The sequence below is a fragment of the Zingiber officinale genome, chromosome 3B (assembly GCF_018446385.1).
Source record: "Zingiber officinale cultivar Zhangliang chromosome 3B, Zo_v1.1, whole genome shotgun sequence".
NCBI lineage: Eukaryota > Viridiplantae > Streptophyta > Magnoliopsida > Zingiberales > Zingiberaceae > Zingiber > Zingiber officinale.
This window is the reverse complement of record NC_055991.1, coordinates 120472764-120543762: the sequence shown is the minus strand read 5'-3', so window position 1 is coordinate 120543762 and position 70999 is coordinate 120472764. Positions and strand designations below refer to the sequence as shown.

Below are 70999 nucleotides of genomic sequence, written 5' to 3'. Positions count from 1 at the left end.
CACGGTCGACCGGACCAGCGAATATTGAATTATGTTAACACTGCTTTACTGTACTATTTTTGCGCTAACTCAGTGTTGTAGGGAAGTCCAGCTAGGTCGACGGGTTGACTTGATAGTTGACACGAAGTCCAGACGGGTCGACGGGCTGACCAGACGTCTGGCAGGTAAGTTAAGGTAAGTCACTGGAGGGGAGTGACTTGTGAGTACGCATTCCCGGTTAGGGAACTTAGGTGTCGATCCAACTTTGATCCATTTCGGAAATCTAAATTGAGATCGTGACTATATGTAACGACTGTGCCCCTGGCAGAGCCCCCCGGCCAAGCCGTTACAAGGTCTTCCCACCCTTGGCCAGTGGATTTTTGCCTTCCCCAGGATTCGAACTCTAGACCTCCAGGATAAGTACTAGAGTTTATGAATCATGGTAGCCAAGTGAGCGTTAGAGGTGGGAAGTCCTAGTGAATAACGGCACGGCCGAGAGTCGTCGGTTGACGACATAAGGGGGCGCCAGTTGAGCCGCCAGTTGGGCCGCCCAAGGGACCTCCAAGGGGCCGCCAAATGGGCCGCCCAAGGGGCCGAGGGGCCGGGTCGTTACACTATATTCCAGTCTTGAGGAGACAAAATTTAATTACTACTCTGTTTGATTATAAATTATGCTAACTTATGTTTTGCAGGGTAGTTTTACTTTTATTTTACCTCGGACTAATATTTTCTTGCAGGAAAAGGAATTTCTGGAGAAATGTGGTACGGGTGCCCGGAAGGGATCCGGGCGCCCAGAAGGCAAAATCTATCTCGTCACAGATTTGGAGCTCACTGATTGGCCGGACCTACGCCATGGTCTGAGCACTCGGAAAGGATCAGGGCACCCAGAGCATGCCTATAAAAAAAGGCCTCATGGAGCATCAAAAACAACAACTTCTTTAACTGCTCTGCCCCTACGATGCTGCGAAGCTACTCCGACAACTTGCAGTTCAAGTTTTGTTTTATTATTGTTGTCGGTATTTCGTTTTAATAGTTCATGTACCTTATGTTGTAATCAATTTACGAACTATTAGTGATTGCCCAACGAAAACACTCAACGAGTGCGGACCTTGGAGTAGGAGTCGATGAAAGCTCCAAACCAAGTAAAACTGGTTCTGTGTTAGCATTATTTTGTGCGTTTTCCGCTGCGTACTCGCTTCAAATTTTTCGATCGTTATTCACCCCCCCCTCTAGCGAGCTCTACGATCTAACACCTTCGTGTAGCTCAAGGAACTTCTCTCAAAGCTCCTTTGCTGAGTTGTAAATGTCGATTCAGTTGACTTCTTGTGGTAGAAGGACGCTCGGCAGATGAAATTCTGCTTTGTCATTTACCACGTAGTCGAACTGCTCCTTCTTCGTCCACTAGTATTCTTCCTTACCCTCAGGTGTTACAAAACTGAATTTCATTATTAAAAGTAATTCAAAGTCGGTTTTAAAGAATACCTGTATTCTCTTTTTTAGCTAGTGAACTCCCCCTCAAACTTCGATGGGTATATGCTCGGTCCGGCCATTGATTTGGTGTTTCGATCAGCGGTTAGTCATCCTGAGGCGTCCTGGCTCTGATACCACTTGTTGGGACCGTTGACCGGCTAGAAGGGGGTTGAATAGCCCTGCACAAAATCAAAACAAACGAACCCTTCTCTGACTTAAAAGAACACTTACATAAACGATAAATAAAAGAAATTGAAAGACAGAGACTCAGAGAGTTTTACTTATTTACAACTGGGGAGGTTGTTAATCCACAGAAATGATGCGCACTAATTTCTCCTTCAGGCGGAGAAGCCTTTTTACAGCAATGAAAGCTTAGAAAGGAAGAAGCTAAACAAAACAGAAAAACTCACAAGCGTCGTATCAAGAATTGCTTGTTGTTATAAAGCTTCTGGATCAAGGATGTATTTATAGCCTTAGACGGGGCGCCTGGAAGGGGATAAAACTTTATCCCATTCACAAAGAATCGCGGTCAAAAGCGATCTGGATAGAATCACATTCCGGGCGCCCGGATTGGTCCGGGCGCCTAGACCCTTAAAGTCAACAAGGTTGACTTTTTCGGTCCGGGCTCACTGTTCCGGTTCTGCTTGCCTCGGTCTAGTTCTGCTCCGGCTTCGCTCACTTGGTTGATTTCGGCTATTTGGAATAGGGCTCACCCGAACCCAACTTCCGGACTTTTCGAGCAACCTTCCGCTCTAGCTTCTCGTCCTTCGGAAAAGTCGTGCACCTCCTTCTCGTCCGTCCGTGTACTCTTCCGCAGCACCTCATCCCTCGGACGTACCGAGCCCGTCGGCTCTCTTCTATGTCGTCCTTCTCGCTAGCTGCATCTTTTGCTCGACTTCTTGTGCTCCTAAGCTTCTGCACACTTAGATACAGGTTAAGCACAACATGACCTAACTTAACTTGCTTGATTATATCAAAACAACCTTGAGGTACCAACAAAAGGGAGGAGAGGTTCTAACATATGTCAAGCGTTGAAGAGGGGTAATTTAAAGGGAGGAGGTGTTTTGACACTGTGGCAAAAGGCGAATACGCTCGCCCCCAGCGCCCCCGCCAATCCGTCCCAAGGCCAACACGGAGGAGGTAAATCACGGGCGGCTACTAGCCTTTGGAGGAGGTGTTTTGACATGTATCAATGGTTGGAGGATGGGTAATTTAAAGAGAGTGAGAGATTTTGACATGTGTTATGTGTCAAGGGTTGGAGGCAGGAATGATTTAAAGAGAGAGAAGGTTCTGACATATGTCAAGAGTTGGATGGAGGTAATTTAAGTATCGAATTAGGAAGGTAATTTAAAGGAAATGAGAGATTCTGAATTTTTGATAAAAAAAAATAATAAACAAAATTGATTAAATAAATAAAAATTAAATAAAATTTAAAAAATAATAAACAAAATTAATTAAAAAAATAAAACTAAATAAAAATTAAATAAAATAAAATATATATATAAGTATTAATGAAAAAATAATTAAAAAATTAATTAAAAAAATAAAACTAAATAAAAATTAAATAAAATTAAAAAATATATAAGTATTAATGAAAAAATACTTAAAATTAATTAAAAAATAAAACTAAATAAAAATTAAATAAAATTAAAAATATATATATATAAGTATTAATGAAAAAAAATAAACAAAATTAATTAAAAAAATAAAACTAAATAAAAATTAAAAAATATATATAAGTATTAATGAAAAAATAATAAACAAAATTAATTTAAAAAATAAAACTAAATAAAAATTAAAAAATATATATAAGTATTAATGAAAAAATAATAAACAAAATTAATTTAAAAAATAAAACTAAATAATTTTTTTTAAAAAAAAAAGGATAGAAAGGTCATTTGAAGTTTTTTTTTCCTTTTTAGGTTTTAAAAAATTAATTGAGTTCGCTTCAGTGATTTTAGGAAAACATTAGAATTAAACTAAATTCTAATAGGGGGATTGATAAAATAAAATTGAGGGTTACATAGTCTCAATCAGTCAATCTCCGTATATTTTTCATTTTATTCTGTGAGCTTGACGACGGCGAACGTTCGTTTCACGCCTGCACCCACCCCTCTTGACCGCCTTGCGGTCCCTTTCTCCTTCTCCTCGTTCGGTCCACGCCGCCTGCAGAAAATATCGAAGCTTCCGAGAAGAAGATCCGTGTGAAGACCGCCACAGCGGAGAAGGGAGCGAGTGGCGGAGCCCGCCCACCTCAACAGCTGACTTCAACAATTCTTCCCTTTACTTATAATGATACACAATTGAACTTCTAGAGGATTGGAAGAAGGTAAAGGAGAATTTTTATTCTCGCGGTGGGAAGTTTCCCGTGGGTTTTTTGATTTAATTGGCCGTTGGAATCGGGGAAATCCAGTCACGCTTTGCTTGCTGATCGGCGGAGGACGCTAAAAGGAGTTCTTGTTCTTGGCCTGTTGATCGATAAATTTTAACGAGGGAGGAGTAGTGATATGTGGAGGGCCAAACAGGTATGGTATTGAATTAGTATGGGAGTGATTGGACTTTTGGATGCTCGTCATGACGCTTTACGTCGTTCGTGAGTCTTCCAAGGTCCTCGTCTTCCCTAAAAGATTAGTATTTTTTCCCTCTGCACTTTGGTGCAGGGAGACTTCTATCGCTCTCTTGACGTTTTATTTGTTTTGATGGTTGCTTTCGTCTTCTGTTTTGCAGCTATGGAAGAGGGTTTTCACGGAAACTTCTGTGGAACTTAAGCTTCTCAGGGAGAAGTGGAAGCTATTGCTAGCCGGACTCATATTTCAGGTATTTTCTTTTTTGTTGAAATCTCAGGTATTATTTTTTAGCGTTTATTCTATTTTCTTCAGTGTATTCCGATCTTGGATTGTGATACCAGAAGGCAGTTTTTCTTTTTCATTTTATATTTTTCTCAATCGTTTTTCTGATAGGGCAGTCTTCTTGAGTTGTGCAATCTTCTTTTTTGATTTATCGATCCTAATCAGATATTTAGTTTTTATCTCTTGATGCAAAAACAGTCATAGTTGCAGATGGCTAATAGCTTTAGCTTGCTTGATATTGTAATTTGTATGGTGCCTCCTTGGAAAATTCTGTGCTTCCATGGATTATCTAATCGTGTGGAGACATTGTTAGCAAGCTGTTTTCTTTTGACCTCCTTGGAAAGTTCAACATTAACCTCAACAATTGAACTTATTGACGTCACAGAATCAAAGAATGTCTGGATCTCTTCGAGTATAAATGGTTAAATTTATGCATTATTCTCATCTAATTGTCATTAGCACTAATATTTTGTTGACAAAATTTTGTTATCATTCCCTATTGTTTTCATGTTTGTCTTGCTGCTGTTGTCATGGTTGTTTGTGCTTTTACCAATACTTTTCTTTTTTCCATTCTTTTAATTGTGGAGCAATGCCATTATTCTTATAGAAGTAACTGTATGTGATTAATGTTTATTTGATTTTTCTTTAGTATATTCATGGGTTGGCTGCACGAGGAGTTCACTATCTACATCGACCTGGCCCAACTCTTCAAGATCTTGGGTTTATGATCCTTCCGGTGTGTACAACTGCCTAAGCCTAATTGACCCCAATTATTTGCTAGATGATTGTTCATGGTTTATGTGATATCGTATTCTTATAATTTAGTTTGATTTTAGGAACTAGGGAGAGAAAGAGGTTACATCAGTGAGACTCTTTTCACTTTCCTGTTTCTGTCCTTCGTACTGGTATGCATTTCTGTCTTTTTGTTTCTTATGTGTTCTAATTTACTGCATAGATAGTTCATGCCATAGGAAAAATATAAACTAGAGAAGCAGTGTGCCTTTAATTCTCGAGGTCGTGCCAAACTCAAAACATCATCACTCAACATGTTGGCAAGTAGCTCATAGAAGCTTTTTCATCACAGGGTGGCTGAAGCTAAATTATCTTTTGATTCTTTGTATTGTTGTGCACCATTCTGGTTTTTCAGCATTTTCGTTCAACTTTTTGTATCAGAGATATCGCATAATCATCAGTTCATCTTAAGCCATATTATTTTCTTAATACATTAGAATTCTTGTCTCATATTAATCCCTCAATTTACTCCACTGTCCCTCTTCTTATTTTTTTTCCCTGCAAATCCACATGCATGCGAAATACATGCAACCAAGGCTACTGTGTGCTGTCATATTGTCCTGCTTACATTGTAGACATGCAATTTTATGGTTTTGTATGATGATTATGATGTGATAATTGTATGCCATTTCAGTGGACCTTTCATCCGTTTGTTTACAGCAGCAAACGCTTCTATACTGTTCTGCTCTGGCGTAGGGTTTTGGCTTTTCTAGTTGTAAGTTGCCTTCATTCTATTACTTGCTTTTATCCCTGATTTATGCCATATAATGGTAAGTGATCCTTTCAGGCTTCTCAAATGCTAAGAATCGTAACTTTCTACTCTACCCAGCTTCCTGGTCCTAACTATCACTGCCGCGAGGTATCTGTCTGAAAATAGCTTGTCAATACAAATTTGTCACAACCACAATAATCAATTTGTATCACACTTTCCTTATTCAGGGATCGAAGCTTGCCAGACTGCCTCCACCAGAGAGTGTGTATGAAGTACTCCTTATTAACTGTGAGCTTCTACATCCTTGACTACATCCTGAATCATTAATTGAATCATTCCTGTATTAGGTATTTACCCTGTTTTGTCTTTCTTACAGTTCCTCATGGAGTCGTATATGGTTGTGGTGATCTCATATTTTCATCCCACATGATATTTATACTAGTTTTCACCATTACATATCATAAATATGGCTCTAAAAGGTAAACTTCTCGGTTTTAATTTTGATGATGATGGTTATGATCCAAAGGCAGGACTATACAACTGTTGCTGATTAGTGTTTTTTGAACCCTGATTTTCATAACTGCAGCTTGATTAAGTTTTTTGCTTGGGTCATTGCCATCATTCAGAGTTTGCTTATAGTTGCTTCCCGTAAGCATTACACAGTTGATGTAGTTGTCGCATGGTAGGTTGAATGAGATCCTGTTGTTTCCTTTTGTATCTTTCAAGCTTTCGTGTCAGCAATTGGATTAATTTGCGATCAATATTATTGTAGGTATACAGTAAATTTAGTGGTATTCTTCATCGACAAGAAACTACCAGGTGCATATCTGTCCTCTACTTTGACCATCTTATATATATTTTTGCATATTACAGATTGATATATACATCTCATATTCTTGTGCAGAAATGCCTGACCGTTCCGGTGGCTCCCAGCCATTGCTGCCATTGAGCGCCAAGGAAAAAGATGGAAAGTTTAGAGAAGATAGCAAGTTACTGAATGGAAATTCAGTAGATGCAGCTGATTGGGTATGACATATTTGATCAGAAATATTTCTCTCAGCTCTAGAACAGCCGATACACACTGTTATCTTTTATTACACATGATCTATCTACACAGATTTATTTTGTGATATCAAATGACACCGCGTGTTTCTACTCGTTATACAATTGTTAATCCTCATTCAAACAAGAAAGTGAGCACGCGCTGCAAGCTCAACACTCAAAAAGCTTTTTAGTTCCTTAAAATGTTAATGTTCCCGTTTGTCTTCCTACAAACACTGACGACATTATATTATGATTCATAACTTTCCATTTTTTATATCCATTACACCCTTTGTTGATTACTAAATGCAATTATCCGTGTATTCTCAAATCAGAGGCCAAGGATGCAAGCGAATGGTAAGCATGAAGATGGCAAGCACATGCACTCTGAATCTGCTCTAAATGGGGCATAGGAAAAGCCACTGGGAAGTGCACCGCTCCAATTTTGATCTTCAAATGAAGCCTGCAACCTTTTTTGGTCCTTTTTATCTTGTTCATATATTTTTTTTATTTCTCAAAATTTGTAACGATTCTTTATGCAACAAGAAAATAAATGTAGACTTCCTCGTCGCTTTAAACTGCGTTTCCTTGTGGAAAAGTGAAGTGGGATAATAAAAAAAAAAAAAAAGGGTTTCCATCTAAACAGGGAGATTGTTGGTTCTCTACCGCAACAACCCTCAACCATATTGTCTGTCTTTCAGCACAAAAAAGCATGATTTATATACTTATGGTGTCATAGAGAACCAAAAATGTTTTTGATGCTGATGCTCAGTTTGGGCTATGTCTAGCATTAATGCTTAGGTATATAATAAGGTTTGAGTCATTGTCTATAGATAATAGAGTAATGAACAAAAAGAAGATACACATATGAAGGAATATACACAACCCATGTGGAGAGTAGTAGTATAGGTTAAGTAAAGATAAGTTAATCCCGATCCTTTTGAAGGACTATGCACAACCCATTTGAAAGGTCAAAAGTTTTAACTCATATCACAAATATAATTATTTATTTGACAAATTTAAGATGTATTATTTTTTAAATGCAGGAACGGATGAAGCTGAGATATTATAAATATTAAAATTTTAATTGATGATGCTTTATCATTTTCTATCTTTGTTTTTTTTAATTTCTTTTTTTATTTTTCTATATTTCTATTTTACAAATTTTATATTCTTCTTCGTTTTCTATTGACTTATGAGCAAAAATTCAAAAGATGCCCCCAAATTAAGGGAAATATCAAACATATGTCCCTTTTAAAAAATAAAAATAAAAATCAAATGTACCTTCATTAATGATTTTACTTTGAAATTAAGTTTTAACTTAACATTATTCTAGTAGTTAACGAGTAACTACTACAATATGTAGAATTTATCCAGTAGCTACTATAAAATATAGAAATTATCCAATAATTGATATAACATGTTTAGGATAAGTTTAGGGGTTTACATCTTGTAGAAGATACTCAATAGTTGGTATAACATGTAGAAGTTATACATTAGATGCCACAACATGTTTACGTTGAGTTTAGGATTTTGGATAAAGCTATCCAGTAAATACTACAATGTGTTTAGGGTCAATTTAGGGTTTACACAGTATAAAAGCTATCTAGTGACTATTAAAATGTATATAAGCTACTTAGTATCTGCTACAATATATTTATGGTGAATTTAGGATTTAGGATTGTAGCAGTTACATAATAACTTTTATAACTATTTTAAAGTGATTTTGATTCATTTAAAATGATTTTGATAAATTTTAAATAATTTTGATCAAGTTAATAAATAATATTTTACTATTATAATGTTCAGAGATCTTAAATCTTTAACCTTATATCCTAAATTATAAACCTTAAACTCATCTTAAACATATTGTAATAATTACTAGGTAATTTTTATATGTTGTAACATTTACTAGATAGTTTTTATATGATATAAACCTTAAATCCTAAATCTCAAACTCATTCTAAACATATTGTTGTAACACTTAATGAGTAACTTTTAAACGTTATAGTAGTTATGGAATAAATTCTATATTATATATATTATAATAGTTAACAACAACTATTGTAATAGTACTATTTTTAGGATAAAATCATTGAAAGGACCTCCATTTAAAATCTTTTATTTTTTTTACCACAAACGGCCTTTTATGATTTGTAATATTTGATGTCTTTTATATATATATATATATATATTATACGTGACTTAATATGACACCTAAATACCTTACTATTAAATGACAGCACGCCACATGCCAAGTAATGGAATTGGGCTAGTCTTTATATTTATGGGAAGCAATGAGTCCTGTTAACAAGTGGAGATCATTACTTCCTATTAATCTTTTTTGTTTTGTTTTGATCTAAGAGTGGCAAAAAGATGAAATTATCATCCTAGCAGTTTCTTGACCCCGGTCCCACAAAATTCCAAAGGAAGTAAATCACGATTAATGCTGGACAGGATAAGTGACTGGGGGTCGAAAAAATTTTTGACGCAACAGATCAGGATTTTATTCCCAAGTACAACTGATGACCTTCGACCCCACGATTTCAATAACAAATTACAAACCTCTAATCAGCTAATTAGCCCGGGGGCTGTCTTGATCCAAGAGTAAATCAGGACAAGAGGATCCGATACTATTTATTTATATGTAAAAAAAATAATAAAAAAATACCACGAGTCCACGTAATTGGCGCCTGGACGAAATTTCTTATGTTAAGAGACATAAAAAAGTTGATCCTGCGAAGATTAAATAAAACGATATATTTTGGTAGGCTAACGACTCTCAAAAGCCCATATACTCTCAGGACCCTAAACCCCAAAAATATCTTCGTAACATTAACGAGTTTAAAAGCGCACGAAACCCCAAAAGCTCCAAACCGTAAGAGGCCGGCTTAAGGCAAATCACGCGGATCCGCCCTGCTAATTAAACCGCGGTAGAAAAGTCTACGCCGCTCTATCCTCCCAATCTACGTGTAGGCCTTACGCGCCGCGCGACCCCACCAGTGACATGCGAGAGGGCACTCCTGCCACACACACAACATCCTCGCCGTTCGCCGCCACTTGTGGTAGTCTTCCGGACTATTTCCCCCCTTTTCCGTTTCCCACCTTTCCCATTTTCGCGTATCGACGGTTTTTTCTCCACGTCCAGTTGCGGGCGGAACGAGTCGTCGCCGGGGAATCGTTCCGAAATTTTGAGTTACAGATGATTCCGAAGTTCAATGCTTTGGCTTTTAGCGCAGACGATGCTGCCTCTGCCGCCGTCGGCAGCAGCCGCGCGCGGTGGTGCCGGATAGGCGCTTCCGTTTGCCTTGTCTTCGTCCTATCCTTCGTGTTCCTTGTGCACTCGTCCTTTGATTACCGCTTGTACTGGTCGTTTCGTTGCCACGGCTGCATCGGTAGCGGCGAGGTTCAACTCGCCCCTGCTACCGCCGCCGCCGTCGCTCCTTCTCCTGCCTCCGTTGATCCCTCCCCTACCAATCTCTCCCACATCGTCTTTTGTATCGGCGGATCGGCGGCCACGTGGACCCGGCGGCGCGGCTACAGCGCGCTGTGGTGGCGCCCGGAGCGTACCCGCGGCCACGTATGGCTCGACGAGGCTCCGCCCGCCGGGGCGTGGTCAGCCAGCGACCCCCCGTTCCGCGTGTCCGCCAACGCCTCGCGGTTCGGGAATCGAGCGGCGCCGTCGCGGATGGCACGGATCGTAGCGGAGTCGCAGCGGCTGCACGCCCAGGACGCGTCCGTCCGCTGGTTCGTCATGGGCGACGACGACACTGTTTTCTTCGTCGACAACCTGGTGGCCACGCTGCGGAAATATGACCACGACGAGATGTACTACGTCGGGACGCCGTCGGAGAGCGTGGAGCAGAACGACATGCATTCATACGGCATGGCCTTTGGCGGTGGGGGTTTCGCCGTCAGCGCCCCCGCGGCGGCCGAATTCGCCAGAGTCGTCGACGGCTGCCTCGACCGTTATGCCAATCTTTACGGCAGCGACCAGCGCGTGCACTCCTGCTTCACCGAGCTCGGAATCCCGCTCACACGCGAGCCCGGATTCCACCAAGTGAGCCATTAATTTCCCCATCATCTCCCATCTAACTAACGATTCCTGTTGTGAATTGTGATCTCAATTATTTATTGGATCTATCCCTAAATTCACATCACGGCGATTTCAATTTTAATTATATTGCAGCTGGACCTACGAGGCGACGCGTACGGGCTTCTGGCGGCGCACCCGGTGACGCCGCTGGTAACGCTGCACCACCTGGACTACTTGGCCCCCATCAGGCCGGGTGAGGGGGGCGGCCGGCTCGGAGCCCTGCGCTCCCTGATGGAGGCGTCCCTCTTCGACCCGGGCCGCATCCTGCAGCAGTGCTTCTGCTACGAGGCCCAGCGGGGTTTCGCCTGGTCCGTCTCGGTGTCCTGGGGCTACACCGCGCAGCTGTACCCGCGCGCCTTGCCGGCCACTGAACTCGAGATCCCGCTCCGCACCTTCAAGACCTGGAGGAGCTCTAGCCAAGGGCCTTTCACGTTCAACACGCGCCCCCTGGCGGATGACCGGCCTTGCGAACGCCCGTTCCTGTTCTTCCTCGGCGGCATAAGGGAGGGCAAGCGGAGGCCCGACGGGACCGGAACCACGGTGTCGGAGTACTCCCGGTACCCGAAGGGGGAGGCAGGGCGGTGCAAGGAACTGCCCGGCTTCGACGCGGCCTCGCGAGTGGAAACCGTCAAGGTGATGGCGCCCAAGATGGACATGGCTTCGTGGAGACGAGTAAGTACTAAATTACTTAGCTTTCATGGCGAAATACACTCCACGCATTATCTAAATGACCCGAGGTGGGATTGAATTGGATGCCAGGCTCCGAGGAGGCAATGTTGCCAAACGCGGTGGTCGCGGTGGGGGCGGCGGACACTGGAGGTGCGAATAAGAAATTGCCGGCCGGGAGATCTAACGCCGCCCATGTAAATTTCCGACGACGGCGGACTGATGCATGAGAGGAGGAGCGGCTTCTGTAAAAACTCAGGATATGAGGTTAAGGCCTTTTAGATTATACAAGTCTTATTCATAATCACATAATAAAGATTATTTCAGTTCAAGTAAATACATTTCAAGCGTTATGTGGCGGCTTCTGTAAAAATCAGGATATGAGGTTAAGACCTTTTAGATCATACAGGTCTTATTCATAATCACATAAAAAAGATTATTTCATTTCAAGTAAATACATTTCAAGCGTTATGTATAATAAATAAAAAAAAGTTAATTAGAGTTGAATTTTGTATTGGCTCGAGACACCCTGATACAGGATGTTATGAGCTGATTCCTTCCCTTCTTTCAAAATGTAAGGTTCCCAGCATATGAGATTAGCTTCCTATTAGTTTTTTTAATATATATATATATATATATATGCTCGGACTTAAAGTCAGTTGGACCATTTACAAGGGACAATATATAATCGGTTAGAGAATAATATATATTTAACGGAGAATATTTTGATTTTGATGTATACATGTAATGAAATCTTCTTATGAGGATGGTTGTACATCTTCGATTACCTAATATCAAATATTCTTGTATTATTGTGAAAGTTATAAAAGACGGTTTATATACATGTAATATAAGCTTCTTCGAAAGGTGATTGTATATCTTCCATACCCTGACACAATTTGATATCAGATATTCTTTGTCGTCTTATTAATTGCAGAGATTGTGAGAGGCAGTATAAAAAAGGTTCTTTCCGTTGGTTAGATACGCTCACATACATGCGCATCCATACTACTCTTGTACTGCTCCTCTTCTTCGACCCTTTTTGTCGATGCTACTGCTCTTACTTGAGCATCGGAGTACCTGCTCCAGGAACCCCCTCCCTGGTTCTCTCTTTAAGCTTCCCCTTTGCGCTCTCTTTGGTATACGCAAAGAGGATCACCCAGCTCTATCTTCCAGCTCATTCTTCTCTTAGACAACATTAGAGGCGCCTGCCCAGTACCTCATCTCCCTCAATTTCAGACGAGATCAAATTTAGCGTCTGCATCATTTGTAGGAACTTCACTTGAATCTGAACGGCGGAGATGAATGAAACTGGACAAGTCACCATAGTTACCTTGCCACAAGAAGATCTGGAGTTGCTAATAGCTGCCCGGGCGCAGAAGTTATTGCAGCAATAGCAACAACAACAACAAGCAGCAACCGAGGGTCTTTACCAAACGACCCGATTGCCTCAAGGGAGAGCCCTCATATCGAACGAGGGACCCGAGTAGAAGGTCCAATTGGGTTCCATCTGGTTCCTCCTCCATCGACGGTTGGCTTCATGCAAGCGTCTGCACAATCGATTAGTCTTCCTCCTGTACCCCCGTCCATGGTCGCATATCACTAGACATTGTTTCACACGCCCTCTGACGAGATGGACCTAGCGAAAAGGCTCCAAGGATCATCTTTTGAGGATGCACCCGCTCGGGATTCGTAAAAGGGAGAAACTCAGGTCCCTAATGGTTCCCCTCGAGTGAATAAACTTGTCGTTCTCTCAAGAAATTTGGGAGGACAGATTGCTAAGCCATTTCCGACCCTTGACGATCGGAGAATACGGAGGAGCTACCAATCTAGAAGACCATCACTCAAGTTTGAAAATGTAGTCATCTTTCACTAGCACCATTTTGCCAGTAGCAAGAGGTATTCAAAGACCAGTTTGAGTATGTTCTCGCTCAAGCAAGGGGCTAAGGAATCCCTGCGAGCATACATCAAACGATTCAACCAAGTAGCACTAGATGATCCGTTCATCACTTCCAAGATATTAATAAGTGTCTTCTCCCATGACCTTTTAAAATGAGAGTTCTTCCAAGTCCTTGTCAGAAAGCTCATAAAGGACTTCGAAGACCTGTTGAGGAAAACAATCAAATACATTAATACATTAATGTAGAGGAAGTTCATGCCATCCTAAAAAAGGAGGAGACTGTCTCAGCTCCGATCAACCAAGCCGATCGGAGACCACCATCGTCTCCGGAATGCCCCAGAGACCCTCGCCCAAATCCCCTGCGGGTCTAGGAAGAGAGAGCAATGGGTAAGTGGATCAGTCACCATTTGAAAGGCGTAGATATTTTTTTGATTACCATCAATCCTCTCACCATGCTACTAGTGATTATCATCAGCATGCCAAGATGCTTCGTCGAATGGTGGAGTCAGGAGAAGCGATTAAGGGATCATCCTCGCTCCCCTCTCAAGGATCTCCCTCAAGAACATAGTGGGAAGTCTAATGTTCAGACTAAACATCTGATCAACATCCTCATTCGAGATAAATTTCAATCGATCGTCCACTCGGTAACTCCAACTAGTAGCTCAGCCATACCAAGCGGCTCCTCTGTCCCTGTTTAACAGTTTGATATTATTCTCTCTGGCCAGCTCAATAGATAAGTCTAAAATTTAGATTTTATATTTTAAAATTTAAAATATATCTCTATTTTTAACAATGTGGAAAGTCCAATCTCCATGACATTTGAGTCATACACTGTGTCTCCAGCTCTCCAAGACATTCTGGTCATACATTGTGTCTCTAGTTCTTTAAGGCATTCGAGTCATACACCGTGCCTCCAAAATCTAAAGTATTTTGGTCATACATCGTTCCTCTAGCTCTCCAAGGTATTTGAGTCATACACCGTGCTTCTAGTTCTCCAAGACATTCAAGGTCATACACTGTGCCTCCCACTCTCCAAGGCATTCGGGTTATACACCGTGCCCATATTCCAGACCCTCGTGTCACTCGGCTGAGTTATAAGTGACTCTGCCCTTGCGTCTGTCTCAGACTCTCGTGCAGCCTGACCGAGTTATAATCGAGCTTGCTCTCATGCATATGTACCAGACTCTCGTGGCGACTGACCGAGTTATAAGTGAATCTTCTCTCACGCATGTCCCAGACTCTCATGCCACCCGACTGAGTTATAAACGAGCCTTCTCTCGCACCTACATACTAGATTCTCGTGCTGGCCGACTGAGTTATAAGCGAGCTTGCCCCTCACGCCTGTCCCAGACTCTCGTGTCGCTTGACCGAGTTATAAGCGAGCTTACTCTCGCGCCTATGTTTTAGACTCTTGTGTCATTTGACCAAGTTATAAGTGAGCATGCTCTCATGCCTATATTCCAAACTCTCAAACTGCTCGACCGAGTTATAAGCGAGCATGCTCTCGCGCCTATATTTCAAATTATTGAGCTATTCGGCCGAGTTATAAATGAGCACGCTCTCACGCCTATATTCTGGACTCTCGTATTGTTTGGCCAAGTTATAAGTAAGCATGCTCTCGCGCCTATATTCCAGACTCTCTTGTCATTCAGCCGAGTTATGTGAGCATACTTTCACGTCTATATTCTAGACTCTCATGTCGCCCGATCGAGTTATAAGAGAGCATACTTTATCGTCTATGTTTTAGACTCTCGTTCCACCTGGTCGAATTATAAGCGAGTATGTTTTTGCGCCTATATTATAGACTCTCATGTCGTTTGTCCAAGTCATAAGTGAGCATGCTCTTGTGCTGATATTCCAGACTCTCGTGACTTTTAACCGAGTTATAAGTGAGCATGCTCTCGCGCCTATATTCCTGACTCTTGAGCTGCTCGACCGAGTCATAAGCGAGTTTACTCTGGTACCTATGTTCCAGACTCTCGAGTCGCTCGGCCGAGTTATAAGTGACCATGCTCTCGAACCTATGCTCTAGACTCTTGAGCCGCTTGACCGAGTAATAAGTGAGCATGCTCTTGCACTTATGTCCCAGACTCTCGAGCCTCTCGGTCGAGTTATAAGGGAACATGCTCTCACGCTTATATTCTAGACTCTCGTGTTGTTCGGTCGAGTTATAAGCGAGCATGCTCTTGCGCCTATATTCTAGTATCTCGAGTCGTTTGGTCGAGTTATAAGCGATGACTGTAACATTAATGGGTGATTAAAAGCATGACCATCTGGTCGAACCAACCGATTGGGTTATTAGGTGGAAATAAAACTCGGGTCTAGTCAATCAACCATGAACCTTCTTTGACTAGATTTGGATGGGAGGTTAGTGATATGGTATGTTATGAGTGGATCCAGAGGTAATGTGGAATTGATTATCAAGATGATGTGATAGTTAAAGTCAAGGTGAGGTAACAATCAAAATCCAAGTATACGTATCCAAACGAATCACCTCTCAGAAGTAGGGTTTCCAACATAAACCCGAGCGTGCATAGAGCCGGTCAGATTTACAGGGCCCAGATCCCCACTCTTCCAATGTAAGGTTCTCAATATAAACCCGAGCGGCCCTATAGCCTATCGGACATAAGGGGCCAGGCTCTAAAGCCAGTCAGGAATACAGGCTTAGCTCCCCACTTTTCCTATGCAAATCTCTCAGTGTATATCTGTCTAGAGGCAGAGCCGGTCGGACTACCTTCAAGGGACATCATTGTCAGGAAATTACAACAATCTGTCAGAGAATAACGATTACCTATTAGGGAATATTCCAATACTCTGACATATTTATGCAACGGAACCTTCTTATGAGGGTGATTGTACATCTTTCATTATCTGACATCATATATTCTCAGCCGTATTATTACGAAGGTTATAAAAAATGATTCATATACATGTAACATAAGGTTCTTCAGATTATGACTGTACATCTTCCATCTCTCGACACATTCTTACACTAGATATTCTTTGCCGCCTTATTTAGTTGCGGAGGTTATAAGAGGCAGTATAAAAAGGGGTCCTCTCCATTGGCCAGGTACGCTCACTTATGCGCATGCACATACGCATCCATACTACTTTTCTACTGCTCCTCTTCTTCGACACTTTTTGTCAGTGCTATTGTTTTGACTTTAGCGTCAGAGTATCTGCACCAGGGACCTCATTCCTGGTTATCGCTCTAATGTTCCCCTTTGCTCTCTCTTTGGTATGTGCAAAGACGATCGCTCAACACTATCTTCCAACACAAATTCTTCTTCCAGTCAACATCAAAGTCACTTGCCCAGTATATCATCTCCTCCGATTTTAGATGGGATCACACACAAATAAACTAGTTTTTTCTTTAAAAAATATTCTTTATTTTTATGTCAGTTAATAATTGATCAATTTAATCAGCATAAAGAATCTCTAGTTCTTAATAACAGAATCGTATATTTCAAGTATGATAAATGTTAATTCAAAGCTATATAATCTCGACTATTAAATTATAATTTAGATGTATTATAGTACCATATATTTTTTAAAATGATATCAAAGTATTATAAAAGGTTAATACAAGAATAATCGACATACTACCAAAAGGATTATGTAGAGTATGATATTTACTAAAAGACGTATCATGCTTTTACAAGTACTAAAAGGTGTATTATAAAATGTGAAATTCCTATTATACCCTTTCCGCCAACATGATATTTTCTCACCCCATTTTCTAATGCTTCCGAAGCACATTGAATTGTTTAGATTTAAAAAAATCATTGATGGTTCGGATGCTGATGGTGTCAATATATTTCTCTCTCCCTCTCTCAACCCGTGCAACCTGCGTACTTTTCTTAACTCTCTGATAGCGAAAATCTTTTGCACAATTTTAGTTGCGAGATCATCCCCACCAAAAGACTACTTAAGTGTCTTCGTGTGTCCGTTAGGCAACATCAAGCGTTTCCAACGGAAGCAAGTGGACTGGGTGGTTCATCCTCTACTGTGAAGTTTAAGGTTTCTATCAATACTCTCCTTTCATAATGATGGAAGCAAGTGGGTTGGGTGGTTCATCCTCTGCTGTTAAATTATCCGCAAAGGTATCACCTTCGAAACCATCAGATTTGCAAAGGCCGAACCAGTTGGGACAGAGACTACATTGGAACAACGTGTTAGGTCACTTTAACAGTTTTTTTGAAACATCCACAAAGAAAAGAAGGCATCATGGATGTGTTATTTTACATCATCGACACATATCAATGATCAAACAGTTCTCCTTTAGTATTTTCTTGGAAATACAAGAAATGTAGCATATCCGTGGTATATTAGTCAATATATTTTAAAATTAGGATTCAAGTTCTCAAACATTTAGATTCTCAGGTAGAGCTTATAATTATGGAATTTAAGCACAAAGTAGTAGTTTATTTAAATAAAATAGTTTAATGTAACACCCCAAAATTTAATATTTGGAGTCCTAATAGTAATTTAAAAATATTTAAAAATGCTATAGCAATATTCTAGGGATTTTTAGAAATTTTTAGAGTATTTTTACGTAATTTTTGGAAGTCGTTTGTTATTTTTACTAAACGAAAGAAGTTTCGATAAAAAAAGTCTAAGTCGAGATTCGAACCCGAGACCTCCGGCCAAACCAAGCTTTAAGCGAGTCTAGCTGACCAAGTGTGCAAGCAATCATTGCTGATTAAAAGAAGAATGAAATGTATTTATGTAGTAGAAGTTAATAACAGGAAATAATAAGAAGGAAAAGGGTTGCAGCCGAGATTTGAACCCACGAGCCAAGCCTTAACCCATGCGCGGCTAACCAAGTGTTCACGTGGTCGGTTCTGTTTAGAAAAGGGTATGATCCGGTGGTAAGAGCCCGGGACTCCCTAACGAGGGGTCAACGCCACGTGGAGGTCAAATGGCCAAGTAGCCCGCCGGAGAAGGGTGAGCCGACCGGACTTGGAAGAAATGGATAAGGCCGATCGGCTGACCAATGGACATTCGGTAGTAAAAGGCACCCTGACCGGGTTGGGGTTCCGACGCTCAATGAAACAATGTCTCAGAGCCGAGAAGAATTCACTCGCCTGGAAGTCTCCCCGGCATCTCAGCACAAGCGACAGGCGAGATGTGAGGGTCGTCCGGCCGGCGCAGGGGATGAAGGCCGTTCGGACGATGTTCTCCGTCCGGCCGGACGTACGTCCCGGCCGGCGGTAAAGGAGAACAGGAACATCTCCTGATAGCCGTCAAGTCACATGACTAAGCCATACTCCTAGTCTGACAACGGGGTGTCTTGTTGTCCCATCGAAGGCGCGATGGGACTGTTGCAGTATGGCGTCAGGTAAGTTTTCTGACAGGCACACACCGAGGCATGGGCTGCGGATACGCACGCGCCTCGATAGGCGTGTAGGAGCTATTTCAGTTAAAGTTAGCCGTAAAGGCCGTCGAGCTCCGACGTTAAATATCGAGAGACGAGCCGGCGTCTATAAACGTCCGAGCGGAAAACCGTCGAGCGCCGACGTTAAATATCGAGAGACGAGCCGGCGTCTATAAACGTCCGAGCGGAGGACCGTCGAGCTCCGACGTTAAATATCGAGAGACGAGCCGGCGTCTATAAACGTCCGAGCGGAGGACCATCGAGCTCCGACGTTAAATATCGAGAGACGAGCCGGCGTCTATAAATGTCCGAGCGGAAGACCGTCGAGCTCCGACGTTAAATATCGAGAGACGAGCCGGCGTCTATAAATCCTCCGAGCGGAAGACCGTCGAGCTCCGACGTTAAATATCGAGAGACGAGCCGGCGTCTATAAATCCTCCGAGCGGAAGACCGTCGAGCTGTCTATAAATGTCCGAGCAGAAGACCGTCGAGCTCCGACGTTAAATATCGAGAGACGAGCCGGCGTCTATAAATCCTCCGAGCGGAAGACCGTCGAGCTCCGACGTTAAATATCGAGAGACGAGCCGGCGTCTATAAATCCTCCGAGCGGAAGACCTTCGAGATCCAACGTTAAATGAACGCAGCGTAAATTCAGTCGCCCGCGTCCTTGAATGCAGGAAGCGAAATTAATTCAAAGGATGGCTAAGGGTTACGCCGATCGGCAGTATCGAAGTTAGCCGCGAAGACCGTCGAGCTCCGACGTTAAATATCGAGAGACGAGCCGGCGTCTATAAACGTCCGAGCGGAGGACCGTCGAGCTCCGACGTTAAATATCGAGAGACGAGCCGGCGTCTATAAACGTCCGAGCGGAGGACCGTCGAGCTCCGACGTTAAATATCGAGAGACGAGCCGGCGTCTATAAACGTCCGAGCGGAGGACCGTCGATCTCCGACGTTAAATATCGAGAGACGAGCCGGCGCCTAAAAACATCCGAGCGGATAGCCAGTCACATGATGCAATCAACGATAGCCTGGTTATACGGCTGAGCGGCTCGCTTATCAAAAATGTACGGAAAAACCCTTTGGGGGTAAGGCACAAAGAAAAAGTGGGTCAGTGGAAGTTAGGGATATTAGCATGTAAATGCCGAGCGTTTACGTTCGAAAGCCTAGCAGTTACGCGGTCGCATGATAGATGTCATTAAGACGATCGAATTGAGCCGGACAGAAGCGTGGTGCCGAGCGGAAAGGATATAAAGAACACTTTGGCGTGACAACAGAAAAATGCCTTGCTAAAACAGAAGTGAAAGGAGCAGAAGGTCATCTATTACTCATTAGGTAAATCAAATAAGTCATTACAGAGATAAGTTGGGCCGAACGGAGGGAATACAAAAAAGTTCATAAAAACGCTCCTCACACATCAAAATCAAAAAGAGCGTCGGGGATGTCGTCCATCACGCTCGCGAGGTCCTCGGGGGGGATGGTCAGCTTGGCAGGCAGGTGGCCTTTGGTCTTCAGATAGTCCACCGCTGCCTTAATCGCCTCCTCGAAAGTGAGGGATATCTTGTCGGTAAACTTCTCTCCGAAGTCTTCCGAGCGGAGGAACGCCTTCCTCACTTCTTCGGAGCGAGCCGACTCCCCCTCTTTATATTCTTTGAGCGCGGCGTGGGCAGCGTCGCTGGCGGCCTGAAGATCCTTCAAATCTCCATCAAATCTTTGGAAATCGGCCGAGCGGTTCTCCTTCTCGGTGGCTAGCAGGGCGTCCAAATCTTTGATGCGTTGTTCCAGCCCCCTGATCTCCACCTTCATGTGGTCCATACATTGATGGCCTGTTGCTTCCGAGTGGTCGCCGTTTTGATCTCTTTATCTCGTTGCTTGATCATCGTTTCATGCCGAACGACCTTGCTCGCCAGATCGGAAGCCCTTTTCCGTTCGGCATCCAGTAGTTTTTTGGCCTTCTCCAGAGCGGCCGTCGACGGCCCGGCACCCCCCGCAGCTTTTTGTTTTTTCAACTCGTCCTCCAGTTCGGCCAATCGATCGCTAATGGCGATCTGCTCCACCCAGTTCTGCTAGCAAATGGGGACAGGTTAAAAACATAATTTAAATACGTAAACAAAGAAACAGAGCATACCCCGGTGGCCTGTTGTAGATTGCTGTCGCCGAGCTGCCCGGGAGTCATCTTGGCTATTCGACGCCGAGCGTCCACCCAAGCTTGGGCCAGAGGGCCTGTCAAGGTAATCTGCTGCTCGGGGACCACAGGCCGATCAGCAGCAGCCATGTACGCCTCCGAAGGAAGGCGCAGAACGGTTTTAATTAAGTTTTGGCCGCTCGGCTCGCTCTGGGAAGCGTCGGCCTTACCGGACGGCCCACCGGTGGACAAGGAGGGAAACTCGCCCAAGCGCCTGATACGGCGCAAAGTTCTTGAAGGGCTGGACGGCGGCACCTCAGAGCTGGCCCTCGGAGAACCATGAGGAGTCGGAGTACTCTCGAGGGAAACCGTCCCGGACAGCACCGGTGCATCCGCGCCCCGCTCGGGCTGTGGCTCATCAAGTGTAGTCGAGGCAGATGCGGATTTTGGTCGTCGGCGTTTCCGAGCGCGTAGCGACACATCATCGGCCGAACGGCCCTCCACCTCGGCTTCGGTAGGAGGTGCTATGTCGCCCGCGGCCTCATCGTGAGAGGCAGGGGCGTCTGAGGCTTCGGGGACAGTTGGTGTCCCCTCACCTTCTTCGCCGGCCGGGTCAGTTGGAGCAAGGCCCCGTTCGGCGGCCTCCTTGTTCGTCACCGCCTCAATCTGAGCGGCCTTCAATTTGAGCTTCTCGGTAGCTTTGGCGCGCCACATGACTTCAGCTGCAGGAGCAAAAAATAAATCAGTTAGAACAAAACAAACGGGAAGATAAGGAAACTTACTCATGCTGCAGGGCAGATCGGCTGTGGTAGAGGACAAGTCGAATATGTGCATTACTCCCGGGAGGAGTAGCTTGTCAATATGATAGCGCTGGCCAACTAGTCGTTCGGCTGCATGAAGGTAGGCCGCGTCACCTCTAAATTTGCCGAGCTCCGGTTGTGATGGCATCGCCGTCTGCCACTTGGTGCGAAAAGTTGGCCGCTCGGAAAAACGTATATAGAAAAAATGCTCCTTCCAATGTTTGTTGGAGCTCGGCATATTATCAAAAAGGACGAAGCCTATCCTAGACTGGAAAACAAAGGTGCCCCACTCGGCTTGCTTGGGATAAAAAAAGTAGTGGAAAATTTTTGGTTCTAAGGGGATGCCGTTCAGTTTGAATAAAACTATCACTCCGCTCAGCAGCCTAATAGAGTTGGGAACTACCTGGCCGAGCGGAATGCGAAAATAATTGCAAACTTCTAAGAAAAACTTGTGGGGTGGAAAACGCAGTCCGACCAGAAATTGATCTCGGAAGAAAATAACAGTGCCGGGCGGCGGATCGTGAGGCTGATCGGCCGGTGTGGCTAACACTATTTAGTGGTCGATCGGCAGGTCATAGGCTCGAGTGAGGCGCAAGGCGTCCTCCTCGTCGAACCGGCTTTCCATGTTCGAGTACCAAAGACCCGGAGCACCGCCGGTCGGCTGCGAGGTGCTAGTCATTGTCGACAGACAAGGATACGGGACCAAAAGGGAAGGTTCAAGCAAGGAATGGAGGAAAACCGACTGAAGAAAACGATTAACAGAAAGAAGAAAACGTTGGGAACGAGAAGGAGGGTCTTACGAGCAAGAAAGATGATCGACGGGGGCCTGGGGGTTGCCGAAGAATTGAGGGGCGAGGTCGCCGGAGAAAAAAATGAGCAGAGGAGCGCCGGAGGAAGATGCAGCAACAAGGCGGCGGAAACGGAGTCGCGGGCTTTATATCGCCGCCCGGGAGCAACCTCCACCGTCCGATCCAGGTCGTCGATAACGAGGTCATCATCCAGCCGTCCATTTCAAACGGCGGCTGTCCCATCGGAAGTGACGCCACCGCCATACTCTGACAAATGCATGATCTCCACGTGTCAGCTGGATACTGGCCGCATTTAATGAGCTCCCCTTACCGTGCGCAGTGCATGTGATGAATAGTAGGGGATAGCATAGGACATGGAGTCCAAGAGACCACAAGGCACGGACCAGATATCACCGAACGGGCGAGCATCATTAGACCTAGCCGAGCGGCCCAATGCAATTATCGTTGTTCTGTCAGATCGGCAGTCCAGTCAGTCGGACTTCGCCTCCTTCGACTAGACTCGAGGGGAAGGCAAGTGATCCGGTGGTAAGAGCCGGGGACCCCCTAACGAGGTGTCAACGCCACGTGGAGGTCAAATGGCCAAGTAGCCCGCCGGAGAAGGGTGAGCCGACCGAACTTGGAAGAAATGGATAAGGCCGATCGGCTGACCAATGGACATTCGGTAGTAAAAGGCGCCCTGACCGGGTTGGGGTTCCGACGCTCAATGAAACAATGTCTCAGAGCCGAGAGGAAGTCACTCGCCTGGAAGTCTCCCCGGCATCTCAGCACAAGCGACAGGCGAGATGTGAGGGTCGTGCCGTCCGGCCGGCGCAGGGGATGAAGGCCGTTCGGACGATGTTCTCCATCCAGCCGGCCGGACGTACGTCCCGGCCGGCGGTAAAGGAGAACAGGAACATCTCCTGATAGCCGTCAAGTCACATGACTAAGCCATACTCCTAGTCTGACAACGGGGTGTCTTGTTGTCCCATCGAAGGCGCGATGGGACTGTTGCAGTATGGCGTCAGGTAAGTTTTCTGACAGGCACACACCGAGGCATGGGCTGCGGATACGCACGTGCCTCGATAGGCGTGTAGGAGCTCTTTCATCGCCCTATATAAAGAACCGTAGACTTCGCCGGAGGTACGCATTCTACAAGCTTGGGAGCTCCTTTTTCCACTACTTACCTGACTTGAGCGTCGGAGGGTCGCCGCCGGGAACCCCTTCCCGGCCCGACTTCTGTGCAGGATCGCCGGAGCTTCGGAGGCCTGTGCCATCGACTAGGAGAGCGCCACGTGCCCAACGTCCCTTGGTTCGGCGATTCGGACAGGATCAGGGTAGCAAATTTATTTAAAGAAGTTAACAGAATATTGAGTTATAAGAGGAGAACTTAGGGCTTGATTATTTTTCCGTGACCTAGCTTTTCCCTTCTCCTTCCTCGCGTGCGACGTCGGCGCTTCTCTCGGGCGAAAACGCAGCAGCAGCTAGGGCACGATTCCGACGGCCGACCAAGGTTCTCCACGGGATTTTCTTCACTATCACAATCCCTTGCGTCGAGGAGGAGTCGTGAGCACAAGAAGAGACCAAGATTTGGAGCTCACTCGAAACCTTAGAAGCTTCCCGTCGGTTGTAAGTCCAAGAAGAATCAAGGTGAGTTGCTTCTCACCTACGGTAAGAGTAGTTTCGGATTTAATTTGGAGTTTCCTTGTTTTTGAGTATGCTATGAAGTTTTGTTTTGGTGTTTTGGAATGTGCCGTGAGGAAATTTCGGATTTGCTAGGGGTTTAGTTTCTTCTAGTATTTGAATTATACTATAAGGGCTATGGTTTAGGGCTTGCTGCTGTGGGGTTCAAAGGATCCGGGTTTGATTTGAGTTTCTTTTGAGCTTTCAGAATAAGCTGTAAGATTAATGAGTTTGAAGCTGCTACTGTGAGTTTTATAAGGAAGAAGAGAAGATATTTGAATGAATTGAGCATGTAGTGGACTTCCCAGTTTTATAATCTAGTTCCCTTGTCGTGGCACATGGCAATCACCCTTTTAATAGCACGTGCTTAACAGAAATCTGTCAATGCGTTGCTTAATAGAAACCTGCAAATGCGTTGCTTAATAGAACAATTGATGTTCGGTTCTTAACAGAAATCTGCCAATGCGTTTATTAAGGGCTAACGGCATCACCCTTTCTAATAGATTTTATTAAATTGTGCATGTTCCTAATCTTTAGGTGATTATGTGTAGCTATAATAGAAAGAGACCAATGCTTATTTTCTCTTTGCATTGCTGCTGTAGTATGCTTTAAGATTTCAGTTTTTCTGTGCCATTGGTTTCCTGTAGCTAGTGTGCTTTGTTGTCCTTGCTTTCGGATTTTGTGTACAGCATTAGGAGTTTATGGGTTTCGGATTTTCACTGCTAGACAATGAAAATAGGTGTTATATGGGTTTTAGATTCATTGATTTCGTAGTATAGTATTTTAGTTACAGATTTCTTAGTAAATCACATTTAGTAGTAGCAAATTCCTTCCTTATGCTTTGTTATGTTGGAAGTGATTCATATCATGTTTCAACTTGTGATAGCAGTAGCAATTCTGTCCTTTATTCTTTGCTTGGTTGGAATAAGTTAAGAATAAGTAGATCCTCCAAGTTTTATCCTAGTAAATCACGTTTAACAGCAACAACTTCTTTTTATGCTTTACTTAGTTGGAAATAATTTAGAATGTGTAGACTCATTAAGTTCTGGTTCCAGTATATCATGTATCAACTCTTTGATAGCAGTATCATCTTTTCCTTGAGGTGTTTGATTGGTTTGTATAGAACTGGAATAGCTAGGGATTTTAGTCCTTTCCTGATTTTCAGTTTTAGTTTATATATAAATCTATGCAACGAACTGTCTTTTATTCCAAGTATATAGTTAGATTTTTCTTTAAGCTTTTAGTTTCCCTTTGTTCTGCTATTAGGCAATGAACATAGAATGACTTGGATTAAGTATTGGTTTATTAGGCTAATTGGAGGTTGATCCGGCAGTGATTTTGGTTTATTTTATGATGAAGTAGGTAGTGTAATCTCTTTAGTGCAGAAGTGTGGATGAAAGAGTGAAGATGAACATATGTAATATGTTGTTTTGGTGAGTATCATGTATTAAGACTAAAGATGATTTGAATTGATGTAATGAATTTAACAGGTGAGAAGTATGTGAGAAATTTAGATATGCAAGTAGTAAGTTCAGAGTAGAAGGTTAGTTTAGAAGATGAGAAAAGAGATTTATATGTTGATCAATACAGATTTTATACTGAGAATTCCTTTCTGACCATAAGGTTAATGGCATAATTGATGTTCAGAATTAGAGTACTTGGATGTGTCAATATCAAGGATTCCATTTGGTCTCAGCCGATTACTAGAATCTAAAATTCTAGGTTTATAATTGTCATGTGAGAATTTTAGTGCAGTTTAGATCTCCTTGAAGTGTAGAATTTTAGTGAGATTTAGATCTCCTTGTAGTGCAGAATTATAGTGCAGTTTTGTTAAGCTTATAGTGCAGTTTTGTTAGCACAGTATGCAGATTTATACAAGTATTGCTTACAGATTTTGATAAGTGTTGCATGCAGAACTCCAATCTTAGAACAGATTTTTGTTAAGCTTAATATGCAGAATTTTATTAGCATAGTAGGTAGATTTTTGGTTTAAGCATTTCAAAGTTAGAAGTTGCTTAAACATTTCAGTTTCTTTTTAAAGAAGCATTCTTTTAGAAGTATTAACAAGTATAAGAAAGATAAAGAAAAGAAAGAAAAAGACCAAGGCCTTAAGTAGATCCCAAAGTCAAGACTTTAGCGATTTTGGCACACAAGGTGCTAAAGAAAATGCCGAGGCATTATATATTAAGAAGTATTAAAAGATAACAAGTATTTTACTTTTATCAGTGGCACTGTACTGGACTCTCAGTTGTCCTTGGGTTGGGCTCCCATAGTCGTCCCTAGGTTTAGATAACCTAGTATGCTGGACTCTCAGTTGTCCTTGGGTTGGGCTCCCATAGTCGTCCCTACGTTTAGATAACCTAGTAAACCCTACTAGATTCGGGACCAGCTATCTCGGGTCTAGTTAGGGATGCGTGCATAGCAAGTACAGTTACCGGACCCAAGAAGAAAGTTGATTATTATTTTGAAGTATTATAAGTATAAGCTTTTGAACAAGTAAAACAAGTTTTTACATAAGTATAAAAGCATTAAAGAATAAGTTTTAAACAAGTGAAATAAAAGAATAAGTTTAGAACAACAGTTTCACTTTGTTTTAAAATCAGCAAGTTTAGCTTTCTTTTATGCTAGCATGTTATTTAGATTTGCTTACTTTTATTTGCTATTAGAAGAGCATGAGTAGTTTTACATGTTAAGTTTTAGTTTTCCTTATGCTAGCATGTTATTCTGATTAGCTTTACATGTTTAGCATTCCAGTATGCATTATTCTTTTGCTATTAGAAGAGCATGAGTAGTCTTCAGTAAGCATTCAGTTAATTCATGTTATAGATATATGTACATGCATATCGAGATTTTTGTAAGTTAGATAGCGCTTGCTAAGTATTTTGCTTATAGATTGCATTTCCTCTTACTGCAGATACAGGAAAGGAAAAGATTTAGCAAAAGAAGGCGACAAGGTGGCGTGGATGGTGTGTGATGCCAGGACTATGGAAGTCTTGGGACTTAGTTTAAGAATTTGTTAGATTAATTATGTATATAGGTTGATAAGAAAATTTTGGAGTAAGAAGCTGTATTTTATTTTGTTTCCGCTATTCATTACTTGCATGATTTGATTTTATTAAACTGCGTGGTGATGTTATTTCTTTTGTGTGTTTGATATATGTTTCAGCCACATGTAGCTGATGTATATTATGTTTGTATCTCAGTTTAAGGTCACCGGTACAGTGGAGACTCTATCGAAATTTTTCGGTAGGGATTCCTTATGGTTTCAATCATACCGGTTAAGTAGAGTTAGTAGTTAAGTAACGGTCACCCTTAGAGAGTAGTATAGTAGTAAGAAGGGTGGTCGTTACATTTAAAATCTTAATATTTATTTATATTGGTCCGCTGATGGTCTTGGTTATTGGTAAATCATGGCAAACGAGAGTCTGAAATGATCTCATATTAGGCTCAACATGGATCTGATATGATTGAATATCAGGCCTAACGTTGGGCCGGATATTAGATAATTACAAGCCCTCATTTGCCATGATATTATCATATATAATATTGATACGGTCACAAAAGATTACTAATTATTTGAGTTTTTTAGGTGTATCAGTTGCCTTCACAAGAAGAGATGTTTCATTGTTGCTTGGTATTGCAGACTGTGGTGCTTTAGTTCCGATAAATTCAACTAAAGCATCGGGTGACCTCTTTCTAACTTACTTTTCAAATAAAAAAAAGCTACCAGATCAAGAATTGAGGAGTTACTTAAATTTTATGCCAATTGTGTTGAAGAAGAAGATGATGTTTTATTATTTTACAAATTCTATATTTTGTATATATTTGTGTGTCTTATTTTCTTTAGTACATATAAGGTCCCTTTATGTCTTATAGATATAGTAGATGAATATGATTTTGAGAATTTTTTTGATTCAATTAGGTTGAAGTCATCCATGAATTTATGGCTCTACAATTAGCTAAGATTGGAGATATATTTTCATCAAATCAGACAATACATGCCAACACCAACCTTTCTTACCTAAAGGTTTTGCTGGTCTTTTGGCAGAGAGTATATTTTTGATGTTAAATGTAAAAAAATTTTGCGGATATGTATGAATATCTAACACTTGTGATGATGAATCAGGTATGATTTTTGGATCATGTTCCAATCCAAAAATCATACAAAATAGAAGGAGCACGAATAAATAAGTGGAGGAATATTCCTTCACATATTAGTAAGGTGAGGGATTTGTTGGACCGAGTCTCATTTGAAGAGGTAAAGTTTGAAAAATTGCCCTAATCCATGGTAGTTTTAGTAGAAAAATTGCCCTTACATGGACTATCCTCCAAGTCCTTGTTTGATATGCATGATGTTGAATTTTCCAATCTGTACATGTTTACTATGCATGTGGTAGTTTCATACTTTTATCTTGCTGTTACTGCAGACTGTCTTCTTTTGTTGGTTTGCATTGTCTGGATGGCTGTTCAGATTTTTATCCTTGCTACTTGGATCTTACTATTTGCTGCTCCTCTTCTCATGGGAGCACTTGCTAACAATTTTGCTATTCAGGTAATTTCCAATTGCATTAAATGTTTGATGTTTTTTTATATGTTAATTATCCTCCATTTAGTTTTGAAGTGACAGTGCATTTCCCATATTCAGTGTCTTAATAGTCGATGATAGAATATATAGATGCTTTTTGAGTATGTTAGTTGACCCCTTATGACAAAAATTACTTGTGTGAGAAGGGACCAATCTATGCATTTATATTGTTACAAATGGACTCACTGATCTAAGTCCAACATATGAACCTTAATTGGGGATAATATTGTTTAAAATTTGAATATTGTTTCTTGAAACATCATAATTATTCTAGCACCATAGTAAATATGTTGAACTTTGTCCTAAAAGGTTGAGGTTTTAGGAATAGAATAAGTATATATTTCGTTGTTACTAATTAAAGTGCAAAATGTAGTGAAGTCTTATTTTCACTGAAGTGGAATTGATTGAAGCGAGAGTCTGTATCTTTTATGATCTTTTTGGTTGTCTTTTTACTAGCAGCTCTTATTTTCACTATTGTTATGAAGTGATTTCAACCTTATTTTTACTGCACTTCTACTAAGAATTAGTATCATAATAAGTTCTCTTCCCTTACAGGGTACATGTCTTGCTTGCAAGAGGAAGTTCCTGGGTTCCCGATTCCAGATGATTCGTTGCACAGGTTGCGACAACATTTTATGACAGCCTAAAACAGACATGTCCATTTGAAATATTCTTTGCGCCAAAGTGTTTTGTACATGCAATTTACAGGCATGATCTTACAATTCATGTAAATGTAAAATGCCATGAGTTACTGGCATGATGTTGATACAAATGGTACATGTTGATACAGCTAGCTACTGGCATGGACTATTTTGAATGCTTGCTGTCCATCATATAAACTGATGTTGATACTAATGGTACATGTTGATACAACTAGCTACTGGCATGGACTATTCTGAATGCTTGCTGAAAATAATAGAAACTGATTAGAAAACTAAATTTCATGAATTCAGAAGAAAGAGATGAGCTTGCCTTCCATGTACACCAACTAGTTGATGAAACTAGTACAAGTTTAATACTGGAAAACTGAATGCACATTGAGTGGCAGTCATACTACTTTCTAGCACATGATTAAGATGAAAATAATTGAGAATATCAGAAGAGTGACGGTAAAGTTAATAGAAATGTTTTACATTTTTTTCCTTCACTTTTTATAGTTTTCAAATAACCGAGGTAATTGGACAGAAGTTTTAAAAATGAATTTCATATGAAGTTAATTATGAGGTTTGATTTAGTCCATCAGTTTAAAGTGATTGAACCATTCTCTTTATCTAGTCCATCATTCTTTTGTCGCTCTATGTTTATCTAGTCCATTATTCTCAACCCGGTCAGCTGAACTGACCTTAATCTTTGAAATAGGAATATTTTGCATTCGGAGTTTGGTTTTTCAAATTTTAGTGAGCTAAGAAAATCACATTTTTACAAATTTAAGTGTGGCATGTGATTATCGGGTTAAATTTTGTATTTACCGGTGAGGTTTAATCAAATTTCTTATTTGTATTTTGGGCTTTTATACGTTTGTATCTCTGACCATCCAAAATGCTAGTGTACAATTTTAGTTCTTGGTTTAACATTGAATAGTTTGAATGTAAATGCCAAAGTCAAATATTTCAAGCTTAGGATCAGTAATAGGACCATCTTGAAATTGTAAGCACAAAACAAAACAAGTTACACCACTTAGAGTTACATCACAATGTCAAGTAACATCACAACACAAGTTACATCAACCACATCCCCATAATCACAATCCAAGTACATACAATGTAACTACCATGATAGCAACTCTAAATTTCCTATTCAATGAATATATTTCATCACTCAACTGCATAGTTACATAATTGTTGTTTCCATCATCCAAAACATCATTATATTCAACTTCACCCTCGTAACTAGCACATTTCTTCAATTCACTAATCTCTAACTTTAATTTTTTGTTATTCTTCTTCAACTCATTAATAATTGTCTTACTTCTATCTGATGGTTCTGGATCATGCCATAAGAAAAAGTCACATCCTCTTTGCTGAATTTTAAATCAACTTAATCAAAATTCAATAATTTAAAAACTCACAAGACCGTGTTAATATAACGATAACTTACTCTATATTTTGGACATGAAAAAAAATCGTCTTCCTAGATTTGATTTAGTCTGTGATGTCTGGAGAATAGCTCGTAATCCACAATAACATAATATGTGGGTAGCTTCACATTGCTCGTCATTCATATGCCGTCGAGTGAAAGATGATGCTGATGAAGAACCAGCTGCCATGAATTTTCTCTACTTATACCTGAACAACACCAATATGAGAAAAGACATAAAATCGTATAAAACCTACTCCATAGACCATAAGGTTATAAATGCTGAAGATATTCAACCTAATTTGATCAAATTAGGTCCCAAGAAACACTTACAAACAAATCTACATATTATACATATTAGTTTTCTTACAATTCAAGTAACATATTTATAAATGCTGGAGCATTCTCAAACATATCTATCTCATGTAACATAAACAAATTTGCAACACAAATTATGGCAACTACATATAGAGTTTTAAACTACAATGCTACTTGCATCTCTCTATGCCAGCAATTGTTCCAAGGACTTGTGATGGAAACTACATATAGAGTTTTCTTTTTCCATATGAGAAACTTTGCATGAAATCAATTTGCAAACACCAATTTAAGTTTCCCTACAATTAATATAAGTTTTTGTTTAACAACACAAAAATCACAGAAGCAAAATTACACGAGCAGGAAAAAAACATAAATATATAGGTATGTCAAACAATCTAAAGCAGGACAGATACTTAACAAAGCCATAGGTTAACAGAAATATACAGAAGTGTTTAAAATCCCAAACAATACTCATATAGGTAAGGTTGATGTATCAAATATTGGTTGAAATTACAAAGTCATAGCAGATACTTAACAAATTATATCAAGCTTGGAGAATTTTAGGGCAACCTGAGAGGATGTAGCGGTGGGGAGGAGAGTCACGTGTTGCAGCAAGAGAGCTTGCAGCGGAGGAGCTCGTCGCAGAGGGAGGCGTCGCGAGAGAGGGAGCTGCTCATCGTGAGAGAGAGAGAGAGGCGTCGCGGCTAAGGAGCTACTCGTTGTGAGAGAAGGAGGCGTCACGAGAGAAGGAGCTGCTCGTCGCGAGGGAGGGAGGCGTCGTGGCGAAGGAGCTGCTCGTCGCGAGAGAGGGAGGCGTCGCGGTGAAGAGCTGCTCGTTGTGAGAGAGGGAGGTGCCACGGCGAAGGAGTTGCTCGTCGCGAGAGAGGGAGGCGGCTGCAAAACCCTAGCTCGGCGAGAGAGGGAGGTGGCGAGAGAGAGGGAGGAGCTTCGGCGGAGAGGGATCAGCAACAGGAAACCCTAGATCGCGGGAGGAGAGGATGCGTTTTCTCTCTGTGGGCTTTAACACAATTTTAATCCTTTAACTTATTTGACGTGGGGTGTCCAAGTCAGCAACGCCGCACCGTTCTGCACCAAGAATTCTGCAGGAGAGCTGTTTCGTATATATATATATATATATATATATATATATATATATATATATATATATATATGCCAGGGGTTGTTACAAGAGAGATGCTTGCACCCCCTCCCACCTCCCCTCTCTCTCCCTTTCAAATGACACTTCAACCCCTTCCTTTTATTTTTTTAATTTTATTTATTTTTCATTTAGTTTTAGTTTTTTAATTAATTTTGTTTAAAAATAGTTCTCATATTTATACATTTTTAATTTTATTTTTTAATTAATTCAATTTATTATTTTTTTATCAATATGATTTTTTTCAATTTTATTTAATTTTTATTTAATTTTATTTTTTAATCAATTTTGTTTATTATTTTTTTGATCAATGCTTTATTTTTACAATTTTATATAAATTTTATTTAGTTTTATTTTTTAATCAATTTTGTTTATTATTTTTTATCAATACTTTATTTTTAAATTTTATATAAATTTTATTTAGCTTTATTTTTTAATTAATTTTATTTATTATTTTTTTGTAATATTTGTATTTTTCAATTTATTATTTTTAAAGTTTTTTTATTGATTTTATTTTTTTGTTAATCAATTTTTTATCAGTTTTATTTTTTTTAATAATTTTTTATATGTTTATAATCTTATGTTTATTTTTAGTTATAAATTTTAGGAGTTATTATTTGTAAAATTTTAAAAAAGTATAAAAATATGGATCAAAATAAAAATTATATATTTAAAAATAACAAAAATACTAACAATTAATAGTGGACACATTCATAACTTAGGAATAAACATTTTTTTTTGCAAATAAAGAGTACATGTAATAATATAAAAAAATATGAAAATATATAAAACTAGAAATTTTAATCAATATTGCCTCCAAATTCTGCTCCTTTTGGTGGTGGTGTTTCTATTACTTCGTACCATAAATAAACACGTGTCCTATAATGAGTGACTCATCCTTTAGCTTCACACAATGAATGTTGCCACCACCACGTTGGAATGGTGGTACAGGGTAATGAGGATGTAAGAAAATTTGTACGAAGTGATTGCCAACATGAGCAATAGCTATTTCTTGACACTCATGGTTTGGAACTGGAGGAGTTCTTAATGGCGAGTAAAACAACTCCCAACATTCTCACCAAATGCATGCAGTACAAGATTGTACCTTGATGCGATGACAATTTCTTAAGGCATAGGGTCCATCCAATACATTTCTGGTGCCCACAGCTCGAACCAATTCAATGAGAATAATAGATTGATTATCAAATTTTGATCTGGATAAAGTTGATCATATAGATCCTTATTTTGTTAAATCTCTTCTATAAGCTCGAATCGTACTTGAAACCAACCTTCTTCACCATACCCAATTAATGCAGCTATTGCTTTGAATCCACAATGACCATCAGGTTGAACATCAATATATGAGAAATATAACGCTGCAGAGGTATAGGTAATTTCTCAATATAAGTATCATGGATGGGAGGAACTGGAGAGTGATCATGGGTCGTTTGAATATTGCGAACCTTCAACTCCCTTCCACGTCTTTCTCTCTCTCTCTCTCGATGTTGCAGTCGATTGAGAGACCCTAGATCCTGAAGTGGATGCATCTACAAAAGAAGGTATACGACACCCACTTTGTTCATCTCTACCCGTAGGTCAACCTCTATGTTCTATGTTGTATAAAGGGGTTAGAACCGTACTTTGAGATTGATCTATCATATCGAAAAATTTGTCTATCATATGCTCTCACATATGTGGATCCATCCCATCTAATATCTCAATAATGTGGGATGTTTTGTTAGGTTGTGCTCCCTCGTCATTAAACTGATGTACGTGCATCGACAATCTCCTCCAATGAGCGTTGATACTCTGAAGCAGAATTGGAATGGAAAAGTAACGGTAATGTGCAAGATCATGCTAGCATGGCAATCCGTATACAATTTTGATAGAACAGTTGCATCTGCCGACTAGCTAGTGAGATGCTTCCTCAATGCATTTTAGCTGATCAGAAATCAACTTCATTGCCTCTAACGAAATTCGACACCTTATTTGACTAAAAATATCATCATGTAAATGTTAATGGCGTGGAATGTTGAGAGATCTCTCGAATGACTTCTTAATATCCCCAAACTGAATTCTTAATATCTTATGTATTTTTTCAAAAGATGTCTATAGGGATAACATGGTATCTCCCAAATATAACTTCAATCTCGCTTGTGCAGACTCTGCCCTGTAATAAAAAAATACATTGTGTTTTAATAGTGAAAAGAATTGAAATAGTACAATAATGAACAAAATTTAAATAATAAAGCTATAAAGTGACTATACCTTTGATTTGAATTGCTCCTAAGGTGCATACATGTATCAACCCATGCTGAAACAAACCGCTCTTTGTAAGGGTGTAACCATGTATCCCAAAAGTAATTTAGAACATCCTCGAATCGTTGATACTCCTTGCGCATGACATCCCACTTCTGCTTGTAAGACCATTGTGTCGATGAATTAATGAGTGAGTGTCATGATGCATAAAAATGTTTATGCACCAAATACAAAGGATATGACATGCATTAGGAAAACATGTTTTAATGACATTAATAAGCGCCAAATCCTGATCTGAAACAAACACGAATGGCGATGATACCTTCTTTTTAACCATCCACTTCTTTAAGGTACCTAATGCCCATGTCAGTTGCTCTGTCCTCTCATTACTAAGATAGGCGAACATAAGTGAGTAAGTTTGCATTGTGGATGTGATACCCACAACCTCCAATAGTGGTATCCGATACGCATTGGTCTTGTATGTGGCATCAATGATCAACACAGACGAAAAGTTGACAGGCAGCTCTAGACTTTTTGGATGAACCCAAAGAATATCTGTGATTTCGTTGGTGGCTGGATTTGTACGGTAATTATGGAGGTATTCTTTCTTGATTAATTGGTCCAAGATATATTGAATAGAATTTAAGCCGCCTCGTTTAGCGAATTTATTTCTGAAAATGACATTGTAAATGCTTTTGATCCCCGTAGTGTTTGATAGGTCTCTTTCCTTCAAAATACTAAGAATTTCACGAGGTGTGGTACTATTGGTCATGTCGAGCACAAATTCTTTCTCTATTGGTTTTAACCTACTCAGGTACTCATGACCATCAATATATTCTGCTAATTGATGATTATGAAAACCACAGACAACCCTTAAACCTCACAGCACACCATCTAGAGGTATTGGTATATCTCGCAGCTCAAATGGACATTCATATTTTTTAGTCCCAGTATTTCTTTTTAAGGATTGTCCATCAATTAGATATCGTGGCGATTTGTACTTTCTACCTCTTTGACACATAAGATGACACTTTGATAGCTTGCCACCTTTTAAATTAGCAGAATTTTTAATAACCACTACAATATCATTCTTCAGCCAACTGTTTTTACCCAATTTATCATATCTTCTCTATTTTTAAATATCTATATAAAAAAACATAACAAAGATGTATAAGTATGGCATTATCCAATCTTAATATAATTTCTCTACTTATAAAATAAATAATGAATATGCATAAAATAATAATAATAACTAACCTGATATGTGGTAAATTCGATTGTATAATCATGACTGTTGTTGGAGATACTCTCTCCACTAGGAACATCATTCTCAATTGATCAACTATCTGAAAATAAACTCAGAAAGTCATTCATAGTTTCCTTCTATGAATTATGAAAAGTAATTGCTAAGAAGACAACTATGTTTTAGGAAGAGAGAAGGACAGGCTGAGAGGGAGATAACAGTAGAGGGAGGTGTGACTGAAGAGTGACAAAAAAATGAAGTGTGAGAGGAGGATTTAAAGGGAGAGGTTTTGACATGTGTCAAAAGTTGAAGGTGTTGGAACCCCAAAGGTTGTTTTGATGTGATCAACAAGTTAAGTTAGGTCATGTGGTGTTTTAACCTTGTGTCTAAGTCTGCAGGAGCTTAGGAGCATAGAGAGTCGAGCAGAAGACGCATCTAGCGAGAAGGACGACACGGGAGGGTGCGTCTGAGGGACGAGGCGCTGCGGAAGAGTACACCGACGGACGAGAAGGAAGCGTGCGGTGTTTCCGAGGGACGAGAAGCCGGAGCGGAAGATTGCTCGGGGATCAAGAGATGCAACTAGCGAGAAGGTCGGCACGGGGGAGTGCGTCCGAGGGACGAAGAGCTGCGGATGAGTACGCTGACGGACGAGAAGGAAGCATGCGACGATTCTGAGGGATGAGAAGTCGGAGCGGAAGCCTGCTCGAGAAGGCCGGAAGTTGGGTACGGGTGAGCCCTATTCTAGATGGTCGAGATCGCCCAAGCAAGAGGAACCAGAGCGGAAGACTCGGACCGAAGCGAGTTGAACCGAAGCAGAGGGCTCGGACCGAAAAAGTCAACTCTGTTGACTTTCTTGGTCCGAGCGTCCGGACTTGGTTGCTATCTAGATCGTGGTCAAACATGATCTGTACAAGAAGGGATAAAGTTTTATCCCCTCTCAGTCGCTCGGAACCATTCCAGGCTCCCCGACCAAGGCTATAAATATAACATTGGTCTAAGAAACTTAACAAGACAAGAAATTCTGATTATAACACTTGTATGCTTTCATTGTTAGTTTAGCTTCTTATTTTCTCTGTGTTTGAATGCTGTAAGAGGCTTCTCCGCCCGAAAGGAGATATGATCTATTGCACTTCATTCTCTTTGGATTAACAACCTTTCCGGTTGTAATCGTGTAAACTCCCTTGCCTCTACTTTTTTAGTTTATTGCTATTAAATTAATGCAAATGTTCTTTTGAAAGTTCGAGAAGGGTTTGCTTTTTAATTTTGCAGGGCTATTCAACCCCTCTTTTAGCCGGCTCAACGGTCTCCAACAAATGGTATTAGAGTCAGGACGCCTCAGGAGGACTAACCGCCGACTGAATCAATGAGATGGTCGGAACGAACATCTACCCACCAGCATTTGAGGGGGAGTTCGCTTTTTGGAAGCAACGAATGCAGGTTTATTTTAAAACTGATTTTAATATGTTATTAATAATGGCGTATGGTTATGAAGCTCCAAAGGATACAAAAGGAGAAGAACTTGAGGAGCATCAATGGACTGACACGCAGCGCAATGAATTCATGACAAACGGTAAAGCTTAATTATGCCTTCTGAGTGTACTACCTACCCAGGATCTCGAAAGAGTCGAAAAATACAGAAGCGCAAAAGAACTTTGGGAAAAGTTCTTGAAGCTCTATGAAGAACCATTTTAAGTCGTCTCCTCGATGGACACCGATCCGTCATCAGAAGAATCCAAGATGGAGGAAATTGCCAGGGCATCCCTAACAGCCGAATTCCATCCCAAGGACACAGAAAACTCATCCCAGATAAGCATCGATGAAGGGGGAGAGTCTTCGGAAGAAAGAAGCTCAACAGGGGGAGCATCAAAAGTCGACAAGGTAAGTCAGGTACGATCTCCACCTCCTAACCAATTGCTTAATTCAGTTAAAATACTGTCAAAAGATTTTTTTCGAGTTAAAAATTATATTATCGAAACATTTTTGTGAATTAGAAATTGAAAATAAAACAAAGAATAGTGAGTTTAAAGAAACTCTAGCAACAGATTGTTAAAGGAACAAATACAATCTTCTGCATGTTCAAAATTCTCTACTTTAAATTTGAGAAATTATGACAAACTAAAATGGAAATTTAAACATCACTAACCTAAACTGTGAATTAGACTTAGCGCTTTCAACAAGAAAATTAAACAGCTAATTTCTTTATGAGGCTTTGTCTAAGAAAGTGGTTATTGCTCCAATAATCAAGAAGGTATAGTGTCTCACCACTGCCTGAAAGCTAAAATATTGAAATAAAATGTTTAATTAACTTATTGATAAAGTATTAAAAGTAAATAATGCTTTAAAATGTTTTTAAACACTTTTTTGAAAAATTTCTCAAAATTGTCTAAAAATTACTTAAGTTAGAATTTTCTTTTACTTAGAAAATTTTCTTACTTAAAATTTTTACTTATTCTCAAAAATAATTTTGCTTTCAAAACTTAGGAAAAATTTCTGAAAAAAAATATTTTTTAAGCATTTTTACTTAGAAATATCTTTGAAAATTATTGCAAACTTTTAGTAATATCAAAATAATTTTTCAAAGTTTTTTCAAAATTATTACCCTTAGATTTTTTTTATAATCTCATTTTTTTATATGATCAAAGGGGGAGAAGGAAAAGTATAAGTCTATGGGGAGGTAGACCAATTCTTTCTATCTTTTTTTTTTGCACTCTATCTTTTTTTTTTGTACTTTATTGCAATATTAGTTATGTTACTCTTATTTCTATTTACTCAATCTTAACTTGGGTTGCTCACATTAAAAAGGGGGAGATTGTTGGAACCTCAAAGGTTGTTTTGATGTGATTAACAAGTTAAGTTAGGTCCTGTGGTGTTTTAACCTTGTGTCTATGTTTACAGGAGCTTAGGAGCACAGGGAGTCGAGCAGAAGACGCAGCTAGCGAGAAGGAGGGCACGGGAGAGTGCGTCTGAGGGACGAGGCACTGCGGAAGAGTACACCGATGGATGAGAAGGAAGCGTTCGGTGTTTCCGAGGGACGAGAAGCCATAGCGAAAGATTGCTCGGGGGAACAAGAGACGTAACTAGCGAGAAGGTTAGCACGAGGGAGTGCGTCCGAGGGACGAAGAGCTGCGGATGAGTACGCTAGTGGACGAGAAGGAAGTACGCGACAATTTCAACGGACAATAAGCCAGAGCGGAAGCCTGCTCGAGAAGGTCGGAAGTTGGGTTCGGGTGAGCCCTATTCCGGATGACCGAGATCACCCAACAAAGAGGAACCAGAGTGGAAGACTCGGATCGAGGTGAGCTGAACCGGAGCAGAGGGCCCGGACTGGAAAAAGTCAACTCTGTTGACTTTCTTGGTTCGGGCGCTCGAAACCATTCCGGGTGCCCGAACTAGACCAGGGCGCCCGAAACCCTTCTGGGCGCCCAAACTTGGTTGCTATCCAGATCATGGTCAAACGCGATCTATGCGAGAAGGGATAAAGTTTTATCCCCTCCCAGGTGCTTGGAACCCTTCCAGGCGCCCCGACCAAGACTATAAATATAGCCTTGGTCCAAGAAGCTTAACAAGACAAGCAATTCTGATTACAACACTTGTATGCTTTAATTGTTAGTTTAGCTTCTTATTTTCTCTGTGCTTGAATGCTGTAAGAGACTTCTCCGCCCGAAAGGAGATATCTATTGCGCTTCATTCTCCTTGGATTAACAACCTCCCCGGTTGTAACCAAGTAAACTCCCTTGCCTCTACTATTTTAGTTTATTGCTATTAAATTAATGCAAGTGTTTTTTTGAAAGTTCGATAAGGGTTTGCTTTTTAATTTTGTAGGGCTATTCAACCCCCTTCTAGCCAGCCCAACGGTCTCCAATAGAAGGGCGGGTAATTTAAGGGGAGGGGAGGTTATGACACGTGTCAAGAGTTGAATGATGGGTAATTTAAGGGGAGAGGAGGTTCTGACATATGCTAAATGTTGGAGGGGGTAATTTAAACAGAGAGGGGTGTTTTGACATGTGTCAAAGATTGGAGGATGAGTAATTTAAAGAGAGTGAGGAGTTCTGACATGTGTCAAGAGTTGGAAGTGGGGTAATTTAAAGGGATGAGAGATTTTGACATGTGTCAAGGGTTGGAAGAGGAGGTAATTTAAAGTGATGAGAGATTTTGACATGTGTCAAGTGTTAGAAGGGGGTAATTTAAAAGGATGAGAGATTTTGACATATGTTAAAGGTTGGAAGGGGGTAATTTGAAGGGAGAGGAGGTTCTGACATATGCCAAGCGTTGAAGAGGGATAATTTAAAGGGAGTGGGTGTTTTGATAGGTGTCAATGGTTGGAGGATGAGTAATTTAAAGAGAGTAAGAGATCCTGACATGTGTTATGTGTCAAGGGTTGGAGGGAGGGATATTTAAAAAGGAGAGAAGGTTCTAATATGTGTCAAGAGTTGGATATAGATAATTTAAGTGTCGAATTAGGAATGTAATTTAAAAGAAGAGAGATATTTTGACATATATTAAAAATTCTATAAATAAAAAAATTTGATAAAAAATAATAAACAAAATTGATTAAAGAAATAAAACTAAATAAAAATTAAATAAAATTTAAAAAATAATAAATAAAATTAATTAAAAAATAAAACTAAATACAAATTAAAAATATATATATAAGTATTAATGAAAAAATAATAAATAAAAATAATTAAAAAAATAAAACTAAATAAAAATTAAATAAAATTAATATATATATATATAAGTATTAATGAAAAATAATAAACAAAATTAATTAAAAAATAAAATTAAATAAAATTAAAATATATATATAAGTATTAATGAAAAAATAATAAACAAAAATTAATTTAAAAAATAAAACTAAATAAAAAATTTAAGTACTAAAAAAATCATCATACGAGAAAAAAAAAATATGGAACCCGACCCCATAGAGTCGGTCCCACGGATATAGAGGGAGGTAAATACAGGTACATAACTAAAAGCGCATAGCCAGGACGCTAACCCCAGACAGTGACACCCTGAGGATCAAACCCTAGACCTCTCATTATATGAGAGAGGGGTTTGACACTAGAAATCCTCTTGTCTATAAATTACGAATATGGTCCATTATATGAGGATCCTTGATTTAAATGACCTCTATTTTTAAATAGATAGGGTCCATCTAAATTAATGATAAAAAAATAAATCATCTTTTAGTCCATAATTTGTGGACCAAATAATCCGTGCTGAGGTTTGGAGGAGGGGTGGGGTGGGGTGGGGTGGGGAGGGGAGAAATTTGTTTGTTACAATGGACCGGCAGATTTCGGTCAAACAAACCGACCATGAATGCCAACGTGGCGTAATTCTAGCCGCTCCTTTTAGAAGTGTTCAAACCCGTTCCCCGGACTCGCCGTTTGGAACGGTCAAACCGCACCAGTTTGAATGACCGACGTGGCAAAGCTGTCTCCGTACGTTTCGCAAACCGACATCAATTCGAATTATCTCCCTTTTTTATAGCAATTCCTCACGATTCACGCCCAGCTCTGCATCGCGCCTCCGACTTTCTGTTTTGCCCCCAGATCACAAGAACCAAATCGCCAAATCCCTACTGGATCTCCCGGTCTCGTTCCAAGCCAAAAATTGAATCCTAACCTAACGCCGGCAGATCATCTCGTTTGTCCCCTGCGGAATCCCCAGATCCACCCGCGAAACTCCATGGTGCGAGTGGATGCTATGGCGGTCGACGGTCGACCGCTGAAGCGGGCACGGCAGCGGGCGGCGGAGGACGGCCTCCAGGCCCTACCGGTTGGCGGTAGCGGGGGAGGCGAGCATGCTTCCGCTGATGGGCCGTTCCGCCTCTCCGTGAGGTCCTTTATCGCCCGTCACGCCCGAGTCGCGCCGCCGCTGGTCGTGCCGTGGATTCGCACGTGGCGGATCCCTTTCCAGCTTGTTGCGACTGACGCCTCCGGCACCGTCGTCGATCTGGACGTTGTGGAGGAGGATGTATCCAGATCCAAGAGAGTCTACTGCGATTACTGCAGAATTATCGGTGAGTTCAGCGTTTCCGATGTTATCGATTTGTTAAATAAAAAAAAATATTATATGAGCGCTTATCTGAATATGCATGCGACAATAAAAAAGGGGTTCTTCATATTTCAACCGTTCAGTCTTTTGTTTTTCTAATGATATCTCCATCAATTTCTCATTTTTGATGGATATGTTTTCCATTAACTTTATAATAGTCTAACACTTTAATCATAATGTATAGAATGTTGACGATTGTAGTAATTGTTCGTGTAGTTTAAAAGTTGCATGACGATGACATAATAGTCCGGAAGCTAATTTCTATTTCAATTACTAATTATTTATTTTTGTTAATGATATCTTCATAAACATATTACTTTTGATAATACATATAAAACTTTTACTTATAGGAATTTCATGTTCATTCATGATTCATCCTACGTTTTCCTTTGATTTTGTTCTTATTACAAACTGCATTGCATATATTCAAATTTAGTTTTATTAGCTTAAGATCTTTTGTTTTTATAGTTCTTGACAATTTAAGATGGAAATTAAATCTATTTGTAGATTTATAATTTAGCAAATTTCATCTTCACAAGGGGAGCCTTGGCGGCGCAATAGTGAAGAATAGATCCTTCCTTGGGACCTCGCATTGGCATATGCTTCGTGCATTAGACTATCTTTCTTTTATACAACTGCATTGCATATACCAAATATGTTTTATTTTAAATATAATATGTGAGACCATCTAGCACTTTCATAGAAAAAGAACATAAAATTTTCTTTTTAAATAATTAGTGAGATTCTCTATTACTAACATAGAAATATAGGAACATAGAAATGATCCTTAAAATTAACCTATAGTTATCAGGATTGATTTTAGAATTTTTTTTTGCTCTCTCATTTTCACGTGTTTCATTAGATCCTAAGGTTTAGATCACAATCTTGACAGTCATGTTTATTTATGATGTCAATTCTTGTCTTCAACTCAAATTCTATAATTAGAACCATTTCACCCTTGTCCTTATAAATCATCGCCAAAGATTTTTATTCCATTCATGAACATCATTTCCCTTTTTGTCGAATATCTACTGAGACAAATGGAAATCCAATCAAATATTATCGATGAATCAATTTAACAGTGACTGAGAAGCAAGTCATATCACATTATGCTTTTTCTCTCTCTATGCAATATACATGATATATTGTCTTCCTCTCTTTTGATCTACATTTTTTTGCTTAGTATTTTCTTTCCTAATTCTTCTAAGCTTTATTCATGATAGTGTTGCAATATTTGAAGTTGATCTGCTGAAGTTTATTTGTCTAAATTTTAATTAAACTGTAACAACTTTTTGGTACAAGTGTGTTTGCTGCTTAAAATAATGTCTTGTTTTCTTAGGAACTGACACTGGGGTCTTCTATCTTTTATATTTATGTTATGTTTGAAAGAGGGATAGAAGTTATATTTTATTTAACTACTCTTGGAAAATATTCCAAGGAAGGTTCGTTGATTCAGTTAGTCACCAATTATAATTTTTGTTGTTCTAAAGAAACAGGACGGGATCCTTTGGATCTGTATACCTGGTCCGCTCCTGGACCATAGGATCGCACTAATGAATGGAGTGGTCCATCCTCTGGACCGCACTTTGCGGTCCAGAGGATCTGCTCTCTAAGTGCGGTCCGGGGGATGGACCACTCTCTAAAGAAACCATTAAAAGGCAACGGATGGTTATTACTTTATTATTATTATTTGAAGCTATGCTATCTATGATTGTTTGTACTCTTTAAATAATCCTATTACACTTGTTAATGTAAGATATTTATTCACCTACTTTGGACCAACAGGTTGGAGTGAGAATCCAGTGTGTTGTACAAGATATCACTTTATAATCCGCAATGAGAGCAGTCCAACTTCATTCCATCAGCAACGGCATTGCAGTCATTGTAGGGCTTTGCGTGACCTCTCAGCCTTAAGGTGGGAAATTGAGATTGAGGATTGAATAACATTCAATTTCCATTTGTAATATCGTTAAAATGAACTAAAAGGAGAGAAATATATAGAAGAGAATAATTTTCTAATCCATGTGGAGAAGTCATTTCTTTGTAGATAGTACGACATACTTTAGACTCCTGCAAAATTTTGAATTGTATATAGCATTGCATCCACTTTATTGTTCCTTGTTTTCAATTTTCTTCCAGATATTTCTCATTGAATACTATAACTATGTTAACACACCTCGGAAGATCAGAACATAGATTGTATTCATCAATTATGATGAGCCATTCGGAAAACAAATTGCAAAATGAGGTCTAATATTAGTGTGAGCTTGACCTGCAGATGTGGTTCTTGCGATCATGAGATGGCCGCTCTTGATTTGGAAGAACTGGCACACACTCAATTGGACGACTCAACTCACTTGTTGCATGGGGTGATCCATGCCAATGGATATGGCCATCTTCTGAGAATCAATGGCCGGGAAAGCGGCTCAAAAACTTTAATGGGTTGTGATTTGATGGAATTTTGGGATCGCCTGTGCAAAGTACTCCATGTCAGGTATGTGTAAAATACCATAACCTCAAAGGAAGAAGTAACTGAACAAGTAGTCAAATGGAATTTCTTTCTCATGTTTACAATTGTGCTTTTCTCAGTTTCTTTTGATAAATTTATTTATTTTTATACCATGCTATTTTTTTTGTTTTATTTATTTAATAACTAACTGATAGGGAAATGGAATCTCAACTAGGCCTTTCTGTAATTGTTTTATCATAGTACAGTACCGATATGGTGGTCCTAATAGGAATATGTTTGTTTTGATAAGCATGGTGTTTCTTATGGAAACACAATCTTCTGTCGTGCTTCATTAATATCTGTACTTATTTTGATGGGATTAGTGACTAAAACGAACACTTAAGACTTTACTGGGAAAATTATTAAAAATATATCAGCTTCATATTTAAAGCATTGTTTCTGAAATGCACTTTCTATCTTCTCATTGTATCCTTAAACTATGCTTTGAATAATATATTTTATTATTTTCTCTGGCCATGCTTTGTATCATTACAGGATATTTGTTTTATATATTGTTTAATCGTGCATTGGAAAAGAGTCTTACTTTCTACGATTTCTTGCTCAAAATTAGATTCAGTTGGTATTGTAGTAAAAAGTGACAACTTTCATTTTAGACATCTCTCACAGTTTGTTTTCAAATTATGTGAAGGGGTAAATTATAAGGTCAGTTTATAGCTGATCATCAAATGGCTAAGAGGTAGGAGGAGGTTTTCCTCGAGGGCATGTCTGTTAGAATTTTTTCTCTATTTCATTGTAGTAAATATATCATCCTCTACTCAACTAACCAACTAGATATTCCGTGGGGATTGATTAAGTTCATATTGTTGGACGATGTAGTTGTCAACATCAGTGGTTGAGGTGTAGGATTTTCAAACGAATAAAGGATTGTTTCTTTTTTCCAGCTCCTTCTCATCTTAGTTTTAGTGAATTCTGAAACATTCTTGATTTTTCACTTAAAAAAAAATGGATTCTCTTGCATATGTAGGGTTAGTGAAGCCCAGTATTTTAAGTTTTTAATTTAAAATATCTAAAACTAACCCTACTTCTACCTGATCAAAGTCTTTATCTGTTGCGTTAGTAACTTGTATGCTTTTCTTAAATTAGTCGTTCCTATTCTATCTTTTGACCACCCAGATTTATCCATTGTCCATACAATAAGATCATGTGTACATACACCACAAATAATACAAGTCATGTGGATTAAAATTGATAAAGATTCCCAATGTTTGGTTCATTTGAATCTAGCAAAATTAAATAATATAATATCAGTTTGTGTTTATAATTCAACCAGTCCTGCTTGAACAATTTGCTTAAGCAATAAAGGGAAAAAGAAAATCACCAACGGAAGCTTATATTAGTGGGTGTGCAAGCAACATGAATGAATGAGAGCAACGCATAATCGCCAAGTAGAATATGGTCACAATTCTGATCTGCAGCACCACCAATCTTCGGTATATAACAATATTAAATGTTGATTTCTAATATCCAGATCCAGTATAATTTGCTTGCTGTAAAATGCTGCAACTTTAATGAGCAAATTTATTACAAGACAGGCAATTGTGAAAGATGAATTGAAAAAAAAAACAAAAAAATAAAGCCAAAAATAAACACTAACCTAAATTCAACAATCTAACGTGCGAGTTCTTTGTATTTGGGCATTTATCTACAGCTCGCACGGCCTAATAAATGTCATATTTTTTTCTCTCACATTAGTTACAAGTAATGTAGCCACCTGCAAGTTGTAACACCACTTATTCATTTTAGAATTGGGGCTGTGTGTACGTACGAATAACAGCTTCATTCATGTTACCGTAGAAAGTGGAAACATGAACTGATGATAGAAAATTTTCTGTCATGGACAGAAAGGTGTCTGTGATGGATGTGTCGAAGAAGTATGGAATGGAGTACCGACTCATCCATGGAGTCGCCACCGGCCGTTCCTGGTATGGAAATTGGGGTTATGAGTTTGGCGCAGGCAGCTTTGCGCACACAGCTGAAACATACCAAAGCGCATTGAAGACCCTCTCTGCCAAGCCACTCTCACCCCTGCACTCCTCCCGTGGCCAAGAACTTGGCACCCAGTTGGAGAAGACAGTTGCCCTGTACACGTTCCTTTCCCCTCGAAGGCTAGAGACATTGCATGACCTTTTCTCTTTCATCTTCAAGCTACTCGAAGACACCCATGGCCATGGGGAGAAGAACCAAACAGAGCTACTTCCACAGTGCCGATGGAGAGAGACAGACATCGCAAGGGCAGAGGATGCCGTCGTTAAGATTCTCTGTGCTGTCAACAAGTTGCAGTGGGTCACGCAGCGGGCTCTCCAACGAGCAACCTTTCGATCTGTAGGTTCTATTGAGCTGCTTGATTACTGCCTCAAGCGACTCGGCAATAGACGAGTTGCTGATGGTTCCATCATCACAGTCAGATGCAACTCCAAGACGAACTCGGTGGAGTACAGGTAACACCATTTTTAACCCTTCACTTTCGGTGTGATCAGAGGCTGACATTGTCGGTTCTTTGCCCCTTCAGACTTGAACCTGCGGCTGCTTCTGACGTAGCTTCGCCTGCCCAGTGCCGCTGCAGACCATCCAGGGAAAACCTCATCCGTGATCTCAGATTGCTGTACGACACCCTTCTCAATCCTGCCAAAATGCAGCTGGAGTCGCCCCGAAGGTTAGCAGCCACGATCCTTGACTGCAAGCAATTCGTGAAGCACTACGACAGAGCGAAGGATGTGGCAAATCCAAACCCGTTAGCGCTGCACGTATGGTGCCACGTGGAGCTAGTCGACAGGCCGAAGGACTACGTACGGCCCCCTCCAGAACTGCTGATCCTGCCCCTCCATGCCACAGTTGCGGACCTCAAGTATGAGGCGACGAAGGCTTTCAAGGAGGCATACTTGATCTTGCAATCGTTCCGAGCAGTGCAAGTTGTAGTGGATGGCGAGGTTGCCCACGATGACATGCTGGTTAATTTCTTGCTTGGCTCGGACGATTTGATCAGAGTAGAGGGACGCTTGGGAGATGGATGTGTGTTCGAGCAGTTCCGGATGGAAAGAGGGACAGAGACTTGGACGGTAGACTGTGCCTGCGGATCCAAAGACGATGACGGCGAGAGGATGCTGACGTGCGATAGCTGCGGAGTCTGGAAACACACAAGATGCTCTGGGATCAGTGACTTCGATGAGGTTCCGGCGAAGTTCATCTGCGGATCGTGTTCCCAGAAGCCCAAGTACCGTGTCAGAGGCAAAAAAACCGACAAATATGTAGCCCCAGGCATGACATGCCAATACAATGTAGCATCATCAAACAGTGGAAAAGGCAAAGGCAAATATGTAACACTAATAACTTGAAACTCTGTAGTCCAAACTTGTACATATTGATAGATTACTGCGTAGTGAATACTTGCAAAGATCCTCAAGAAATCAAAGAAATAGATTACTGCTTAGTGAATACTTGCAAAGATCCTCAAGAAATCAAAGAAAGGAATTGCTACTATATTAATTTGAACAACATGCTTCTTTTACACATTAAATCATTAATGCTCAGTGAAAAACAGTGCAGCTAGTTCTATTGACTTAATTGGTGATACTGTACAGTTGTATGATTAATGATTATATTCTGATATCTCAATCATTTCGAAGGGATAGCATCCACAGATCAAATACACACTTTTCTGATTAGTTTATTTTAGAGCTATAAAACAACAGGAAGAAGAAGATGAAACACATATATTGACCAACTGGCTCAAGTAATCCTATGTTCGGGGAAGAAAGTCTTTATAGCTGGAATGACATGAGCTAAAACATAAACCATGAACAGATAAAAGAAATGCAGCACATGCAAAATGGGAATATATTATTTATGTTGGTTGAAAAAAGAATTGAGATTGTATCAGATTTTGATACATTCCAATTCACTCAAACAGATACAAATTCAGATAACTGAAAACTTCAAGTGCAAAAACTGCACTATTATGTTTATGGTCAAAAATCATTTATGGATTAGTTTCAGGACACTTTACAAACTTAATCTAGAGTAAAATCAAACCGTTTAGCATCTAATTATGAAATAAAATCATGTTGACATGCCACAAGTACAGATCAATGGTTATGCTTGTAGTATCTGAATTCCTAAAATTTTGTATCAAACTGTACATAGATGCTAGAATCTCTATTTCGCATCTTGCATGCAAACAACTGAATGTGATAGGAAATGAGGGTTGCTTTGTGAAGCAAAATGGTAAGAAAACAGAAAGATGAATCTATCAATTTCCATAAATCAACAACTAAAGTTTTATCATTTACTCAGGTTGAAGATCGAAGAAAACAAAGAAACTATGTTCAGAATTTTTTTTGGACAAACCACACTTGAAAAATATCATCCGAGATCAACAAGGGCAAAACGTAAAGGTGAAAACCAACGAGATGAAACTAGCAAGTTTTTATCTTATTGTCTTCTTACCTCTCCATCAAGAATCGAATGATCGTGTTCCCTCTGTGTCAACGATGAGGTGAGGTGGCATGATCCCTTCATTTGCATCAGAATTGTCTTCCCTCTACCTCCAGACCATGCGGCGATGGCTTCCTCTTCTAATCTCAAGTTTATACACAGCAATCCTCTTGAGACCGTCTTCCTTGCTTCCTCATAGAACGCCTCTAACGAGAACCTTTCCTCCTCTTCCCACTACAACGGGACCAACGAGAGATCAAGACATCAGCGTCGGGAACGACTGAAGGACATCTTCCATGCAATCAAACCAACGAGACGAGGGATTATGATGGTCTTCCTGTACGTTAGGATCATTGTCTTCCCCTTGCCTTCTAGATCTGAACACAAGGATTGCCCCAAACTGACTTCTTCTTCAGCTTCAAGCTTCCGCATCCTTCCTCCTCTTGTTAGGGTTTTGTAAAATATCTTTCTTTTTTTTTACAGATAGCCGTATTCTTAACCTCCAAAAAAAAAAAAAAAAAAAAAAAAAAAAAATAATAATAATAAATAAAATGATAATTCCAATTAGTCTTCTTGATTATCTCAGAGATTAAACTATTAAAAAAATATCAAACAAGTCAATTGTTTCACATTTTTTTAGAAAATAAAAAATAAAAAACTCAATTAATTAAAATAAAAAATAAAAAATAAAAAATGATAATAGTTTAAATTGTTTCACATTTTTTTTAGAAACTCATTTGTCTAATTGTCTTATTATTGGATAATTTTGGTCAAGTTATATTATACTCTTGTTATTCCCCTAAAATTATTTTATATATATATATATATATATATATATATATATATATATATATATATATATATATAGGACCGATCAGGAAGCATGTCCGCAGCGATCCGCTCGGCTTTGTCCGCAGCATATCATTTCTGTATATATATATATAAATAAAGAAACAATATTTTAAAGTAATTATATAATATTTTGCCACTCAATCAAAGATATTAAAAATTTATTGCTAAGTCAAAATTTATAAAAAACAAATTATTTAAATTTAACCAAAACTTTTAGATAGACCATGACCAAATCTAAATTTCCAAAGGCAGTCATGTAATATCTTATTGCCATTGAATAGGTTCAAAGTAATATAACTTGTTAAAAAGAACACATTGTTGGCTCTGCACAAATATTGTAACGAATCGACAATTTAACTAATTGGTTCATTAGAATATCAGCTCATGTCAAAAATTGCCTTCAAGAAACACTAATAATTAATTTATTAATCTTAATTCATGCACCCACTCCAAGTAATTATGTAGCCACGCCATTGCTCCCGTTCCTTCCCTACGGAAAGAGCCCGAACTGTCCCCTTCTCATGTAAATTAGTTTTCCTCAACAAAGTAAAGGAAATCTGAGTGTTCAAGCAAATGATCATAAATAATTCTCTAACCACCAGCTAGCAGAAGAACGAATCTCTCTCTGCGTCAAACATCGTAATTGAATAAATACATGAAAATCCAAACCAAACCTCAAACTACTGTTACAATTTGCCAACCAGCCTAATCATACGACCGAGCAAGGATCCGGCGCCAAGTAATGTCCTCAAACAAGAGGTATGGCAAACGATTCACTAGACCGGTGAGCAAATACATGCAACCAAATATACCCAAACTAATTGGTCTTTTTGTTGCCTTCCATCCTAGCTTCAGCCTCTTTAGTTGCGGCTGTATCACCAGATACTAAACTTTGGCTGATTTGGGTATCGTCTTCGCCACCAAAACCAAATTCATTCACTCGCTTCTTATCCACAGGGTAAATCCATCTCTGATAGACATATATGAAGAAGATAACATCTGCATGGCCAACGGGAATTGTTAGACATTAATAAATTTGTTTCTTGCTCGTACGTGGTACTGCAAGTCCACAGAATTCTTAAAGACAATAAAAGAAGTTATTTCAAAAAGCACCTACCATCTCGGAAAACAGATAGGCGATGCAACATGGGCATTTTAATTACAAATGCGAAAAGGTCGTCGATGATTGTGTTCAGGAACTTGTAAGTCATTTGCCGCCAAGGGAGATGCGCAACCGATTTCAGTTTATAGTTGATGAAAAGCTGTGGGCACATCATGATAAAGCCTGTCGATAGTATGCAATGGCCACATTAGTTGCACAAATAAACAAGGGAAAGAGATTTTCATCAACTAAACACAGAAATGAACCTAAACCAAGTTTTGATGTAAACCATATATTTTATTCTTTTCATCATCATCAAGCCGTCTGTCACAACAGTAAATTAACTAAATCCTTTACATGTCAAATTCTAACATTTTATAAATATGTAGAACCTTGGTGGCAAGAATTCCTTTGACAAAAAATAGCATTTATGCATAAGTTAATATCTGAAGGGATGAGGTAACAGAAATATCTCTTAGGTCATCACAGGAAATCAAATTCCAAAGGACTTCCTGATATTAAAACTAATAGTAAGTAATGAACAACAGGTCAACAACAATTTGCTCAGTTATAGATATGACCATCTCTTCAACGTGTATCTATTTTTATGCTGGATTAACTAAGCACCCTATTACATTTTCACATTACTACATTTCCGCGCGGTAGATCCATGAGGAGGTGGAACAAAAACCATATAAATAGCCATGTTGATGGGAAAGGGAAATTAATGACTGAACTGGCAATCACTGCATATATATATATATATATATATACAAGCAGGATCCTCCGGTCCGCAAATTGCGGACCAAGGATGGTCCCTTGTATGGGATTGGATGATTTAGATGGACTCTTCCTATTTACAGGTAGGATCCATCCAAATCACCCAATCCCATACAAGGGACCATCCTCTGGTCCACAATTTGCGGACTAGAGGATCCGCTCATATATATATATATATATATATAGAGAGAGAGAGAGAGAGAGAGAGAGTAAACGTAGCAATTTACAGAGTAAGATCAAGATATTGATAAACAAGATATCAAGAAAATCACAAGAATCAAAACCATATTTGCAATTCCAAAGCTAAACAATGAGTACACTGGAAAAGGAAAAATGAGTAATATAGTATCCACAGAAATAATCATTATTAGTAGATGTCTTGCCTAAAATACAATGGAGCAAATTCATTTGCATATTACGAAAGGAGAGGGAGAACTTACCAAACATGTACACACAGCTCGTTAGAGAAGAAAGTATCCAAGAATACCAGCTTTTATGCTGCTCATACATAAGTGAATAGATGGCAAAGCAAGCCACAAGGAAGAAAAGAACATAAGAGAGATACTTCATTGCAAGATCATCATACTCCTTCGTCTTATTCTTGGCATATGACTCGCGATCTCGGAGTTTCAACATGGGGATCCTTCCGCTTCTGTCTACCTGGTGTTGATGGTAATAGAAAATGTTGAGCACAATCTAAGGATATTAGGCGTGATAACTTGAACAAATTGTTAGGCCCTTTTACTTTTGCTCAACCAATTAGACTTGGAATGTTATTGGACTCTAATTATAAAGATAATGAAGATATTAACAACATTTAATAATGAAGCTTTTGAAACTGACTTATGAGATTTAGAAGGCTCATGTTCTCCACTGCAAGCTTATGAATGAGTCCTATTACTGTGATTTTTCATATAAAATATTTGCATGTTTGGCAAATATTTCATGGTATTATCACCATTGACTTGGTATTGTATCGAATGAATAACAATTTATTCTTTTCTTTTCTTTTTCTCTGAGTAATTCATGGTAATTGTACAACTTCCCGTTTATATTCTTTTGACTGTGATAACAATAGAAGATGGAACATACTTGATGGAACATACCTCAATGTGCATTGCTTTTCCTATTTTCCAGAACTCGATGCAGCAGCCGATACCAGAACTAGCAAGTATCATCCAAGAAGTTTCATTATCTAGGAGATAAAGGAAAACCACCAGCTGGCAAACAAAATTCACAATGACTGATTTTGCAGAGAGCCCTTCCATAGATTTGTTTTTATTCCAAAACTGAATATCTACAAGAAATGAAAATAATCTTATAATTATCCTGAAATTTTAGTCTTCGAATTTTTTGCAGTATCTTCTAGACTGGCATCTACTCATACCATTCTTGAAAGCCAAGAAATCAAAGACTGAATGTAGCAGAGATACAATCATTGTTACTCCGAGGAGGTATGGGTTTCCTTCTAAGAATACCCTCTGCAACACAAGATCAGATCACATATCAATACATTAAACCAACAACCAGACTAGATGGCCCAGTACAACAATTAGATATCTAATTAGGTTGATAACATAAAAACATTGAAAGTGGAAAATAAGGAAAAAAAGGGAAGAAATAAAGATACAAACCGACTTGTTTAAGTCAATTTAAACTTTATCAACTATAGCATAAAAGATTGTTCCAGTCTGATCCTCATTTTGTGTCTTTAGAATACAATAGAAAACAATTACACTCTATATGGCAAAGGTTTTAGTATGGTCACCATTCCTATATCAGCCTTGATCTAGATGAAAAGCGCAAGTTACCAACGATCCAATCACCTATGCTTTAAGAGCTGCTTTATGAGTAAGGGCTATTTCATCAAGGCAAGGCATAAGGAAAAGGATAATGAATAAAGTCAAAGCAGCAACAATTAAAAAAAATCAAATTCCAAAAGATTGTTCTATATAATATGTAGTAACTTATTCGCATGGAAATTATTATTTTGTTAAAGAAGGTGCACTATCACAGGGGTAGAAAATTCATAGGAAAGCAATGAATTATTGATTAATGTAACAGCTTGTATTTTCTGGTATTTCAATAGGTTCTTGCTACTACAATTCAGACCCTAACAAGATCCATGTGAATTATTTGCATAGCTGCGAAAGATCCAGATAGATTATTTGCATGGTTGGGAAAGATCCATGTAGGGCCCAGAATAACTTGGAAAGGTGCAAGCTGCTGGAGAAATAATTGAAAAACTATAATTTGTTGTCCATGCTATTTCTAGTTTATTACAATTAGTACAACAAGAATTTGAACTAAATCTAAGTGGGGGAAAACTGTAAAGGACTAAAAAAATATCAAATTTCTAAAGTAATTGCTTCAGATTAAAATCTTGGACCTTACCTTAAGTTCATCAGCCTCACCTTCAAGCATGCTACCATAACTACGATGAACCTGAAATGCCTGCTCAATCTGTAAAAAGAATTGCCACTTAGTCAAGCTAATGGGCCCTAGTTCTAGATTAAGAGGTACTTCCGTCATGCTGTCATTCAGTGGCATAAGCTTGTCCTTTAAAAGCCAAAATTCATTAAAGAAAACTGTAGGGAAGTAATTCCCTGTGGTTGGCTCCACATTTATATCTGCCATTTACATTAAGGAATATTAATCTAAAACTTACACCAACCAGAGCATGTTATGCTGAAATTCAGTATGCATTCTTTAATTACATGTCAGTATCCAAAAATGTGCAAAACAACGTAAGGCATTAATATGGTGGAGGAAATGTATTTTACTATTCAGAAAGACAAGTATAATTATGGTCTTGTTCAACTGAATTTGTATGGATACAATGAAATGTAACTGAACAGTCTCAAAGAGAAATTAGATTGATCTACAACACTGACTAGAAAGTTAGGGGACAAAATCCACTCTGTTCAGAGACCTTAAGAAATGAAGTATCACTATTGTTATACAAATATGATCCTTGGCCTATCGAACATCTAGTCATAAAGAAGAAAAAAAAAACATGATCATTACTGCTCAGTCTCATGCAGTGTAAGACACAATGCATGGTTTAACAAATAATGCAGAACTGACTGCAAAAAGAAAGAGTAGCTACCCGTTTAAGGTTTTGACCACCAGAGTGAACCAACCAGTTAAACCAGGAAGCAGAGCCCAAATCAGAACCAGGTTTGGCTCAAAACAAATTGATAACAGATCAAATCTGTGAAACCCAAGTCAAACCTGGGAGGCTGGATATGCTAACTTTAAAATATCTTTTGATCAATTTGGTTGCAGCTATAAATGAACCAGTGGCATGTCCAATTAAGTCACCAATTTAAAAAAAAAAATTGATTTCAGACAATTACGGTACTTCAAATTAAATTATTGGAACTTTAAAAATGCGGCATGAAAGGAAAATGGATCTTAAGATATGTAAAGTTGCAAACTATCATTGCAAAACATAACAATAGAAGGTTCAGCATTCATCAAAAATTCTGATAGGACGAAACTTGACTGCAATTGATACAAGAGTAAAAGGAAAAGAGGGGGGGGGGGGGGCTTGTTACATTCAAAAAAATTTCCACCAAATCTCCACGTAGTGTTAAAAAGTTCTACAAATCAAACATCTCAATAATCTTTAATTACTGAAAACATAGATCAAAACAGACAAAAAAAATAGTTAAACAATCAATTGAGTAACCACACAAGTATGTGAATTATACATCAAACCCTAAGTATTTGGATCTAGGATACAGTCAATGACATTTGCAGGGATGTTGTGAGGGTATCTGCAATCCAACAAAAAGATAAATAGATTACAAGAAGGCCAATGAGAAAACCACAAAAAGAAAAGATTACAATATACATATAAATATGAGAAACTCATATTAAGTACAAAGAAACAACTTGAGCTAATCTTACGAATCAATATATATCAGTCATCTACAATGCATACAAATCACTCTTATATGCCAGTACTTTACTTCTAGAAGGAGTTTTAAATGTGAATCAGATAAATAATTTAATTTTGAAGCTATCAACTTGTGATGCGTTGAGGGCTTGATTAAAATATTATAAACATACAAGATATGTAAATTCCCGTAATTTAATTGAGATATAGGTAAAAGAGGCTACTAGGGTTGATGACTTGATTAACCTAAAATCATCCCAAAACATAGCATCGGGGCCCTAATATCTATTAATAACCTGTTGATAAGTTGCTCCCAGTTCAGATCTGTGTGCCTACTCGATCCCACAAGCAACATCTGTGATACCCTGGTAGATTTTGCAGCCAAAATTAAAGCCGAGAGCACCATTGTAGACAAAATCTTTCTTTCTCAAGGGTCTTTTTTGTTGTTTGAATCGCCAGTGGATGGTGAGAATACTTGCAACAGTGATGATGGCAAGTACTTCCTTCGCATCTGAGTTACACAATCAAGGTGAGATCTCTCTCCTTCCTCTCTCATCCAGTGGATCAACCAGGAAAGAGATCTCACTTCTCTCACTTTTACAGATTTGCTGGGACACTATACTCTAACATCTTACCTGAGTTGAGCCTCTCAGTGTCAATGACACAACAATCTTCACCTGCAGAGGCATTGATTGACCTTATCACAATCACGAAGCCTTCCATCTATCACCTACAACAGAGATGTCACTGTGAAGGCTGTAAATTGTTTTGTCTTCCCTTGGCAGAACTGTAATTTTGGTTTGTGAGATCTTCACACAAAAATCTCGGTTTACAATTCTACTCTTCCAAAAGAATGATCAGACTGATAAACACCACTGTGTTGGTCTTCTTTGCAATAAGTCTTACAGTACTAGTGTTGCTATTAGTATACCAGTTTGTATTTGCATTTACTTCACTTGCAGACCACAGAGCGAACTACCTCAATCTGTGACATCCTTAATTCATGAACGTACTGTTACTATTTATCTAAAACATTCCTATGGGATAACGGAATTTCTAAACAGATGTATCCTAAGAATACTACCAAATTTCATTCTTAGCTCAAACCAAATATATAAATGATATTTCTTACAAAAGCAGATGTCCAACATCAAGATAATAGATGATTTTACATAACCTTTTATATTTCAATCTAAAATAAATAGTCTAAACACCTCGTTTGGACATGTATTACATCCAGCAACAAACCCATAGGTTTAGGGTTTGATCTCATGTATGGCATCTATATGCTCAACTTGGTCTTGCATATACATTATCTAAGAGAAAGAAAACGTTCCAAATATATTTATGTATATATTCAACATAAAATCATAAACAATACCCAATAACATCTTGTTTACAATAGTGAATGTTGTATTTTACTTTCTTGTGTGGAATGGTGATTGTTGGGAGTACCTTGTAAAATCATCAACAAGGTTGATGGTGATATTTGGTTTCCAGTATGAAACCCATTCAGCATCGACTTCATCCACAGCTTCAATTTCACTATCATGCTTCACCTGTAAAAATGCCATAAAAATATGGAAGCATGAGAAGAATAATGGACCAATGCAATTATTTATTCCACCGATGGATAAAAATTGAGCGTAGAATAGAAATGAGGCAAGTTGGAACTAAAATTATTTGAAAAACATATACTATAATTTGTGCATTGATGAAGCAACAATGGTATTGCAACAGAGAAATGAGTAGAACCTCAAGCATTGACTCTTCCCCTTCTGAATCTTTGGAACTTCCTAACAAGCTCCTCTTTTTATCAGATTTCGACTTTGGAAAAAAGGCCACAACAGCTGAACAAATTACAGAGATGATAGGTTTAGAAATGTAACATTACTGAGATCACAAAACAGAAATCTATAAACGCTGTATACTTACAATGGGTCCTCCTAAAGGTAGATAGTGGTTCATACTCTGGGTCATTAGGATCCGGAGGGTATCCTGATCGCGCAAAGAAAACATGAGCATACAAAGTTCCATTGTGTTTCACAGCCTATAAAATACAAATTGCATCAAGCTATCATTTAACCATAAGAATCCAGAATTAGAAATGTCTAATTATATTATAAGCCAAATTGCACCTCAGATGGATAATACTGCATAGACAAGGACCTAGTACTACTCTGACCCCAAACTGCGTATGGAATATTTGCCTCATGCCAAACAAGGGCATCTTCATCAGAGAAGTCATTGAAGTTCTCCTTCTCAGAAAGATAGAGCCACATGTCCTGGTCATTAGAGCAGCAGGGAAACAATTTTGTTATGTACCAGAGTCAAACAGATAAAATGCACCAAGAAAGAATCAAATTTGTATTACATCAAATTATGAAGCTTCTGCTAACAAGGAACGCTGATCAATCAAATAGACACTACAAGAGTCATTGAAAATAATATAATGAAGAAATTATTACCATGACTTGGATGCTCTAAAAAAAATCCTGTTGCATTATGCACATATACACCAAGCTACCAAACTAATCATTTGTTGTTTTGGACTAGAACAGGCTTTATAAACAAGTTGTCTCTACACAGTCTCCTTACAGAATCCACTACACTGACATGAAATTACGAGTTCCTTGCTTTTATTATCAAAGTATTTCATCTACAAGTCTTATAAATATTTCTATATCCTTCAGCGTAATATATCCTAACAGCTGGCATAATTTTCAACAGTCTTCACCTTTGTGAACATGCAACAGTAGAGTACTCACTAACCAATCTGTACTGGAAATAAATTGACCTTATGCAACAAAAGGAGGAGCAAAAATGGTCATTTAACACTGTCGCTCAATTATAAATCAGAATTTAAAGATAGACATATCAGTGACTAGTCATATGTGAAAGGTCATTTAATACTGTTGTTCAATTACAAATCAGAACTTGCAGAGGAACATATTTGATTTGCTACATTTGGAAATGACAAGCCTCAGTTGATACTACTTTTTCCCCACTGCGCAATAGATATAAGTATAGCTAAAAAGTCGTCAATTTGAAGTCACTAGGAATGAAATAGTGAAAAATACACGGCAATCAAGAGACCAGAAATGGCTACGCAGTAAGACATAAAGTTAACTGAGCTCTAAAATCATTAGGCAAGTTGGTGGTAGAAGTCCATTAACTAGATTCATCGTCATGTGTATTATAATAGTGATCACGCAAAAATCGATGATAGTATTTCCTTTCAAAAATAAAATAAAGTAAAAAATAATAATAATAGGTCAAAAAATAGTATCTTAAATTACCGCTCAAACAAATCTTCCTGTACACTATCAAGCCAAAACATCACTCATATACATATCTGTCGGTAATACAATCTTTAATCCATCTAAGGACCCCGACGCGCGATCAGATCTTCTGGTATGAAAGTAGAAAATGCAGGGTTTCATAAAGAAATACAACGGACCAAAGGCTCGCCCTTTTGGAATAGATTGGAGATAAGAAGAGAGGGCTCAACGGGCTTCTTCGGGCTGAAGAACTTCATGGCGAAATACCAGAACACAGCCATCCTCACAACTCCCGCTAGCGACTGCCTGAAACCCTGTTGCTGTTGTGCCTGCCTCGGCGCTGCCGCCGCTTCCGCCACAAGCGGCCGTTCTGCCGCTTGCGACATCGCTGCACCGGAGAATCCGATCCTAGACGGTGATCGAGGAATCAGAAAAGAGAAGGGAAGGGATGATATTTTTTATTTGCTTGCAGTGGCAAGGGATTTAAATAGATAGGGCAAGATGAACAACATTTTACCAGATCTCGTCTACCCAAAACACACTCGCCTTTGTCAGTGGATAATATGGCGGTCTTGGCTTGGGCCCCATTCGACTCTCAGAAAGGTAGTTATTCGGCCAAGTGACGCAGGAATACTATTGAAAGGAAAAAGAGTGGTGAATGTGCATTTGCTTTTAATGAGGCCAATTTGTGCGCATCGGGCACCTTCCCCCTTGCGATAATTTTTTGTATCTATTCAAGAAACCTTTCTTCTGATCGGCAATTTGGCAGAACGATAGAACAAGGATAACAAGAGACGTGGCATCCCTATTCGTTTTCTCACTCTAGGTGGTCTCCGTCGGGGTGAAATAATAATAATAATTTGATCCGATTTAATTCAAAATTTTAAAAGTATTATAATATTAATATATCAAGATGGCTAAAAAAACCAGACTCCGAGTTAAAAAACTATTTTTTTATTTATTATTAAACCAACATCTCATTCCATTTTATTTTATTTTCAAAAGTATTTTTATTTTCAGTATGATTATAATAATTATGCATTTCAATTTTTATTAATAATACTATATTATAATATGACAAAAGATGATAATTTTTACCTACTGAATAGCATACTTCCCTAAGAGTACGCCCCCACCAAAATTCTACCCCAAATTTATTACTCTTTTACCAACTACCAATCCGGACAGCTATGGGGACAATAATACCTAAAGAACTGTAACTGCTTTATGAACTTTTTATTATTAACTAATGCTAGATTATAGTTATTATAATATAAATATTTTATTTTTATCCATGCTAGTCTATATTATACGTTTGTAAATGCGATTTATACCTATTATAACTGCTTAACAAATATCAAATTATAACTATTACAACTATTAGCAATTACAATTTGTATGTGTTAAATTATGACTACATTTGGTAAGCAGATAATTCACCTTGTAATGTAGGTCAACACTATATAATCAGATTGATTAGATTATGAGATTATCATTTTATTAAAATTTAAATATCAAATATATCTATAATTCATTTTCGATATCAACTTATCACCGATGTTGCTTCCGTCGCCCCGCCTCTAGGCGCCACATTCGGCCGCCGCCTCCAAGTACCACTGCCGATGCCACCTCCAAACGTCGTCGGCCACCGCCGAGGCCGCTACCATCGTCGGTCACCGACGTCGCAGGATATTTTTATCTTTTAGACCCAAAATAAAAAAAATATAATCATCCTTATAATCAAATGTTACATAAATTATATTACCAAACATAATAATATAATCAAAATTATATTACATTATATTATAAAATTTATTACATTATAAACTTAATTATATTACCCTTAAATAAACGTAGCCTATGACTCTATCAGAAGTTAGTGAACAAATTCAAGCCAAGTGTGATTCTACAAGGAGTGCCAATCTTTGCCGACTTATAAAATCACACTTGGCTTGAATCCACATTTGGTCCTCTCCTCTTAGTTTTCTAGATATTCCAAATTTGATTCTAGCATTTCTCATGGAACTAGGAAAACTCTTCTTCTAGTTTTTTTTGGGGCTAACTTGAGTAGTTGAAATTCATAAATAACATATGCAAATCCCAGTGATCGTAGAAAGAAAACACTTATGTAACTTTAACATTTAATATTTATTTCAAAGGTTAGAAAGATAAGAAAGAGTCACTGTCTATACATCATTGCTCTTCTTGCGTTATGCCAGCCTTCATGCTAGTGTGTAAACACAACCCCACCGCCCCGGCATGGATAAGCAACAAGACATTCAATAAAGTAATCAAGTACAGACATTTTCTTCCCGTAGAATGAAAAATATATGCTGATTGTTGGGTGAAAAGCCGCTTGCGCTTCCGAACCGGGGAGAAGGTCGTCCATCTCCGAGATTAGTTGGGTGTGTGAGAGTCTGGATGTAGCTGGATTATCATAAAAACACACACACACACACAATTCTACCTCTTCTAACCAGCAAATCTCAGTTCCCTGCGTGATAAATTACCTTAATGAATGGGAAAGTTGGAACCGCCATCACATGGATGCATTGACAGAGATTGTGCTATTGATTGAAAGAACCATTTCTTACTTGTAATATCCAAAATCAATCATTAAACAGACCCATAAATTAGGAAAGAATATACCTATACATGTCCACTTATCTTCACCATTTGTCGTTGCAAGAACAGATTTCATTCTCGAAATGGTGAAGCAGCTTTGCTGCTTCATGGCAGAAGATGCATATTCTTAAGTTTTCCACAACTCAAGGGGGCTTTCTCTGGTGTACTCATGATATTCCCAAAGCGATTGCAAACTTTTCACTGTGGTACATCACTCCATTTTTCCTTCTCATCCTCTATATGGTGAAGTGCAGAATCTGTATTTGATTGGTACCCAAGCTCCCTCAGTTCCTTCTCGATACCAGCAAGAAAAGCATATATCTGCTCGAACTGAGGATGTGAGGTATCGCCAACCAAAAACTCATGAAGCCTGCTGTTTACCTCAATTGAACTACAACCGGGTGACTTGTGCACTTTTTTTCTGAACATGATGCCCCGGCATTTCTCTACATCGTCCCAACGTCTGGAAGATGCATATATGTTTGATAGGAGGACATAATTAGCTTCATCATTTGGATCCAACTCTAGCAGATGTTGGGTTACTTGTTCACTTACTTTACTGTCCCTATGAATGTGGCAAGCACGGAGCAAACTTCCCCAGACTATTGCATTAGGTCGAACTGGCATTGTCTCTAGTAGATGCAATGCATCTTTGAGAAAGCCCGCCCGCCCTAGAATGTCAACCATGCAACCATAGTGTTCGATCTGGGGTTCAACTCCATAAATATGAAGCATCTGAGAAAAATATTGTTTGCCCTCAGCTACAAACCCTGAATGACTGCATGCAGAGAGGAGCCCCACAAAGGTCACTCCATCTGGTTTAATTCTCTCTAGTCTGTTCATCTCAAGAAACGTTTCTATAGCTTGTTGACCGTAACCATTTGTCCCAAGTCCTGCAATGACAGAATTCCAACAGAAAATGTTTCTGATAGGCATCCCATGAAAGACAGACAGAGCAGTCTCCACATCCCCACATTTGAAGTACATGACTACGAGGGCATTGCCTAATACCAAATCAATTTTCAGTCTGTGGTTCTGAATGTAGGCATGGATCCATCTGCCCATGTGCAAAGCACCCAAGTGGGCACAGGCCGACAGCAGGCTAGCCATGGTTATCTCTGTAGGCTTCACATTCTCCATCTGCATCAACTGAAACATAGTGATTGCCATTCCAAATTCTCTATGATGTGAATATCCAGAGATCAAAGTGTTCCATGTCACTGCGTCCTTCAATGCCCCCATTTGATCGAACAGCTCGCGAGCCTTAACCAAATTCCCCATCTTACAGTAGCCATCGATCATCGCGTTCCAAGAGACGACATCCTTGATCGGATTCCAGTCAAACAATTGACGAGCAGAATCAAGGTAGCCCAGCTTGCAGTAGCAAGTGATCATTGAGCTCCAGGATGCTGAGCTTCGCTCGCACATCTGGTCAAAGAGTGTCCGAGCGTCCTCCGCCAGCCCATGGCAGCTCAGAGCGGCGATCATAGCATTGTGGGCGATCACGTCCTTACCAGGCATTTCGGCGAACACTTTTTTCGCGGAAGGCAGGTCACCGCATTTCGAGTAATAGGCGAGCAGCCCTGTCATGAGAACGTGGTCTGGTGCGAGACCCGAAGTGAGAATCTGGCAATGGATGACCCTTCCGAAGACGTCACTAGCTTCGGGGAGAGCGGCGCAGCGGGGAAGCAGCAGGGTGAGGATGGCCCAGTCGGGGAGGCGGTCTTGATGGTCCACGGCGTGGCAGAGGAGGAGGAGGAGGGAGCGGGCGTGGGGATGGTGGTGGGATATGGAGCGTAGGAAGTGGCTCCATAGAGAGGAAGGGCGGAAGGCGGAGAAGTGGCGGAGGAGAAGCGACGTGTGGGAGACAGGGCGAGAGCGGGCGAAGCGAGAGAGGAAGTCCGGGAGGAAATGGAGGAGAGAGTAGGGAGGAGAAGGGTGGACGATGAGGAGGGTTTGGAACTGGAGGAGTTCTTTATGGGTGAAAGACGGCGCACTTCGGAGGCGGCGGAGTGAGATAGCAAGGGAACAGAGCCGGGGCGGGGTCATAAGAATGAGAGCAGCCTTTCACACAGTTCGATATTTTATGATAAAATATTTTTTTTATTTTTTTATTAAATTCGTAAAAATGCTGTGTAAATTATATCACAAGTAAAATAAGCACAAATATAAATGTGTCAAAAGGTAAATTATTCATTCCATTACTCTCCCTAATTTTTTTTTATACTAATATAGATAAATTATAGATGATCAGTAATTATTAGTACAGAAGTCGAAATAGGAGAGAATGCTTGTTAGGACATGCTGAGTTTTGTTGTTAATTTTACCGGATTGATTGCAATTAATAGAATATTTAAGCACTTACAATATCTCTGATTACCATCCTTATTTCTCTGCTTGTCATCAAAAGAATGATTTTAAACGAACAATACTTTTCGGTATCCATGAACTAAATCCTGAATAGGTTAGCTGTTCCGTCTTTAGAAAAAAAACTCATCATCTCCCTGATTCCATATTTGGACGTATTATATAATGAAGCATTAGTGGGGTTCATGGGCAATTTTAGTAACTGTCCACATCTGCCACTGTTAGCATCTCCTATTTATCTAAGACCATATTAGAATATCAAATTTATATATGAGAAAATGATTCATACAACAGATATGCTAGTAAACATATGGAGTTATTAATGCTAAGAAAATTATTACATTTTACATAGTTACTAATCAAAACAAATTATAGATATCAATATCTTGTATTTATCCAGATTAAATCATTTACATCAATATGAATATTCTAATTTCTCATAATGACTATTATATTCAAAGCATGTTCAATATCTTTCATCAATATAATTATTCACAATCATATTTTATATACTTAACAAAAAAAATATAATTGATCAAAAGTGAATAAATGCTAAAGATATAAATATATTTTAATCTTTTTTTAACTAGAATACATTGATTTTAACCGGTCACTTTCTTATTTATGTTTCATGTACCGCATCCACAATCAATAAGATATATACTAAAGTAGTAGACTCTGATTAAAACTTGAAATATACAGCTAAATAGTTACTCAGATTATCTTATAATTTCAAGGGTATCACATATAAAAGAAGTAGAGATCCATTCTCCTACTATCATCATTGTCATTATATCACATGTGGTATGAATCATATGCTACAACGTTTTTCTCTTTTCTAATAAAGAATACATGTTTTTCTCAATTTTAATATCGTATAAATTTTAACCTAGATATTCGTAATACCTAACCCTAAATTCAACTCATGAATTCTAATCTGGCTTCTAGCAAGTTCAGTAAATGATGGGTACATTTATTCTGATAAATTCACAATCTTATCTTGATACAACTATCAAGGCGACCCTAAACTTACAGGTATATCTTCATTCACAGCTTTATAAGTTGTCCCATAAGTAATGATTTTATCTCTATTTATACTTAACAAATAAAAAAGATTGTTCATGTGAATGTATCAATCTCAATCTGCCAACATGTTCATTGAGATTTTCTCTAAATGTAACAATGACATATACATTAAATAGATCATGAAATTTCACATATTTGATTATTTTTACAATATATTACATTCTACAAAGTCCCAAAGACTTCACATGTCCTTGAAATGACTCTTTAGTCAATGATTTAGTAAAAGGATCAGCAAACATAACACATGTAGGATATACTCAAGAATTTTTTTTCTTGTCAATAACATCTCTTATAAAATTATACTTAATAGCTATGTACTTACCCTTGTTGTAATATTTGGGATCCTTATAAAAAGTTATAACAGCTTGATTGTCATAGTATACTGTAACAAGACTCTCACTATCCTCGATAATTTTCAAATGTTTCAGAACATTTTTAACCAAACAGCTTCTTGCACAACCATTGAACAAGTCACATATTCACTTTCATTGTTGACAATGCTACACAAGCTTATTTTTTGTTGTTCCATGAGATGACGTCACAATTCAGCAACAAGGTATAGTTAGATGTGGATGTTTTATCATCAAGGTCTCTGTCCAATTTGCATCTGTGTAGCCCTTCATGCTTATTTTTTATCCTTAAAAATAAAGACAATAATCTATTGTCCCTTTGAGATATCAGAATATCCTCTTTACCATTTTTCAGTGTCTCAATCACGAATTTGATTAGAAATGATTAACTAAGTCAACAACACGACTGATATCAGGATGTGTACACAATATAATAAACATTAAAATACCAATGACACTGCATATGATTTTTTCTTCATATCCAATATTTTTTTAGGAGTTTTGAGACACGTACTTTTGTTTAAAATAGAAACTTTCACTATAGGTGTTTGCTCAATATTGTAATCTAACCTATTAAAGTGTTGTCACATCTTAATGATATAAGCCTCTTGAGACGAACTCAAAAGTTTTTTTTATCGATCTCTTATGATCTTTACTGTTAAGATATACTCAGTTTCTCATATATCTATTATATCAAATTGTGATGAAAGTCATGATTTCACTTCTATCATAAACTTTATGTCACTTAATTCTAGCAATTAGCATATCATAATATATAATGATAAGATGAGTAACTTTTTTTTTCTTTTATTATGTAAACACAAATGATCCTTATTGATCATTTCAAAATCATAAAATAATAAAATGGTTTCATTAAATCTTATGTACCATTATCTTGACATTTCCTTTAGATCACATATAGATTTTTTAAGTTTACATACATTATTTTCTTAGCCTTCAGCAATGTAGCATTCTGGCTATGTCATATAGATTTCCTCATCATGATTACCATTAAGGAAAATTATTTTTACATCCATCTACTATAATTCTAAGTCAAAATGTGCTACTATAGCTGAAATAATATGAATTAACATAAATTCTACAACAGGAAAAAATGACTCTTTAAAATCAATACCCTCTTATCGAGTATATCCTTTTATAACTAAACAAGTTTTGTATTGATTAATCAATCCATTTGTTTTCCTCTTAATCTTGAGATCCATTTATTTCCAATAGTCTTTTGGCTTGGAGAAAGATCGACTAATTCTCAAACTTGATTCTTTTTCATAAACTCCATTTCTTCATCCATTGTAACTTTCCACTTTTCTCTAACTAGGCATCTCGCTACTTTCACAACTGTTTAAGGTTCTTCACCATCAACTGAGAGAATCATTAATGTTTCATTCTCAATATCAAATTTTTTTTAAAAAATAATCTTATAACTACTTTATATGTTGAATTGTTGAGAAATCATCTCATTAATTGATAAATTACTCATATTGGATTGAGTAGATTCATACATCCCTTGTGATACTAGATTTATTGATAAAAAATTATTCTCCTCCTCTATTGCAAATAGAGGAATGATTTTATCAACATCATCTCTCATTGTAAACTTAGTTCTGAGAAAAATTGTATCTCTTGACTTTATTTCATAGATGATTCTGTCTTGTTGTTCACCAATGAAAATATAACCCGTGGAGATATCAAAATACCTAACAAACACTATAATAAAATTGCTAAAAGACAACACCACAAAGATAACTATTTTAGGAGAAACCGTTATGATTTTGGTAAAAAAAATACAACAATTTGCTCTTTAAAACAGCAAATTTTAAATACGTTATGACAACTTTTTAAGTTTACATACATTATTTTCTTAGCCTTCAGCAATGTAGCATTCTGGCTATGTCATATAGATTTCCTCATCATGATTACCATTAAGGAAAATTATTTTTACATCCATCTGCTATAATTCTAAGTCAAAATGTGCTACTATAGCTAAAATAATATGAATTAACATAAATTCTACAACAGGAAAAAATGACTCTTTAAAATCAATACCCTCTTATCGAGTATATCCTTTTATAACTAAACAAGTTTTGTATTCATTAATCAATCCATTCGTTTTCCTCTTAATCTTGAGATCCATTTATTTCCAATAGTCTTTCGGCTTGGAGAAAGATCGACTAATTCTCAAACTTGATTCTTTTTCATAGACTTCATTTCTTCATCCATTGTAACTTTCCACTTTTCTCTAACTAGGCATCTCGCTACTTTCACAACTGTTTAAGGTTCTTCATCATCAACTAAGAGAATCATTAATGTCTCATTCTCAATATCAAATCTTTTTTATAAAGTAATTTTATGACTACTTTATATGTTGAATTATTGAGAAATCATCTCATTAATTGATAAATTACTCATATTGGATTGAGTATATTCAGACATCCCTTGTGATACTAGATTTATTGATAAAAAATTATTCTCCTCCTCTATTGCAAATAGAGGAATGATTTTATCAACATCATCTCTCATTGTAAACTTAGTTTTGAGAAAAGTTGTATCTCTTGACTTTATTCCATAGATGATTCTGTCTTGTTGTTCACCAATGAAAATATAACCCGTGGAGGTATCAAAATACCTAACAAACACTATAATAAAATTGCTAAAAGACAACATCACAAAGACAACTATTTTAAGAGAAACCATTATGATTTTGATTAAAAAAAAACAACTATTTTTGATAAAATAATTATTTTTGAGCACACATATAACACAAAAAAAATAATGGTTTTACATTATCCATTGTCATTTAGCGCAATGATTTTTTGCCCCCGCCGCCCCCCCTTCTTCAAAACTCAGACTAGAAATTGGGAGACGTGTGCAAAAATACTAAGAATCATATATACACCCAAAATTGATCCCACAGGTCATCCGAGTTGGTATGTAGTGGGATGCTTGCCACATATATACACCCAAAACTACAACATTTCAGCTAAAAACTCTTAACCAAGAAACATACGCCCAAAACCACTACCCTTTGTTCGAACTCTTCCGCTAATGCGATCTCAAAGCCTCATCTTCACGGTGCGATCCCAAAGCCTTCGTCTACTCCATTTCATCTTCACAGTTCTCTCTCTAGGAAGCATATCTCATTCTCCCCCTAGGAAGTAGATCTAGGGGAACAAGATAGCAAGGGAGATGAGGAAAATGTTGGGATAGGAAGTACTCGTGCTGATTTTGGATCTGTAGTTCAATTTTTCGATTTGAATAATGCAGGTGATGATTCTATGTTCGAATCATTGTTTGAGCACTTTTTAGGTTTTATCCGATCTTTTCTCTGCAAAGGATTGATTTTTCCACATGTTTTTAAGTGATCCAAGTATGTTGCTACGGGGTTTTTAATCGATTTTGCGTTTTTTGGCTTTAACTTGTTCATCCTTACCCAGTCTCTCCGAAAAACTAATTTTTTTTCATGTTTTCCCCCCTCTGGATGGACTCGACTATTGTGTTGTAACTTTACTAATTTTTACTTTGCATCTGCATTTTAATATTTCTCCCATTTTCCCATAGGATCTGTTCAATAAAAATTGTTTCCTTGGTTTCTTGTGCAGATTTGATAAAATGTTATAAAAATTTTCTACATTATCTCCTTCATCTTGTCTCTAATTGTAAGAGGTCAATTGAGCTGGATTCGGAAGTTGAGTTTTTCTAAACCACAACACAAATTCCAGGTTCTCCTGTGATCGCAATGGCAGGTAAGAGATTGCAACAATTAAGAAGAAAAGTGGTGAGTTCCTTCAACCTTCCCCAAAACTGGGTTTCTCATGGAATATCCAACCTTTCCATAACCTGAGCTTTGCACGGAATATCCATGATAATTTGTATCCCTCCGGTGGCTTGTTTGTGAGTGTTGGTCATATGAGAGTTGGATTTGCAGTTTCTTCAAAATGTCTTGATGTGACACCTAAGACAAGTTTTCAGGTTGTTGGGACTCCTGCTGAAGCCACAGAAGATGTGACCAATTATGCTGAAGAAGATTTGGCTAAAAACTAAAAAAGAAGAAAAGTATACTGAAAGTAAGAATTGACGTCAGAAATCCTCATTTGAGAAGATTGCTTAGTGGAGGAATTGTCGGAACAGTGTCACAGACTTGCGTTGTACCTATGGAAACAATTAGGACACACCTTATGGTTGGGAGCAACAAGAACTTGACGACGAAAGTTTTTCAGAATATCATGAAGACCAAGAGGTCGAAGGGTCTGTTTCATGGTAATTTTGTCAATGTCATTCGTGTTGCACCTAGCAAGGCCATTGAGGTAAGGGAGTTAATGTCTATTGCAACCATATTCTCTTTTAGTTTAATGTTGATCTATTGGTTGGATACAACACTCAATTGTCATCACTTAAATGAATTTTTTCGAAGAATTGCTTAATGATGTAAAATATACCATTCACCAACATTTAGACATCGATTATCATTAGAAAGTAAATATTACAAAAAAAAGCATTGCTCATGTTGAGCATAGATTTAGGGCCTGCAATAAGTTTCCAATCCCTATTATAAGTTTAAGTTTCTAATCTATCATCTACATTTTATTGAAGTTTTTTAATAACAGAATGCTTGGATATGCATCCTTTTTTGTGCCATGAAATTTTAAAAACTTTATTATGTGAATGTTTAGAGGGAATCTTTTTTTTTTTTTAATTTCTGTTCAATATTTTGCTTATCCACAGACTAAATCTTTTTGGATGATTCCATAGCCATTTTTTAGGCTTTGTTTTGCATTTTGAGGAGTCTGTTGTGATACAGTACGATAGGATATGGAAGAATTGGTTTGAACAATGTTACATGCATTTGCAACCTGTCAAGTTATATCTTATGTGTTCTTTTCTCCTAACAAGGTTTACGACTTTATAATTAATATTTATTTTGTTATTCTATTAGTCATTTTTATACCACCAAGTTCGTGTTTAATAATTATTTTCTCTATTGTCTGATTCTTATAAGTCTCTATGGATCTTGTTGCAATTATTTACTTTTGATACTGCTAAGAAGGTTTTGACTCCCAAGGAAGGTGAACAGCCGAAGCTTCTGATTCCCCCCTCATTTGTTGCTGGGGTATTTGCTAGAGTCAGCTCAACCTTATGCGCATATTCTTTGGAGCTACTAAAGACATGACTAACTATACAGGTAGTGCAAGTCATTGCAGTAAGTATCTCATCTTTCATCTAACTCTTGTTTCCTATGAAAAGAGGTGTGTATGACAATCTTCTGCATACATTTGTGAAAATCACACAAGAGGAAGGTTCTACAGTGGTCTCACTCCAAGCCTCATAGGAGTAGTGCTATATGCCACCGCTAATTACTATACTTATGACTCCTTAAAGAAACTTTACAGGAAGGCCTTAAGAAAAGATGAAATAGGAAATATTGCCACACTTTTGATTGGTTCCACCATTGGTGTTATCTCAAGCAGTCCAACTTTCCCTCTCGAAGTTGCAAGGAAGCATATGCAGGTTGGAGTTATCGACGGTAGGCAGAACGAGATATGTCTAATATTACTAAGTCTGGATCAAGTTTCTTCCATTTGTCCGAGTATACCCAAAGAATGTAGATCTTCCATGTCAGCCACAAACATAAAAGTTTCATAGAAAGTTAACACAAATATGAAAGTTACACAGCAATGTTTTGCAGCTAGTGCCCTTATGCTTCTAGA

At 38.6% G+C, this 70999-nt stretch overlaps 5 protein-coding genes, 2 long non-coding RNA genes and 1 pseudogene across 10 annotated transcripts; 4 read left to right on the top strand and 4 right to left on the bottom strand.

The window, feature by feature from the left end:
- Positions 1-3504: 3504 nt before the first annotated feature.
- On the top strand, positions 3505-7421 carry LOC121967489 (phosphatidylinositol:ceramide inositolphosphotransferase-like). 2 transcript variants are annotated; one of them, XM_042517749.1, is made up of 12 exons: positions 3505-4056; positions 4177-4266; positions 4948-5034; positions 5135-5203; positions 5725-5805; positions 5878-5949; positions 6030-6090; positions 6179-6281; positions 6389-6484; positions 6575-6621; positions 6707-6828; positions 7179-7421. In XM_042517749.1, exons 1-12 carry the CDS (start codon positions 4015-4017, stop codon positions 7254-7256), a joined length of 948 nt encoding a protein of 315 aa, XP_042373683.1. In that variant the 5' UTR covers positions 3505-4014; the 3' UTR covers positions 7257-7421. The 2 variants fall into 2 exon arrangements, with proteins under 2 accessions (XP_042373683.1, XP_042373684.1); XM_042517750.1 differs by having other exon boundaries at positions 3506-3974.
- A 2414-nt stretch (positions 7422-9835) lies between these two features.
- On the top strand, positions 9836-11942 carry LOC121967488. The gene is made up of 3 exons (XM_042517748.1): positions 9836-10903; positions 11033-11611; positions 11699-11942. The coding sequence occupies exons 1-3, from the start codon at positions 9851-9853 to the stop codon at positions 11804-11806; spliced, it is 1740 nt and encodes a 579-aa protein (XP_042373682.1). The 5' UTR covers positions 9836-9850; the 3' UTR covers positions 11807-11942.
- Positions 11943-30467: 18525 nt separating this feature from the next.
- On the bottom strand, positions 30468-32291 carry LOC121967487. Its single transcript, XR_006107775.1, has 3 exons — positions 31824-32291; positions 30957-31144; positions 30468-30879 (listed from the first exon to the last, which is right to left on the bottom strand). It is a non-coding gene; the product is annotated as an uncharacterized LOC121967487 (long non-coding RNA).
- Positions 32292-41420: 9129 nt separating this feature from the next.
- On the top strand, positions 41421-47881 carry LOC121967485 (PHD finger protein At1g33420-like). Its single transcript, XM_042517746.1, has 5 exons — positions 41421-41933; positions 43754-43883; positions 44247-44462; positions 46340-46936; positions 47008-47881. The coding sequence occupies exons 1-5, from the start codon at positions 41600-41602 to the stop codon at positions 47828-47830; spliced, it is 2100 nt and encodes a 699-aa protein (XP_042373680.1). The 5' UTR covers positions 41421-41599; the 3' UTR covers positions 47831-47881.
- On the bottom strand, positions 45878-49404 carry LOC121967486. Its single transcript, XR_006107774.1, has 3 exons — positions 48942-49404; positions 46093-47682; positions 45878-46001 (listed from the first exon to the last, which is right to left on the bottom strand). It is a non-coding gene; the product is annotated as an uncharacterized LOC121967486 (long non-coding RNA).
- A 924-nt stretch (positions 49405-50328) lies between these two features.
- LOC121967482 (cleft lip and palate transmembrane protein 1 homolog) lies at positions 50329-59318 on the bottom strand. 2 transcript variants are annotated; one of them, XM_042517744.1, is made up of 12 exons: positions 59028-59318; positions 57706-57852; positions 57503-57617; positions 57323-57417; positions 57023-57126; positions 55411-55445; positions 54058-54293; positions 53051-53144; positions 52770-52960; positions 52104-52323; positions 50899-51066; positions 50329-50780 (listed from the first exon to the last, which is right to left on the bottom strand). In XM_042517744.1, exons 1-12 carry the CDS (start codon positions 59232-59234, stop codon positions 50599-50601), a joined length of 1794 nt encoding a protein of 597 aa, XP_042373678.1. In that variant the 5' UTR covers positions 59235-59318; the 3' UTR covers positions 50329-50598. The 2 variants fall into 2 exon arrangements, with proteins under 2 accessions (XP_042373678.1, XP_042373679.1); XM_042517745.1 differs by lacking the exon at positions 59028-59318 and adding an exon at positions 58867-59015.
- Positions 59319-61021: 1703 nt separating this feature from the next.
- On the bottom strand, positions 61022-63538 carry LOC121967481 (pentatricopeptide repeat-containing protein At5g56310-like). 2 transcript variants are annotated; one of them, XM_042517742.1, is made up of 2 exons: positions 61498-63538; positions 61022-61415 (listed from the first exon to the last, which is right to left on the bottom strand). In XM_042517742.1, the coding sequence occupies exon 1, from the start codon at positions 63520-63522 to the stop codon at positions 61672-61674; it is 1851 nt and encodes a 616-aa protein (XP_042373676.1). In that variant the 5' UTR covers positions 63523-63538; the 3' UTR covers positions 61022-61415; positions 61498-61671. The 2 variants fall into 2 exon arrangements, with proteins under 2 accessions (XP_042373676.1, XP_042373677.1); XM_042517743.1 differs by having other exon boundaries at positions 61022-61342.
- Positions 63539-68339: 4801 nt separating this feature from the next.
- LOC122055171 overlaps positions 68340-70999 on the top strand; it is a 4922-nt pseudogene continuing 2262 nt past the window's right edge.

Excerpts from the sequence above, each read along its gene's own strand:
- LOC121967489 (XM_042517749.1), top strand. The coding sequence starts at position 4,015 with ATGCTCGTCATGACGCTTTACGTCGTTCGTGAGTCTTCCAAG. Across the intron at positions 4,267-4,947 it reads TAGCCGGACTCATATTTCAG|TATATTCATGGGTTGGCTGC; the intron begins GTATTTTCTTTT and ends ATTTTTCTTTAG. Across the intron at positions 6,485-6,574 it reads GTTGATGTAGTTGTCGCATG|GTATACAGTAAATTTAGTGG; the intron begins GTAGGTTGAATG and ends ATATTATTGTAG.
- LOC121967488 (XM_042517748.1), top strand. The coding sequence starts at position 9,851 with ATGCGAGAGGGCACTCCTGCCACACACACAACATCCTCGCCGTTCGCC. Across the intron at positions 10,904-11,032 it reads GCGAGCCCGGATTCCACCAA|CTGGACCTACGAGGCGACGC; the intron begins GTGAGCCATTAA and ends ATTATATTGCAG. Across the intron at positions 11,612-11,698 it reads ACATGGCTTCGTGGAGACGA|GCTCCGAGGAGGCAATGTTG; the intron begins GTAAGTACTAAA and ends ATTGGATGCCAG.
- LOC121967485 (XM_042517746.1), top strand. The coding sequence starts at position 41,600 with ATGGTGCGAGTGGATGCTATGGCGGTCGACGGTCGACCGCTGAAGCGG. Across the intron at positions 41,934-43,753 it reads CGATTACTGCAGAATTATCG|GTTGGAGTGAGAATCCAGTG; the intron begins GTGAGTTCAGCG and ends TTGGACCAACAG. Across the intron at positions 44,463-46,339 it reads TGCAAAGTACTCCATGTCAG|AAAGGTGTCTGTGATGGATG; the intron begins GTATGTGTAAAA and ends TGTCATGGACAG.
- LOC121967482 (XM_042517744.1), bottom strand. The coding sequence starts at position 59,234 with ATGTCGCAAGCGGCAGAACGGCCGCTTGTGGCGGAAGCGGCGGCAGCG. Across the intron at positions 53,145-54,057 it reads GTGAGGCTGATGAACTTAAG|AGGGTATTCTTAGAAGGAAA; the intron begins GTAAGGTCCAAG and ends CTTGTGTTGCAG. Across the intron at positions 51,067-52,103 it reads GAGCTGTGTGTACATGTTTG|GCTTTATCATGATGTGCCCA; the intron begins GTAAGTTCTCCC and ends TACTATCGACAG.
- LOC121967481 (XM_042517742.1), bottom strand. The coding sequence starts at position 63,522 with ATGACCCCGCCCCGGCTCTGTTCCCTTGCTATCTCACTCCGCCGCCTC.